The 72,089-nt window shown below is 31.9% G+C and overlaps 1 long non-coding RNA gene across 1 annotated transcript; it reads right to left on the bottom strand.

Moving 5' to 3' along the window:
* Positions 1-39,247: 39,247 nt before the first annotated feature.
* LOC133176497 (uncharacterized) lies at positions 39,248-40,689 on the bottom strand. Its single transcript, XR_009719477.1, has 4 exons — positions 40,558-40,689; positions 39,554-39,595; positions 39,398-39,457; positions 39,248-39,311 (listed from the first exon to the last, which is right to left on the bottom strand). It is a non-coding gene; the product is annotated as an uncharacterized LOC133176497 (long non-coding RNA).
* Positions 40,690-72,089: the final 31,400 nt, after the last annotated feature.

Genomic DNA, 72,089 nt, shown 5'->3' with positions numbered 1-72,089 from the left:
GGCGCCTTTTTGAGCTTTTCTGATCACATTTTGTCTGTAGTCCGTCAGTCAGTCTGTAAACTTTTCACATTTTCGACTTCTTCCCAAGAACCACTGGGCCAATTCAACCAAACTTGTCACAAAATATCCTTGAGTAAAGGGGATTCAAATTTGTTCAAATGAAGGGCCACGCCTTCTTCCAAGGGGAGATAATTATGAATTCGTGAAAAATGTATGGCATCAATAAAAAATCTTTTTCTTAAGAACCACTCTGCTTGAAAATATGAAACTTATGTGGAAGCATCCTCTGGTAGTGTAGATTCAAGTTTCTTCAAATCATGATTCCCAGGGGTCGGGTGGGGCCACAATGGGCGATCAAAGTTTTGCATAGGAATATATTGAAAAAAAATAATTAAAAATCTTCTTCTCAAGAACAACAAAGCCATGATTGGTCATATTTACTTGGAAACATCCTCAGATAGTGTAGATTCAAGTTTGTTCAAATCATGATCCCCGGGGGTCGGGTAGGGCCACAATGGGCGATCAAAGTTTTACATAGGAATACATAGTGAAAATCTTAAAAAAAATATTTCTCAAGAACAACAAAGCCATGATTGGTCATATTTATATGGAAGCATTCTTAGATAGTGTAGATTGAAGTTTGTTCAAACATGATCCCTGGGGTCGGGTGGGGCCACAATGGGCGATCAAAGTTTTACATAGGAATACATAGTGAAAATCTTTAAAAAAAAACTATATCTCAAGAACAGTAAAGCCATGATTGGTCATATTTATACGGAAGCATTCTTAGATAGTGTAGATTCAAGTTTGTTCAAACATGACCCCTTGGGTAGGGTGGGGTCACAATGGGTGATCAAAGTTTTGCATAGGAATATATTGAAAAAAAAAATAATTAAAAATCTTCTTTTCAAGAACAGCAAAACCATGATTGGTCTTATTTAAATAGAAGCATTCTCAGGTAATGTAGACTCAGATTTGTTCAATTCATCCCCCCAACCACTTTTATATTTAAACTTTTCAACCTTTCAAGACTGAACTGATTTCTGCTTTTTTCTAGCCATAGTGCTCAGGTGAGCGATGTGGCCCCTGGGCCTCTTCTTAAAATTTAAAGCACCAAAAGCGAATAAATGAGTCACCATTTAGAGGCTTAATTGGATAGGAAATACTAACTTCCTTACCCATGTGGACCTGAATTCCGTCAGAAACTATTATTTAAAGCGGAAATAAATGCAAACTTGATATGTAGCTAATCAAAATAGACTCATAAGACAAACATTATCTCTATAAGAAAAATAAGACTTCTGACTTTTCTTAAAAGTATCGTTTTCTGAATGTGAAGTGATCTTTTTAATTCAAGCAGAAATAGTGGTATTTTGGTTCGAACTACACTTCGAAAATGAATCCAACCTCGAAACCCTTATGAATATTTCATATTTTCAAATATTACATTGAAATGTTGTGTCCTGCAGTCTTATAATTCATATACATGTATTTTGATGGTTAATATAGATATTTAATATGGAAATTTCGAATCTTCTTTTTAAAATTTCGAATCTTGTATTTCAAATTTCGAATGTAGAATAAGCCTTCGGGGCATTTTTGTATGCATATGCCCCATGTTATTTTATTTTATATTATTTTGTTCATCATTTAACAAATTGAAAAAAAAAAAAAAAAAAAAAAAAAAAAAAAAAAAAAAAACTTCTTAGATTTAATCTGTTGGAAAAACATAGAAAAGAATGCTTGTTATAATGTACATTTCACCCCCTGTTTTCAATACTTTTATTTGAAGAAAAAGGTTGAAAAAATACATAGATGTTTAGACGCATCTATCATGCAGATAAAGATGTTACCAATACTGTGACATTCTACAATGGTGTAGATTTTGAAAACTGAATCGAATAGTAATCACTAGATCGCTGTCCGATATATCAAGTTAAGAAATGTGAAACAAATAATATTTTTGTTGAGGTGCAATTCTATCTTCGAACATACCACATGTTGTGTGTGACATGTATTTAACAAATATTCGCCATCAGCTGCAAACTATATTTATGCCAGAAAATGTAACTTGAACATCTTTTGTAGGCCTTGTGATTCAATTTCAGTTGTAACAGCTACATTCATAAAGAATTCGACTAACGCAGACACTCTGATATATTTCATCTGATATGTCCACATTTGTTAGAGATGCATATATTACAGGAGGTAGGTTTTAATATCTGAAAACTATAATAAATATTAAATGAGTCTAAAATAAACTATTGCAGAACAAAATACTTGCAACATTTTTACCTGAATACGCTATAAAAGTTTTGACGAGCTGTTCCTTTTTAATCCTACATTGTCTTGTTGTTATAGAAAGGTAACATACTATATCTATCTATCTATCTATCTATCTATCTATCTATCTATCTATCTATCTATAAACAAACAAATATGATTCCTTATTTATTCAGTAAAAAACAATCAATTTTTTTAATTCACAAATTAACTTCATTTAGATGAGGATTGTATTATTTTTGCTTCTTCTGTTACTTTTCCATTGTTTGTTTGATGTGGGAGAAAGTAAATCGGCAAAGAAAACGAAAGGCGGGTGTCACTGTTCCTGGTGGAGTTGTCGTTGCTGGGAAAAGAGGAATGTAATGAGCAATTAATTTTTTTTTTCGGCAGTCTTTATTAGTCCCCTACCGGTGAAACCGGAGGGGACTATAGGTTTCCTCTGAGTCTGTCCGTCCGTCTGTCTGTCTGTCTGTCTGTCTGTCTGTCCGTCTGTCCCTCTGTCTGTCTGGCAGTCTGTCCCACTTGGTTTTTCTAAACTCTTGCAGATATTGAGCTGATTTTTGGTATGTGAGTGTATCTTGATGAGTTACAGATCAAGTTTGCATTTCGTTCTGCTTCATTGATTTTTGACGGAATTATGGCCCTTTCAATTTTTAAAGGTTTTCCGCAAATTTCTTCTTAACGCTTTCAGATATTGAGCTGATTTTTGGTATGGTGACTTTACCTTGATTAGTTATAGATCAAGTTTGCATTTCGTCCCGCTTCATTAATTTCTGATGGAATTATGGCATTTTCAATTCTTAACGGGAACCAGATTACACTTGCCGGTAGGGAACTAGTATTGCATTATCTCAGAATGCTTGTTTCTATTTGTTCATCGGTTCTGTATACGCTTTTATATTGTTTACGCTTTTTTTCATAACAACAAACGTCTTTTTGTAATAGTTTGTTCATTTGTATCCATTAATTCTATCTTAAGCCTTCTGAAATGTAATACATTGTATTTAAAATCATTTGTTATCATATTAATTTGAATCAGTTGATTGAAGATTTAATTTCAAAGAACAGGTGTCAAATAAAATTCATAAACTGGGAAGATCTTGAGAAAAACAATGTTTGTTCAATAAAGAGTTTGTCTTTTAAGTTTCAAGTTATACTGTGTATTTCATCTTATTACAGCCAGATGTGAACAGTGTATCAGAAAAAGCCCGCGTAAGTATACATTTTAAAGAAAGAAGAGTAACACATTCTATCATATATTTGCAAGTTTATTTCTAACTTTAAATTGATGAACACATCTTATTTAGATGACAGAGTTGATGAATTCTGAAGCATACTGAGAAAACAACCAAAACATGGACAAACAATCACATTCTTTTGTGTTTCCGATAATAAATAGCCAATAATAGTAACCATCTTTCTCATGTCATATTTGTTCTTGAAAAAAAAAAAAAAAAACTTGTTATTTGACTTTATTGCTGTGTATTGAAAAATGAATATGATTTTGTGTTTGAAATCATCATACACACTTTGTTTTCGTGGAGATAATTGTATTGATCACTTTAAGATTTTGCTGAAATGCTTGACAGCTGAACAGAATGAAAAACATTCTGTCATCTTGAACTTAATTCTACATATATTGGTTATTAAAATACTTAATGGTGAGAGGTTATGGTAAAGTCAAATTACTATAAGTCAATGATCTACATCTTGGTACTTGTTTTGTGAATTAAAGAAAACTAGATCTCAATATATGTCTTCCCAGTTCCAAAACCATCACTTCAAGTGTCCGACCCTAATCTTTGACGTTTGACTTTAAATAGAAATTATGACTCATTCTGATTAATATCACTCTTAAAGTTGAAATCAAGAGTGAAAGAGTTACAGCCCTGTCATCATTTTTCTTTCTTCCTTCCGAGTTACCTTGTACTTTGCGTCGCCACATGAGTGAAAAATTCTCGAGATGGACGTTAAGCAACAAACAAACAAACAAACAAAACCTTGTCCTTCCAGATATGAACTAAGGTAATGATCAAATTGATAATTTCTGTGTTGAAATATGGACAATATTGTTGGACCAAGGGAAATCATTTTTGTGTTGCCATCTTTTGTACAACTGATACATGTACCAATGAAATTTCTAAAATCTGAAACGTTAATAAAATACAATAAAAAATTAAACCAATGGTTTTTTTTAGAGGTGTTTTACTTATATTGAAGATTGATAACAATATATATATATATATATATATATATATATATATATATATATATATATATATATATATATATATATATATATATATATATATATATATATATATATATATATATATATATATATATTCGATGGTTCTCCGGTAAAATCGTGGACAAATCGTGGAAAAAGCTTTTTTCTCGAAAAATAATGGGTGCACTAAGCTGAAATTGTCAACAAATGTTTATTTGCCATATTTTTATGCATCTACATTTTTTTCTTAAAAACAAATAGACAAAAATATGGATTTTATTATGATTTTTATTACAAACAGCTAAGAAACTTAAACAACTACTACCTAAAACAACACTTGGTTGGTCAAATATGTTGCCAAGAATTTTATGTCGTTATAGTTCAAACTCGAAAGCACAAAATCTGGCTACTGTCAGACTCAATAATTTTATGAATCATTTAGTCAATGCGAAGGGGGGTGGGGGTTGGGGTTCTTTATCAAATACCCAGAGATTACTTGGGATTCAAAGGAAATGTTTAGTAGTGACGGAGTTCACCTGTCATACTTCGGTAATTGTTTCTTGCTATTCAACTTACAAAGGGCACTACAAGAATATGTTTTTCTATAAAATGGTAAATATGTAGATTGAGCTTCAAGATGTGGCCACGCCTACACATATTTTGCGTCCCTCATTCCACCTAACTTTGTTGGCGGTGGTTGTCCTTTTGATCGGACAACCATTTGACGGTTATTCGAGGCGCCTTCTATGATACAAGTTTTTTTCACAGCTTCTTCTGAGTATCTGCTCACCTAGTACCAGTATGAATGTTGTCACTATTCACATTTTAAGGAATTTATAAGGATAAGGATTTGAAGGTTTATAAGGATAAGGATATATAAGGTTTAAAAGGATAAGGATTATAAGGTTTACAAGGATAAGGATTATAAGTTTATAAGGATTAATGTTATATACGATTAATAAATTATACATGTATATTGTGATATGTAGATCATGGCCGCAAACGCCAACTCAAAAATAATTAACTACAAGAAGTTGTACTTGTCTTCATCATCTTTAATAATAAGATTTATTTACTTTACGAAATAAATCCAATTATTATGGCGATGGTTACTGCTGCGCCTGAGATCCGCGTCTTAGATTTGTAAATCATGCCTTGCTGTAGATGACGTTATCGCTGTTAATATTTGACGTCAAAATATTTGTTACAGTTGGATTCAGAGGTGTGTGTAATTTGTCTCGTAGCTTTAAAAACACCACCCTCTCAATCCCCTTCATTATGATATTAAGTAATGTAGTAATCAAATTAATCTATCTTGCCAGTGCAATTTTTTCCATAGTTTTTCTAATTTTTTTCAGGCAAATATGAACATGTCATGTGAAATGTGAGAGACATTGGTTTAGACAGTCATACTTGAGTGAAGGAAGCTCCATTCGTAACGATCTGCACATAAAGAAACGTGAGAATCACTGCGGTTATTCGAGACGACTTCTATGATATATAAGGTTTATAAGGATAAGGATTAAAAATTTTATAAGGGTTAATGTTATATAAGATTAATGAAGTATATATTGTATTATGTAGGTCGTGGCCACAAACGCCAACTTAAAAAAAAAAAAAAAAATTATAAGAAGTTATGTCTTCATCGTCTTTAATAATGTCCCTTGAGGTGAAAGAAATGTACAAATTAATAAAGGGTGACTGGAAAAAATGAACATAATAAAAAAAACTCTATTTCTAGATATTTCTAGTATATTTTTGATACATGTAAAATCCAAAATAAGTCCAAAAATATATCAATTCATTCATTTTTCTTTATTTTAGTAAATCTCCTTAATTCATTCATTATTAAATCTTTTTTTTTTTTTTTTTTTTTTTGGTAGTAGCCAATCTACATGTATAATATGCGAGGTATGGGTGGGATTGGGAAAAAGGATCGGGACTTTCTTTTCTGCGAATATAGTCTTTTGCAAAATTGTACTTCGGAATTATTATTATTAACTTCTATAATTTTTATTTAGTCAAAGTTACCCCTCCAAAGTTTTTTTTCTTGTTTTCCTTTTTTTTTGGGGGGGGGGGGGGAGGGGGGTGCTGCCTTCCCCCGTCACATACACTTCGAAAAACAACATGCAGCGTGCCAGCGTCCCTCCCTGCATCTCAGGACTGACATACATATTTAATGAGTTCTCGCCATATGATTTAGAACATTTTTTTTTTTAACTGTGCCGTGTTTCCGTTAAATATTGTGCCAAAACAGATTTAAAAAACCTAAAGACCTTAGTATAAAAATATATATGTTAGACTGTAGACCTTGTATTCACTATACGCCACAAGTAAAGTAATTTCAACCATTTTTACGAGTTTATAGCGTCGGCAATCCCTCTCTCTTATATCTTTAAGTTTCCCTCACCCCACTTCCTTTCAAGGCTCCAAACAACGTGTCTGCAAGATCTTTGACACCCTCTATTAGGGCCACCTCTTCCCAACTGCTTCAGTTTTGAGATCGCTTTCTCTCCTCCATTATAACAGTATTTGGTGTCAAAATATAAAACAGATGACAGTTTCTTTTTTTTTTTTTTCTTTTTTTGGTTGTTTTTTGTTTTAACATATATACGTATTTATTTATTTACATGTAACCAATGTGGTTTCTTAACTTTTCAAAAAAAAAAAGAAAAAAGAAAAAAAAAAAAAGCTCCTCTTGGCCGCTTCAATCACGGAAAAAGTCTGCGAAAAATGTCTCGCGAGAAATTAATCCTGAGAAAATTCTTAACTCAAATCTTGAGTATTACTCAGCTGAGAATATTCTCAAGTCGTTTCATGGCAGCGAATTTAAGAATATTCTAAGCCGAGTAATTCTCAAGACTTAAGTTGTGAATTTTTGAGATTTCTTAAAGTTTTATGGCGGTGGGGCCAGCCCTTTGGATGAGACCGTATAAAAAAGGCTTCGTGTCGCAGTAGGTTTTGGTACGAAAAAGATCCCTAACTGCTCAAAGGCCTTGAGTGTCGAGCATAGGTCAAAATTTGCAGCCCTACACCTGCAAGTGGTGGCGTCTCTATTTAAGTGAAAAATTCTCGATAGGGTTAAACAACAAACAAACACACAAACAAGTGACCTTGAAAAATCAGTTTTTATCTCAATCCAAACAGTACTGCTGCTTTTGTGAAATCAAAGACTTTACCTATTAAATACACAAAATACTCGATTAAGTTTATGCAGTTTTTCTACATAAGCCAGAATATTTAAAGTTTAAAATAATACTATGCTTATTTTAGGTAAAAAAAAAAGGGGGAACACTTTCCAGGACTACATGATATGTAAAAATTTTCAAGAATAAAAATTTGTATTTTGATTGGGATATGTCCATGCGATTTTGAAAATTGAATATTACCTCCATGCAGTACAAATTGTAGCAAGTAACGCGTAACCATTATACATGTATCAGCTGTAAACACACACACACACCCTCACACACACACACACACACAATCAGAGTGAACTTCATCTCGGTAATATTTTAATGTCATATGAAACGGTTCTTAACACTATAATTTTACTTATTAAACATAAAGACTGAATCGGGTAACAATCAAAATCAAGTGGACAAGTTTAGGCCTTCATTTTTCAGTTAAGCAAGGGCATTATTTTTTTACTAAACGTAATTTGACACTCTTTCATACCAGTCTTGATTATGTGTTTTTATTACGTCACAAAGACCCTTTGAGGTAAATAACGCACTAGCTATAGATCTAGTGTATTTTTTTGGTATTTTCATTGAGTTGATTTTAGCCATTTCTGTGAATATAAATGTGATTATGTTTTCAGACGAGCTATTTGATTCTAAAGTACAGTCTACTCTAATTGAACTAATTGTTAATTAGACAAGCAACTGAAAACGAGAGCTTTTCATCATAGAAATACCCCGTAGAAATCAAGATTTTTTTCTCCAGCTATGATTACTTAAATTAAACAAAAAGTTTCTTATTTCTGTTTGACACATATATATGATACATGATTTTTTTTCATTCCCAGTGAAATTGAATATATAACAATAAAGACAGCGTAATAAATGAACATTGACCTGAAGCTTCTTACAATAAAAAATTTAATGGGCATGCAAAATCTTTAAAATAAAGCTGTGTCATATATTGAGAGGGAAAATATACTCCGCTCAAGTGTACCCCCTTTTTTCCAAATAAACACGGGGATATTGAAGTTCACGATAAACATGGACCAAAGAAAAGTCGGCGTTTTTGAGTGCATGCTTTCTGCAGTCTGAAACACGAATGTAAAAACGAAGTGTTAATGGCGACATCATTGTCGTTTTGCTGTCAAAAGAAACATAATTTTAAAAATGGCTGAAAAATTACTGGAATTACGAGTGTGCACATGTGTATGTCCAAAAAGTTCGTGGACAATAGATTTTTGTTAATATGAATGGTTAAAGATATACTTATTGTATACCAAAATATTAGTTATAAAGATCCAAGTCAGAAAATTTGGTTTTTATTGTTTGAACTTAATTTTTTTGTAAAAATCGCGATACCGCACACTGCCCAGGGTTAAAATGCCATAAATTTATATAAAAAGATATAGTGTTAATTCAGATTAGAATGATTTTTTCTTTATTCAACAAGTCAAAGCTTAATTAAATTATATGTGTCGCAAATAAAGCGGTTATCGTCATTTTCGGATATCTTTAGTATCATTTACAAAATAGATAGTAAAAATATTAAGCAAAAACGCAAGAAGTATGTTTCAAAAATTGACAGAAAAAGCGAACTTCGGCCATCGGTACGGAACATCGTCCGATCAAACAATTATGTATTATGTTTTAGTATGGTTGAAACGATGTCAGGCAAAAAAAAAAATCATTCAGAAAACATGAAATTATTAGAATATAGTTAGCTTTAGTTTATTATAGTTAACTACGAGGATTGTCCTAGAAAAACGCAAACTTTTTAAATATTTCATATACTACATGACCAAAATTATTAATTGTTGGGAAGTGATATATAGTTTTACAGTAATTTTTTCCTTAAAAATCAGACTATATAATCTGTGTTAAAATAAATTGATAAAAATTTTAAACAATTCGGTCTGTTAATATATTAGGATTACATGAATAGAATTGCGTTTAATGACTTTTTTTTTAATTATTACGATAATTTACAGTGAACATTTATACCGACTTGTTGAAAAGAAAAAAAAAAATCGAGGGAAAGAGAAAGAGAGAAAAGGGACAGCGATTGAGAGAGGGTAAAGCGATTGAATCATTTCATTTCCCAAAAACAAATGAAATCATTTATTTGCAGGTTTAGTTTCACTTTCACACAACTCAGTCAATCGAATTCAGCTTTACTCATAAATGCGCGTGCTGCCGATTGCGAGTATATAGTTAACATCATCAGGCCCCAAGACCATAAACTGAGAACAGACTTAAGCCAAAATTTCTGATCAATATTAGTTTTGAAATAATTTTGATAATGAAATAAAGTTTTGAACAAGTGTTTGAATTTGTGTTTTATAAAATGTTTTTATGCACATAATTATGTTAAATGGAACTCAAGAAATAAAAATCAAAATTTTGACTTAAGTCTGTTCTCAATTTATGATCTGGAGGCCTGATCATAGCTTAAGAATTTAATAAGATATACGTGTGTTAGAAATTTATTCCATTGTAAATTATTTGACAGCGTCTATATTCACTTACTCAAGTACAGACCCCTCTCTTTGTCGTATTTTCTCTTTGTCGACTGAAGTGTCGAAGGACGACAATAAATTACACAGAGAAAACATTCTAAAATATTACAAATATGCAATAGGGTGTTAAAAGACAAAATACTACCTTGTTTGAATATCGTATGTGTATGCAAGGTTTTAGCCAAGATAATGATATTTCTTAAAAATGATGCTGCAAAAGACATGATCGATTATATATAAATCTTATTACTGAATGTAGCGACTGGGTCTTACTGACGTTATAAGCAAAGGGAGATAAACCACACTAGTTGAAGTTCATTTTCGCAAAGTAATTGTGATCGACTCCGCTGCCGCTAACTTGCATAAAAAAAAACCTAAAATGTAATTTCAGACTTATTAAAGAAGCTCAGATGAACTCATTACAACCCAATTCAAAATGTTAAGGACATTGTTTCATATTACCTTTAACTAGTATGATAATATATAGATTTTACAAAAATAAATTCAATTTAATAAAGAAAAAAAAAAGAAAAAAAAAAAGAAAAAAAAAACCATTTTTTGCGTATATATTAAATTTCGTTTTTTTTTTTTTTTTGTTTTTTTTTGTTTTGTTTTGTTTTGTTTTTTTTTTTTTTGTTTTCCATAGTATACAAAAGTGTTATGGCTGATGACAGGTACATGTACTTAACAAATGCACGAGAATACGTTGAAATATTAATGCAACAAACGTGTTTATAACTTGCGCTAAAACATTTGTAAAATTGATAGTTCTCTTAAAGAGAAAATCATGAAAAAAATTATAATTAAGTAAATTGATATTAAACGAAAACATACAAACAAAAATACGTATGTATGTGTCAACATATATCATTTGTAAAATTCACATGTCTTTTTCGTCGCATTAAGCCAAAGGTTGGGTCTTTGTTATTAGATAAATTTAAAATGTTATTCTGTTTTTTTTTTTCGGGATTTGGATTAAGCTTATGCAGTGCGATATCATGAGCAGTTACGCCTACACGCTTTATGTGCAACACTTGGAAAATATCATTGACCGACACATGATCAACCAAGTTATGTGATATTGCAATGATATGTCAATATGTTGTTGTCTGTATTCATCTTCATATGTTACAAATTGAAATTAAAACAAACTGGAGTCTTAATGCAGTAGGAGCTGGTAGTAAAAATGATATATCGCAGCCCAAAGGCTGTAATTTCCGAGTAAATGTCTAATTTTGCAGTCCCTCACTTTCAGGTAATTGCGTCTTATTATGACTGAAAAATTCTTGAAGGGAACTAAACAAATATATATATATATATATATATATATATATATATATATATATATATATATATATATATATATATATATATATATATATATATATATATATATATATATATATATATATATATATTGTAATCTGCGAATGTCTTTTATTACGGGGATATTAAGGCATTTATATAAAAGTTTCATTAAAACGTAGTTTCTAGTAGACTAAATACATATATTTAATAATTAGGTTTTACATGTAAAAAATTAAGAGAGACAGAGAAAGGGAGAGAAAAAAAACATTAATATGATTCAGTGCCTTGTACATGCACTTCAAGAAAAATGCTTATGTGACTAAAACTCGGATGATCATTATTAAGTTGATTGACTGCACGGTGTTTGTTGACGGAGAAAGCAATAATGTATAATAATTCGGTAAAAAATAAAATCTAATCCTTAATAATTTAATCCGTGTTGGCATTCATTTGTTATTGTATATCAAATAAAAACAAGTTTGGTTTCATCAGTCAGAGGGTAAAAGTGTTTTTTAACAAATGTTTCTTAACATATCATATTCAACTAATTTACATGAAAGTACGCTATAATAAAATATCTTATCAAGGAAACTTTAAGAAATATTAAAAGGGTTAGTAAGTATAAACAATTAATAATTAGAAACACCCAAATTTTGTTTAAGTTGAAGGCACTTTTCAAGTGATGTTGTCTTACTTTTACATTGTATGATAAAAAATTAAATTATAGGGATAAAATCAATAGCTACCCATTTAAACTTTTTAATCTTGATTGGAACAGTTTACGTTTTTTTTTTCTATAGACCCCGAAAGTTTAAACTGCACCAACTCAAATTATACAGCATAACTAAGAAGTTCTTTCTTCAATAGAATATATCAATTATGAGAATAAACGTCTTTGGGATCTTCTATTCATTAGGTGAAATATGGTCAACTGTCCCTTTATTCTGAACATGAGGACAAAAGTTTACTTCCAACCCATCTGAAGAAAAAAATGCCGCTCTTAAGGCCTTTTTCCCCATCATTGTTTTGCTTGGAAACCAGAAGGAGATTAATGATTGACTGTCGTGCCAGATGATTTAAACGGAAAATTTTCTGAAATAAAACAATATAAAATTTATAACTTAAATTACTGATTGTTTTTATTAATTAAAATTCTATACCATAATCCGAAACCTTTTAATAAAAAAAGATTGCAAAAGTGTCAGCGAAAATTGATTCAGAGGAATGCAACATCTCTTGCTATGTAAGGAAGGCAGAACTCTATTAATTGTATGAATGTTTGTCTGTTTGCTTGTTTGTTGTTTAACGTCCCTCTCGAGATGGGATGTATAGTGCATATATGAATGTACTGTGTATGCATAATTTCATGAAAATCTTTAAAAAAATATATATTAGAAAAATACAATTTGTTTTTTTTTTTTTTTTTTTTGACTTGTAAGGCTGATGACGTATTGTTAGAGTAAATATACATCTCACCAATAAAACTCTACATCTTAATGATTCATCATTGACGTCAACTACAAGTAAAAGTAACAAAATAAGTACTACAGTTCAGTACCGACCGGACACAACCTAACACCAGAGCGAACCCAAAGCACACCCCGGGTTCGCTTCCTGGGTTCGCTCGGGGTTCGCTGTGGGTCCGCTTTCAGAAAATTTGGGACCGCTCTGGGTGCGCTTCGGGTTCGCTCTGCGTTCGCTCGGGGTCAGCTCTGGGTCCGCTATTGCGAACCCAGCGTTCGCTTTCCGGGTTCGCTTTACGCACTCATGCATGAAGCGGAACCCGCTTTAATCTTGCCGCCAGTAAACCCCGCCCCTTGTATATTCCAAATGCAGTAGTGAAATCGATCATTACTATTTTTATGGCTATCGAAACACGTACATGCAAGTGACAATATGGAGAACGTTGATAAATTTTCAAGAATTATTACACCGTACATTCGACGTAGATTTATCACTTTTATTTTTCTTAACTGACAAGATAAGTATATCTCGAAAGAAAAAGAAGAAAAAGGTGTTAAATTTATTTTCGATGTATCAGATGGAGTGAAATTGATAAGAGTATCTTAATAAAAAAAAAACTTTCAATTTCATTTGTTTACATTATTCATGCGTTTTAAAATAAGTTGGAACTTCCAATTGTAATTGCAATTGCTAAATCGTAATTGAAATGTTTGAAAGACAAACAACTGAATTATGATCTTATCTATGAAATAGCTGAGACATACTGTACACGTAAAGTGCTAAGTTTCCATATTTAGCAGTTTACATTTAAGCTAGGTTGTCGTCAATTACATGTATATTTAGGTCGTGATAATCACTACAAATTCTCATACAGTTTTACTTGAGTTTCGTTTTACAGATCATTAATTTTATAATTTACTTCCATGCTATAAATCATTGTTTTATAAGGCGAGTTTAACGGAAGACTTATAAAAAACAACAACAATCAAAAAACCAAAACAAACAAACATACCGAAACTAATAACTGGTCCAGTGATAAGAATACATTATTTTTTTAAGTTGTTTTCAAATTACATGTAAATGATCATTTGAATAGTTTGTGTTCCTTACTGGTTCATACATGTACATACTGGACCGGCATGTTAGCAAAACAATTCTAAATGTTTAAAAAATGAATAAAAACAAGAAAGAAAACACACAAAAAATGAATTCAATAACAGTAAACTCGCATGAATAAGTAGATGAAATTAAGATAATAACGCCCGATGTTTTTTTTTTATTATTGTTTTATTTCGATGAGCCCCCCCATCCCCCACCCAACCCCTCTCCGTACTCGAATTGTTTTCTATGGGCCGGTTGTAGCGATTTTAATTTCAAAAAATATACTAACAGTGTTCTCTCTCTCTCTCTCTCTCTCTCTCTCTCGTAAAGCTATTTTACTGATTTTCAGCATTCAGGTGGCAACAAATTACATTAATATGTACTCTTCATGCAACGTACCAAAGAACTATGACGTTTCCAAATTCAAAAATAAAAAAAGAAGAATAATTGAATTTCCCATTGATAACGTGCCCAGACGAGGTACATGTAACTTCAGGAGCATCGAATGTAGAGGGAGTATATACTCAGGTATACCGTGACCATGGAGACAGTATACATCCAGTTAGCAAGTGTCAATTAAAAAAAACCCACCGCAATTGCTCTTAGCAGCCGCAATATCTTCGAAACAGGTGAATGATAACCGACACGTGATGACCTTAGCTTCACTTTGAAACTATAATTATTAAAGTGTTAAAATTAAATAATTATGGCAATTACAAAGTTCAACTACAGGTACCTATGTAATGAAAAAAAAATATATATGTACGTTTTCGTATTAAGGTATCTTTGCAAGTTCAATTTACTAAAGTTGGAATTACGTGTACTTTTCACGAACAAAAGTATTTCGAAAATTACATGTAGTACATGTAAGAGGTTCGTGAACATTCAACCTGTATATGCATGTATATATCGACGCGAAGGAAAGTGATAAGCATTTTTTTTTTGACTGACTTGCAAGTAGTTACAAAAATTCAAAAACATACAATGTAAGGTCTACATGTAGGATCATTAGAATTGACAAAATAATCGTTCCCTATATACATGTACTTAAATTAAGCTATTTATTAAATTTTGGTAAAAGATTAATTCAAAAAAAAAAAAATATCACAGTATTTAAACAAATGAGATTTTTTTCTCCAATTTACGTATTGACATAATGCACATTTATATTGCACAATGTACATTTAATTTTTTTTCATGATCAATTATTAAGATCGATAATTTCGATATTTATCTGGATAAATTAAAACGTGCATGTAAATTGAAATAATAAATAAAAAAATAATTATATTAAAGCACGTACATGTTCTTAAACTGTATCTTGAGATAATAAAATAATAAAATTCTATAATTTATCGAAGACATTTTTTTTATTCTTTTTTTTTTTTAGTAACAATTGTTATAATCACTATTATCTTCTTCTTTTTTTCTATTATGAATTAAGGTACTTATTGTCTGATAAATTTACGCAATGTATATTTATATATTAATGGATTTTAAAAATATAAAGAAAATAAATATGTAACTATACATGGAACATTCTACCCGGAGAATAAAATTATATAATGTATTAATATATTTTAAAAATAAAAAAATAATGCAAATAGATGTGTAAATATTACATGTTGTCTGGAGAATTAAAATATATAAATATAAAATCATGTTTAAAAATCATATTAATAATATTTTTACACTGTACATTCACACGCTTTGCTTGTACAATGTTTAGATTACAAACTGGCATGTTGACTGTTCGATGCACTGATGGTCAACGCATTTAATCCCTTATCCTGATTGACAGACCTGTTCGGCATGTTGATTGGTCGACGCGCTGATGAGTTAAACGCTAATCCTGATTGACAGCTCTGTTACGCAACACCGAACGCGCGTTCGCTTTCTGGGACCGCTACTGAATTTGGGGTTCGCTTTCAGCGTTCGCTCTGCATGGGTCCGCTCTGGGTTGGCTGCGGATTCGCTACGGGTGCGCTCCGGGTTCGCCCGGCGTCAGCACTAGCGGACCCCAAGCGAACCCGAAGCGAACCCAGAGAGCGAACCCGGGGTGCGCTCTGGGTTCGCTTTCTGTTAGGTTGTGTCTGGTCGGTACTGTAACTTAATTTTAACAAATTTTCTAACTGATTCGGCAAAATTTATAAAGGTAATTTAAAATGGAGAAAAGTTTTAGCCGAACTAATTTTCAACTTTTCCACTTTTTCCAATACTGTTTTAAAGACTTCAAAGAACCTTGCAGAAATGAAATTGTTGCACAAAAATAACTGAATTTTAAGCTTCTTTTTGAGAATTTTAAAATTTAAATAATGATTTTAAGAGTTATCCTTCCTGGCTGAGGAGCGGTTACCCTTAAACATACGCATTGATTTACAGTAAAACATTATATAGTATCAATTTTTTTTCTCTTTATGACTGCAACATATTTTTTAAAAGGTTTGGTATTTTTCACGATAGAAGAATATTAATTAAAAAAAAAAAATGTGAAAAATGCATTTCTCTCATTGTAAGGAAGCTTCGTGATCGGGAGGTCGTGAGTTCGAATCTCGGCCGCGATTGACCTAAGTCAATAAAAAATGGGTAGCAACTGTTCCTTCGCCATGCGCTCGGCACTTCGAAGTGAAAGTTGCGGGTCCTTCGGATGAGACCTTAAAAACCGAGGCCTTGTGTCACGGCAGGCGTTGGCACGTTAAAGATCCCTCACTGCTCAATGGCCCTGAGTGCCGAGTAAAGGTCAAAATCTGAAGCCCTTCACCGGTATATGGAGACGTCTCTATATGAGTGAAAAATTCTCGAATGGGACGTAAAACAACATACAATCAATCAATCAATCATTGTAAGGAAATGCGCTGTCATATGTAAACACACTGGAAAGGCTGTGTGTACATTTCAAACAGAAATTTTATTCGTATGTTGTACTGATTTATCAATGATGATACAGCCTGAAAAGTAACTCGTGAAACAAATAAACTGTAAACAAAACATGGAATTTTAATTTAAAGGGCTATGAGTTGTTAATATATCATTGACCAGAAGGGCCCTTTAGAAAATGAAAATGAATGAATTTTCATGATTTTTAATCTAAATCCTCTATTAGACTGGATAGAAAAATAATGCAGGGTTGCAAAATTTCATGTAAGAAATTTAAATACTGAATATACGTGCAAAAAAATAAAACACAGAAGGTAGGGTTTAAAACAAACATATCTTGTGTCAGATTTCAATAGTTTATGTTTTTCCCTTCTCAAGTACAGAACCTAATAGCAGGTGGGTAACCAACTGTTCATAATTTTCAGGTATAAATTGACAAATTTCTGCTTTATTTCATTAGTTTGAAATTGCTGGCAGAGAAGAATTCAAATCGCATATCGTAAGTAATACTTTTCTCTAATGCTCTCATTTAAAGCAAGTTTTATCATGAACTTTTCTTTCTGTCTGTATGTGTTTGTGGCTATGTGAGCGTGATTCATATCAGTTTCAACGAGATAATTTTACCTTATTTTTTTTTCCAAATTCAATAACAAATTTTATTCTATTTCTGAAAAAAGGTTAAAATTCTTTTATCCAGTGCGTCTGTGCTTTGGAAATATGTTTAAGACCTCTTTAAATAGTAATGGCAATATTTTTTTTTTTCAGATGAAGTTTATTACATGTGTCGTAATCCTGTCCATACTGTGTTGCTTGATGATAGATGCAGATGCAAAAACTGCTAAAAAGAAGGCGTAGTGCGTTTGCTATAACGGACTTTGTTACTGTCGCAACAAGCGTACTCCGGAAATGCTGGAGGTACATATTATCAGGCTCTTCTTCCATTTAAAAGATTATATTTTAATCACTTTTTAGGAATCGGTGAATTCCGATTTGTTTGAAATTCCTTTGAATCCCAACTTTAACGAGGCCGACTTTAATAATTTCTTCCCCAGAAATTTTGATTATTTTTCATCATTCTTTTTTAAAGAATTTATTTATATACTATGTATTTATATATATAATATGTATTACAATTGAATGTTTACCATCCCGATTTCTAGCGGGTGGATGGAGGGGGGGGGGGGGGTTCTCAAAACTTATTTACTATTTAACCGAAAGAAATTTGTTCAAAAGTCTCAAAACTATTACAATTTTACAATATCTTTTTCTATTTCGGATCAAGCGAATTATTGTTGAAGTAAAATACATTAGATATATTGTAGGCAGTCAAATTGTGAAATTCCAAAAACGTCGACAATCTGGTTTGATCTAGAAATTATTACAGAGTTTTTTTCTTAAATGTCTAATAACTCTAAATGTGCAAAGGAATCTATGCATACATGAATGGGTGCAGGTGAATTATTTTTGTACAAAATTACAATGTTTAAATTTCCAGAATTTTGATGTTCTATCAACGGCTTTTAGTAATGTCCATGGACGTATTTAATACACAAGCGAGTCATTCTTCAGAGACATGCATTGTTTACAAAATCTACGGAAGCCGGTTGGTGCCAGGTAGAAAAAATATTTTATTTGGCGGCCGCCAAATAATTTTCTTCCGGCCGCTAGATAAAAAGATCACCAGAAATTATATGGCGGCCGCCAGATAATTTTCTGGCGACCGCCAGGTAAGTTATTTGGCGGCCGCCAAATAAAAATACTGTTCTACCTGGCACCTACCGGCTTCCGTAGAAATCAGTGATGTCGTTAGAGCAATTTTAGCGTTTTTTTTTTTCTAATTATTATCTTAAAACACATTATGAAACCTATAGATGTTACAGATATGCTTGTACTGTATTTAAATCACAATTCATACGAAATTCATACATCTTTAACTAGATGAAATAAGAAAACTGCTAAAAGTCATGTGCAGTCAAATTAGAAACGGCCTCGTTTAATACGGCATGGTTTATTGAATTTTCATTTAAATTTGATTTTTCCTACTGATGAAAACATCTTTCAACTGTTTAAAGGAAGACGAAAGTGACCCTATGGAAAAAATAAACAAAATGAGAGTAAGTCTATTTCATGTACTCCTAAATTTTAAATTGAGAAATGATTGTTCAAGATATTTTTAACGCATAAAAAATGCTTGATTATATTTGTCACAGGAGGCGGAGTTCACGAAAAGATTCTTGAGAATGAAGTAATATATAATTCAGAAGTGTAAGTGAATATTTTCTTTGAATGTTTTGCAAAAATCATCAGTATTAATTGATTTTTTTTAACTAAAAGTTTGATTTTTTTTTAGGAAGGAAGACAAAATCGAATGGAATGAAGAAGTGAAAAAAAATTTTTGAAGTGAATAAAACTTTAATGATTGCATCTTGTCACTGGTTTATTATTATTATTATTATTATTTTTATGAAACTTACTTTTGCTAGGTATTTTTGATACATGGATAGTGATGATTAATATTGTGAATAGGATTTTAGTAGAATAAACGCTTTTTATTTTCTGATCTAAAAAAAGTCTCGTAAAATGATTGTAACGAATCCCAACCCGAGGTAGTCCTTTGTATTTTTTTTATTATTTCATTGAATAAAGTCTATGGACATTTATTTCTTGTCGTCTCTCCCATCAGGTCACGTAAGATTATATTGCGTATTCAATGCGATATCATGAGCACTTGCGCCTACACGCTTTATGCGTGTATATCATTGACGACACCTGATCAACCAGGTTATGTGATATGGCAATAATATGTCAATATGTCGTTGTCTGTATTTGTGTTCACGGGTCACATATTGAAATGAAAACAAACTGGAGCAGTAATGCAGTAGGTACTGACACTGTCATGGGGATATACACAAGTTCAGTTAAAGAAATACTGGTACAGACATGGCACCGATAAATAGAAGTTTTCACTGGATTTGTATAAAAATTAATCTCTCTCTATGGCATCCCGGAAAATAGAGTATGCTAAAATTTCAAGTACATGCATTGAGTAGTTGCTGAGAAAACAGTGAAAGAAATTTGGTACGGACAGAAACAAACCCAGACACATGTATAGACACATAAGGGTAAATATATATTATTATAACAGTAACTTGATCCGAAGAGCCGTATCACGTCTCGTTGACAGGCGTGGATCATCAGATCAAACGAGACGCAAATAACAAAATATAATAAAGGGAAACTTTTTGTATCAATTACATAACTTTTTTTCCATTAAACAAACCATTTTGTGAAGGAACTTTTGATACCCGAGAATAAAAACGTCATTTATCTGTGTACTACTTCATCAGTTTCAGAAAGGGATGATATGGATTCAGAAAACCACAGTGTGTTGATCCAGAACGTCGGATCACACCGTCACGTGATTGAATTAATTCAACAGTAAAAATGAGTGACAAACAGTTGGGTATATAATTAAACGTTATATCCCTCTCACATTCGGAGCGGGGTTATTACTAGAGTAAACTATAGATTTTCTTTCTCAGGGATATATTCGATCAATCTTGATTTTTTATGACTGGTGACAAAGAAAATTCTTTTGACTGTTCTGATAGTATCCCTGCAATTTTCTCTAGCGCAAGACAACTCTTCTGTTGGAACACTTGTTTTTTTTTTTTTTTTTCTCCATACCTCTAGTTTTCGTTTTCTATAGATTTCCAGTTTTCCCTCTTCAAATTAAAAAAAGAAATCTTTCATTCACACATAAGTACAGTTCTTGTCATCTACATGTAAGAAATATATATATATATATATAAATATATATATATATATATATATATATATATATATATATATATATATATATATATATATATATATATATATATATATATATATATATATATATATATATATATATATATATATATATATATATATATATATATATATATATATATTGTTTAATTGTGAAGTTTCATTCCATGTGATTTCATAGCATTCATGTTATTTAATTTTAAAATCAACACGTTTTGTAACCACGGGGCAAACTAAACAACACTGTAACGTCAAAAATATACTGAAATGCGTTCTCAAAAACACTATCCCTATACCTTTCACACAGTACTGCCAAATACCAGTGCACTCATTAAAACGTTTCTCTTTCACTTGAAATCTGTTTAGCTAGCTTATAATTGTTCCAGTAGCATTATTTGATTGTCAATGTTATATTTTTTTTCACTACATAAGTGTGCTTTCACAAGATCAGCATCTGTGAAGCGCCAAACTCTTAGCATGACGTTACTAACTTTTCAATGTTTTTGGTAAGATTTTTAAAGAAAATTTTTTTTCTCAGAGATGACCATTGTCTAAGCAGAGTAGTCTATCATTCAAATACTGATTGTAACATGTACACACACATGCATGGCTCGCTTTTAAGATATTTCTTACTTCCGCCGGCATTTTCAAAGTTTTTTTTCTGAAGTTTTCCAGAGTACAATACATAATTGTATTGTATAATTGTATGGTTAACTGCTGCTCCGTGACGTTCTACGACGCCATCTTTTTTGCCTTTTTCTATGAGGACTACGTGTCTTTTGAAAATGATTTCTTTTCAACGAAGCTAAATATTAAGTCATAATTTGGAATCAGAAAACATGAAACAATTCTTAATTTGAACGTGTAGAATTTTTCCGTTTTTGTGTCATTTTACAGAAGGTATGACTTCAGACATTATTTAGTGTCTTGATTGTAAAATGCAAAATTTTAACCTGCTCCGTGATCCGATTTTCGTATTTTTTAAGTCTAAATAAGTTTGAAATAAACCACGATATTTTAATAAAAAATAATACACATCATTTGAATTTACTGTTGAAATGTTTCTTCCTTATTTGGATAAAATATGACGTTAAGTAAAAAAGTAATGACGGTAGTCCACGAACTTTCCGAACAACCCTCGTATTTATTACATATTCATGACACATACTGAACATGTTCCATGCTTAACTCCGGAAAATTAATAACATTAAGAAGTATCTCCTGTTTTACTTACGGATGACTAGAACGTGCAGTTTTATTATTGAAATGACGATGTACTTAAGGCTTATTCTAAGGTTCTTACTCATCCACAATCTCTTTCCACAGTTTCTGCTTCCTATCGGTGGTGACAAAATTAGAAGAAGAAAATCGCTTTAAGGAACTAATTCCTCGGAAGCACCGCCTTAGCAAGAGCACGCAACTCTCTCTCACTCCAGTTTGGTTTTCTTTTTTTTTTTTTTTTTGTTGCACTCACACTTTCATCAATCATTCTTTTCGCAGACGATAACAATGACGTTAGCTGCGAACGTGAAAGCGAGACTTGTGTTTGAGCTTGCGCCGCGTTCCTATCTAAGTACATTTTTATCTTTTTTTATCATTAAAATAGTTCTTTTGTCGTAATTAACGATACTTCTTATCGTAAGAAAAAAGGCAAAACTTACGAACGGCCATAGTAACAGATACAGTGTATTTTAAGGTTGAACTTTCGGATTTCGTATGTATACAACATTTTTCGTAACTAAAGAGTTTTGTAAAACTCAACCCTGGTATCCGAGGACAAAATAAATCTTGTCAATAAGGAACTCCAGCATCCTGTCAATATGAACTTCTGAGTACTTTTGTTTAAAATCAGCGGGGTATTCCACAGGTAATTTTGTGGATGACCAATTACAAGATACGAAAATATCCGACTTCCGTTTTGATTGAAGAAGCAGTTGCGGATGATTTCAAAAACCTAGTTTTAAATGTATCGTGAGGAATGGTTGTACAAGTGTAAAGAAGTCTTACGTCTTGATGTCACTGATATTCTCTACAAGCACTTTAATTTACCTGATCATTCATTTTTGTCAATGGAATTTAGAATTCTAGAAAAAAAATTAGCATCATACAAACAGTCCATCACTATGTACACCTTTCCGTAGACAACGAGAAGAATTTTGGATTAGAAAACTAGGGACAGCTTTTCGCTATGGATGTAATGACAATATCGATAGTGTTGGAAATCTTTCCAGTCCACAGTGTAACAATGCAAATATGATGAGACTTTTTAACCATATACAGAGACGTAAGCGTAGTCATGGGCATCGGTCTTACAATAAACCTTTATTAAACGATGTCTCTTTTGATCCATTACTACTTTACGTAAATCAACAGTTAGGTCTACATCATATTCGCACCAAACTTTACTCTGTCCCTTTGAAACTTTTACAAAGTCTTCTTGAAAAGGCCAAGGAAAGTCCATTTTTTGATTCCTCGACACCAGAATATAGGCTTGGATCTGTGCTTATGGATATTGCAAATCATAGGCTTTTTAAACCCCCACGTTTTACGTTTTAAGAAGCAGCTAAAACAGTCCGTTTTTTCCTTAAACTTCAATATGCCAACACAGGAATTGACACGGTTAATATAAGTAATATTCTTTATCACAAAAGGGTCCAGTCTTGTATTCCACCATATTTCAAGTTAAAGACTACAGTACCCGCATCGTTATTCTTTACAATTCTATCGTGTCCTATCGTGCGTTTATCCTATTGTATCGTGCGTGTATCCTGTCGTATCGTGCGTGTATCCTATCGTATCGTGTTTTCCGTTTATCAGGTTTTGCGTTTTCTATCGTGTTTTCCGTTTATCAGGTTTTGCGTTTATCGGGAAGATCGTTTATCAGGTTCTATCGTGTATCGTGTTTTGCGTTTATCGTGTGCATTCGGAAACTCTCGCTTTTTATCCTTACCTTGAAAAGAAACACCCGAGATATCTCGAGTTCATTTTTCGTTTTGTTAATTTATTTAGGATTAATTTAAATGTTGAACAGAAAGAGAAATTAATACTCTTACTCTGGTATATTTGTTTAAGAAAATAAGTAAATAAATAAATAAATAAAATTAAATAAATAAACGTCAAGAGCCGTGACCAAACAGAGAGCGTAAATCGAAAGTCAAATTCTATTTTTGGACATGAAATAATCGATCTACTATTTGAGTTATTCGTTATTATTTTTTTTTTTTAATTTGTCGATATGTAAGAAATATTTTTGTCAAAGATAGAAATATCATAATTCCTTTACACAGTCAGAGTGACAAAAGCAAGATCTTTATTAACTTTGTTTTGATAATTAAAGAAACATAAAACATAAGGTACATGTATGTGTGCAAAAAATAAATTATGAATTAAAAGATAACAGTATCTTTATTAAGTCTATCCTTTTTATCAATAACGGAAACATAAATTTTGTCCATGCGCGCAAGTTTTGTTGTTCCTTTTTATTATCATTTTTTTTTTTATTTATTTGCTTCTATGATGTGTTTACAAGTTTAATGACAATTTATTATACATGAACATGCTCCATTCAATTCATCATCTGATAAGTATATATTATAATATAGATGTTTGCCATTCATATTTAAATACTGCATTTAGAAGATTTAAAAAATAAATAAATAAACAAAACCAGACAAATTTTTATTATGCAACTTACCTATTTCGGCGTGGAAATGAAGTAATATATACCGTAACTAAGTGACAGGTGGAAGCACTCCCATGTCAAGAGAACTGACACCTATATGTACCTGATCAGTACACTCTTCTGTCAGATCAAGACCCCCCCCCCTTTTTCCCCTACATGACCGGCCCATGTTTATTCAACGTAGACATACCTGTACTCCTCTCTCACCTGGTGTCAAGTATTTACCTTGAATCCTACTGGGTTTCTATGAAATGCATCTATTATTTTTTGTATATTGTTCATAATTTGTATGAACAACACTTAATTAAGAATTAAAGATTTTATACTATAAAAATGGTAAATGTACACTTCTGTTACAGATTAAAAATTGAATAATTGAATCAAATAAAATATAGGCGAGGTTTGTCCTCAAAACTCCGTTGATTTAGTTCATTTGTATATTTTTATGTAATTTTTATAGGTTTACAGTCACAAACATGATTGATGTGATCAAATTGAAAAAAAAAAAAAAACTCCGCTTGTGGTACTTCTGGATCTTTGGGTTTTCTGTGTTGTCTGTCGTTGTTAACGGCGTCTCAAAGATACATGAAAAAAAAATAAAAGAAATCGCCCGGTTCTGCCATGATACACAAGACTGGTAAATACCTTGAATTTAATTTTATTAGTGTTTATCGATTGCATTTAATACGTGACTATATTGAAGAAGTCAATATATATTTTTATTTATTTATTTTGGCTCTTTGAATCGGATCTTTTTTTTGGGGGGGGGGATTGGTTATGGACGCCCTTCCCCGCTGACTGTGCCTCAAATGGGGTTAAGACTTTCATAATTTACAAAGTTTTGTCATATTTTGTCGATGTTGTCCTATATAAGATAGGTTTTGTACAGTAACAATTAATACAAAGTCTAATAGCAATAATTGACAATTATTCAATCCGAAAATCCACTTATTGGAAATTGATTTATTATTTATTTTTCGTATGTTCTAATATGTTGTAAGCAAGTGTATGTAATCATTCAATGTTATTTATTTAATACAAAGTTTAAGTACCCAATAAATATATTCACATACATTGTAAGTTTTGTTTACACGTGTCTATAGTAGATACAAATTCTGTTATTGTAAATGCTTATAACACAAGCACGCGTAGAAAGCAATGTCGTTTCTTGGGGGGGGGGGGGGGGGGGTCTAAAAGATATGTTTTGAAAAGCAAACAAAAATGGTTTAAGACATTATTATTGTCGATGGGCAATATTATATAAGCATTATATTTCTACTGTATACTACACATGTTGGTACACTGTAACATTTTTTGGTATACGACTGCATGCTTCCATCTAACTTAATCTTACAGGCCTATAACATTAAATATACCAAAATAAATACAAAAGAATGGAAATGCGATATATTTTTTTTCGGATAATAGTAGTCCGAAATATCTGACGTTTTCCAGGCTTTGATGACAGATCTAGTGACGTTTATTAATTTTTTTTAAATTCGATTTCTTTCGGCCGGTCTCCTTCCTCATATATACATATACAATGTACATGTATGTACTTGAAATATGTAAATAATTTCTATGTGCACGGGATATGTGTGACATATATATTTATATATAGGAGAGATTAATTAATTACAGTCCAATGCACGGTCTGTCTCTACGCAACTAGCAAATTTCAGCAATTTTAAAACGTAAAAAAAATTAATTAGTGTATAAAAAATATAAATTAAAGAAAATTTGTAAAAACTTATAGGAAAAAGCATTAACCTTAAAATAAACATAACAATAATTTTTCAATTTGTTCCTCCTATATTATGACTAGTATTTTTTTTTCATAAGATTTCAATTATTAAATGCAAATTATTAAAGGCGATTTTGGATACTTCGCAGACTTCTAGCAAAAGATATTGAATCCAAATATTTCATTTTTTTTACATGTTTTTCCGTAAAAATAATCAATGTTTGTTATGAATTTCATAAGGTTTTATTTGTTAAAATAATGAATATATTTATAGCGTTTCGTGAATTTATTGCACTTGGGTGTAAAACTTCGCTTGTCTACGGAATTTTTGAGTCACCAACAAATTAAAATTTCCGTAATTAAAGGACTCAAAATTCAAATTTAAGGATTCGATGGAATTTCGACATTTGTATAATAACACAAAAAATCGCCTAATTTCCATCATAGAGTGGAATTAATCTTAAAATAATTACAGTTTGAATTTGATGACGATCAATTTTACTGACAAAAAAAACCCGTATCTTTTTCAAAGCATCATTACTTCAAATGTTTTATCACGATAAATTTTTAACGTTTTATCATTTCGATTTGCGGCTTTGTAAGTAATTAAAGTTATCATACTATAGTATATCAAAGAGGAAATTTTCGTCTTGTCAAAAAACGTTTCGCATTTTGAAACAATCCTATCAGGTTTTGCGTTTATCCTATCGTGAAGATCGTTTATCAGGTCTATCGTGTTTTGCGTTTATCGTATTTTGCGTTTATCGTGTTTTGCGTTTATCGTGTTTTGCGTTTATCCTATCGTGCGTGTATCCTGTCCTATCGTGCGTGTATCCTATCGTATCGTGCGTTTATCCTATCGTATCGTGCGTGTATCCTATCGTATCGTGTATCCTGTAAAGAATAACGATGCGGGTACTGTACACCTTGTATTTCCTACAAATGCTTCCAAACTTTTTATTACAAGAAAACTTAACAGTGCCTGGATATCGAATATCTGAAACATAATCCTCCATCGTGTTCATGTTCTTCTTCACCCTATAACTATAGTCCTGCTGGACACGTTATTACTGGTGACGTAAATATGGTTAGGAATGATGGCCTTACATCACTAATTTTAAAAGGTCCTAAATATAGGGAACTCTGATCCTTCAACTGGCGTCGGAATTTCATAAATATTATGGATTCTGTAGAGGTTTACGCCAAGCGATGGGCCAGACATGAAAAGAAGACCTTGACACTTTATCAGAATGGATTAAATGTATCATATGTATGTTAAAATCGCGCATTAAAAGATTGAGGGGCATTAAGAGAACCATCTATCCTTCTGTATTCAATAATCCAGAAGTGAAAAAAGAATTAGATAGATTACATGATCAGTACGTACTGGTCCCTGCTGACAAAGCAGGTAACAACATTGTCTTTGTTTGTAAGGCTCATTCCGTATTAAATGTATTTTAGAGGAACTTGGATACAATTCTGGATTTAATTCTACAAGTAGTCATCCAACTTATACTCAGAGTTCTCTTTCTAAGTAAGAATTTCTTCAAAATCATTTGTCAGATTTGAATATTTTTTGATATTCCAATCAACCAAAATGAATTTGAATTACCATATCTATGCTGGATTCCGAAACTTCATAAAAATCCTTACAAACAAAGATACATAGCGGGTTCCAGTAAATGTTCAACCAAGCCTCTTTCTTTACTCCTCACTAAGATAGTAACAGTAGTGAAGGGAAAACTTCAAGAGAACTGTGCAACAATATATTCGAGAAGTGGTGTAAATTTGATATCATTGACAGCTCCTTTTTCAATAAAAATGGAACTCGTAAATTTACTTACCTTGTCATTTGCAAAATTATTTTGTTAAAAAAACATTCTGATTCTACACACAAGAACTCTGAGGTTGACATGAAAAAGATGCTTGAGTTTCTGATTGACAATATCTATGTGGTTTTCGAAGACCAGGTCTTCCAACAATCTATTGGAATTCCCATGGGTACCAATTGCGCCCCGTTATTAGCAGACCTTTTTTGTATTCATATGACGCAGAATTTGTCCAAAATTTGTCCAAAATCTTATACGTGATCAGAAGAAAACACTTGCTCTGGCCTTCAACTGGACATTTAGATATATCGACGACGTATTGTCAATTAACAATTGTTATATCCATTCTTATGTCGATACGATATATCCCGGTGAGCTTGCAATAAAAGATACCACAGAGTCTGACACATCTGTTTCATATTTGGGTATTTTACTTGAAAAAGACGTTAATGGTAATCTAACAACCAAGCCTTACGATAAACGTGATGACTTTAACTTTTCAATCGTCAACTTCCCTTACTTATTCAGCAGTATAACTTCATCACCTGCATACGGGGTTTATATCTCTCAGTTGATTCGATACGCAAGAGCATGCTCTACGTATGCACAATTTCTAAAACGAGGTAAATTATTGACAAACAAGTCGATGAAACAAGAATACCAACAGTCTCATTTAAAATCATCACTTTGCAAGTTCTCGAATTATCGATACAATGACCTTTTCAGCAAATGCAAACTATCATTAAGCAAAATGCTGAGTTACATTTTGCATGCTAATTGTCAGGCTATTATATACACATTGAACTGTATACGTTTTCTTTTTTTTTTTTTTTTTTGTTTTTCCCGATCATCACAAGACTAACACGCCGGGTGTGACTGATTGGTAGGGGATTCTCATTGCTCCATGAAACCTGATTCCACTTCTGATGTTTTCAAGTCCGTGTTTGCTCTGCTCCTGATTTGTATTGTTTGAATAGACTTTTGAGCTAGATTGCTGTTCCTTATTTCCATACATGTATTTCATGTATATATCCGCCATGGCACATAAGAATGAAATATTTTATTAGAAGATAATACGAGTATTTTAAATGCATTAATAAATTATGGAAGATCATAAACATGAACATAACTTCTAAAATTATAAGAACAATTTGCTAAAAGATTTTCTCAGCCAGATGAAAATTATAAAATGATAATTATATCAAATGATATAAATTAGTAAATTTTAGCTGTCTCAGCATTTATTTTACATATTCATTGTGAAATTACAGCTTAAGGCTTTGACCGCAAATGCATAAAAAGATTGACGCAAAAGAAGTTGTTGGTTACCTACAGCAATGCATTTCTTGTATCATGAAAGAATATGTAAATAAAATATAAAGTTTCTTGTACCTGTTTTCTTAATTGTAGTACCTGAAAATGATCTTAGAGGTTTTTTTTTTTTAATTTTTTTTTATTTTTGTTTTTTATTTTATTTTTTTTTAATAATTTTATCCAATTTCAGCAGTTTCGATTCAGAACGTTCATTTTTAAAGTTACATATGAACACATATGCATGTTTATTATCTCTGCAGGAGCGGCCGATATATTTGCGATTGTGTTGGAAAGTGGACGTTACTTTTGATTTGTTCGATAGAGCGTTAGAATAATTCCTTAGAGATCGTATAAATAAAACTTATGTAAAATACTTTATAAACCTTTTCCTTACGTAATAGAGAAAATATAACGAGATTTATTACCTACAAACAATACAAATCTATTAAGAGGGTAAAAGACAATGACCCCTGAAAATTTAAGAAGTGGGATTAGGTATCTATGAGGAGTAATGCTTAGTCTTAATTGTTGGTATAGGAAATATGTTTCAATTTTAGTTTATTTCCTCTACATGATTTGTTTATCTAGGATTTCATCAAAAAGATTTTCAAGGTGTTATCCCCAACATGAGACATTGTAAGACATGAACGTATTTCATTATAATGTTAAGGATGTTAATTTCAGTGGAAAATAGGTAACAAACACTTGAAAAGTTTATTTATCTTCCAATTTGTTTAAGGCTATTGTGTTATAGCTTTGTAAACTTTTTTGAAATAAAAAATGATTTTTTTTCCGTTGGAAGCTTTGTGCGTTTGATTGAATCTTTTTCTTTGAATGCTTAAAAATGTTAAATTTCTGCAGCCTATTTGATGCCTTGCATTAAACTTAATTATGTGTTGTTGGATTTTTTTCTAGGAAATAAGTTTTCAGATTTTTTTTTTACCCCTGGGGAAAGAGGGTGGGGAGAGAGTTCACATTTCATATCTTTTATACATTTTGGGGGGATTATTAAAGATCATTATGAATCTGTGCTCACCAGTTCCATTTATATATCTATAAAAACAAATTTCCTCAGTATAAAGGCAGCTTGTTTCTATTACTGGGACGCGTAAAGAAATCTGTTCTTCACACAATATATCTATGAAAGAATTTCTGAATGTATATTTTGTTAAATTTAACGAAAACACTCCCTCAGCACTCCACCACCAAAAAGAAGACAAAATAATAAAAAGCTACTTTTATAATTGAGACATGTTTAAAACTTTTGAATGTAATTGAAATTAAAGTCCTCAATGGTGTTGCAATTGAAGTTCAAAATTGTATAATATATCCTCCACAAAACAGATATGCTAAATCAATAAATTTTAAACCTATACTTTAAAACGAATTTCTAAGGAATAATAACTATCATTGAGAGTTTTTCATCTCACATTCATCTACATCACTCTTTCCCTTGTGATTAAACTAATAAACTTCCTTAATAATCTTTATAAATTCATGAAGTACAAAAACATGTAGGAATAAATAGAATCATTTTCATGCTTCATTACCTATTGAAACATTTTATTTAGTTTTGATAAAATATATATATATATATATATATATATATATATATATATATATATATATATATATATATATATATATATATATATATATATATATATATATATATATATATATATATATATATATATATATATATATATATATATATATATATATATATATATATATATATATATATATATATATATATATATATATATATATATATCTTTTTACAAAGAGTAGGCATTGTTTTTTTGTTTGCTTTTATGTCACTGACAGACGATTATTAATTTGTATATGATGAAAATGTTCTTTATGAATATTTATCAAAATATATTGAACATAATTTGAAAACTATTATCTATACGTCAGCTATTTACATATATACTCGCACGGTTAAGTGGTAAAATACAAAGAAAGATAACTCTAAGTATATGTGTGTTTTATTTTCATTTGTAGATTATAAGGCTATAGTTGTTTCAGAGATGCATATTTTAGTGATCAGTACAGGTATCATTTCCCAGTGTCTCACGTTTGATTCCTTCTGTATAAAGGAATGATTCTTTTTTATGTATTTACAAGACTAAATTATTACATGAACGAATGTACATACATTGGTGGTCGATCTATTTGTTTATGTGTTAGTTAGTGTTAGCATTTTTTGGAAAGAAAGCATAAATTTTCATTAATATCATGGAAGAATTCCATTTGATTATATCTTTAAGTTATGAAGAACTTTGACTTTCCAGAAAGCTTGTAACACTCTATAGTTAACTTTAGTAAATACTTTGATTTATTATGAAACTTTACTCTATACCTTTTTTTTTTTTTTAGATTTCAAAGCTTAAAATCACTTCCATTCGATAACAGTGATGTAAAAAATCGTTTGCTTACATGTCTCTGACAGACCATTATGTGCATATGACGAAACCACTTTTTATGAATATTTATTAAAATATATGGGATATAACATGTATACTTTGAAAACTATTATCCATACGTCAGTAATATACATCTATACTCTTACAGTTACATGTAAGTGGTGAAAAAAAAGAAAGATAACCCTAACTTTATGTATGTTTTATTTTCAGTTATAGATTACAAGGCTATAGAAATTTCAGAGATGCATAATTTAGTGATCAGAATAGGTATTATTTTCCAGAATCTCACGTATGATTCCTTCTGTTTAAAGGAATGATTTTTTATGTCTTGAAAAGACTAAATTATTATATGTACGAATGTACATACATGGGTGGCCGATTTATTTGTTGTGTTAGCATTTTTGGATAGGAAGAATAATCTTCATTAATACTATGTATGAATTCAATTTTGATAACATCCATAAGTTATGAGGCTTTCCAGGAAGCCGGGAATGTTCTATAGTAAATACTTTGGTTACTATGAAATTTTACTCAAAAACATTTTTTTGAGATTTCAAAGCTTAAAATCACTACCATTCGATAACAGTGATGTAAAATTTGGAAATAATATGCGAATATACCAGTAATAGTTCCATTTAAAAAAATGTGCATACTTGGAGAGCAAAAAATATTACAATCTAAAATCTACATTAAAGATATAGATATTATATATTATTTTCATATCCTTCTAATTTTAGTGTTAATGATTTCATAGACCCTGAATCTTGTTCTGTTCATTACACTTCTTTTGACGAGGTGTTAGTCATGATAGGGGCACTGGGAAAAGGGACTTATCTTGGAAAAATGGGTGTTGAATCAGCTTTTAGATTACTTCCAGTTCACCCTTCTGACCATCAATTACTTGGTTTCAAATTTAATGATCAATATTATTATGATATGTGTCTACCAATGGGTTGTTCAATTAGTTATGCTTTATGGGAAAAGTTTGCACACTTTATTCAGTGGGTAGTAGAAGTAAAAACTGGAGTTCACACTTTGAAGCATTACTTAGACGATTTCATATTTGCTGGAGGCAAGTTAGAAATATGTAACTTGTTGATGTTTTCCCTCAAAAGTACCTCCTCTGATTTTGGTATCCCTCTTTCAGAAGAGAAAACAGAAGGTCCACATACAGTTCTTACATTCTTGGGTATAGAAATTGATACAGATAATGTGGTTATTAGAATTCCTGAAGAAAAAAATTATCGATCTGGAGAAATCGCTGCTAGATATGCTACAAAAAACAAAAGTTACACTGAGAGAATTACAATCTTTAGTAGGTTCCCTAAATTTTTGTGCTAAAGCTATTCCATCTGCTAGGGCCTTCAACAGAAGATTTTGTGATGCTATGTGTGGAACAAAATATTCCAGTCATTTCATTAGGGTAACAAAGGGAATGAAATCCGACCTTCATGTGTGGCTAGATTTTATACACAGGTTCAATGGTAGTTTAAATTTCATGAATATTAATTGGTTGTCTAATGGCCAACTTCATCTATACACTGATAGTGCAGGCAATCAACATTTACCGTTTACCTTCATGGGCAATGGGCATATTTTGGTTGGCCGGATAGCTGGAAGAACCCAGATATTATGTTAGACATAACGTTTTTAGAATTAGTGCCAACTGTCCTTGCAATTTTCTTATTTAAGAATGAATTCCTCGACAAGAAGATATTGCTACACACTGACAATAAAGCTTTAGTTTCCATTTTAAACAAAAAATCATCAAGATCACCTCGGGTTATGGAATTGGTTAGGCCATTGGTTTGCAATCTATGGTAAACAATTTTTACTTTAATGCTTGTCATATAGATGGTTATAACAATGCTATAGCTGATTCTATTTCTCGCAATCAGTGGACCAGATTTCGTTTTCTCGCCCCCAAATCCGATCAACACCCAACACCTATTCCAGAAGATTTTATAAAAATGATCTCGGAGCTGAAATTAAACACTTGACGCTTAATTCGGTATCATTAAATACAAGAAAAACATGCTCCACTAGTCTAAGAAGATCTGAGCAATTTAGAATTTTGTATGAACTGTGTTCTATCTGGTCCCCACCTGTTCCACACATTTGTATGTTTCATTTATCCCTGCAAGGTTTGACTCATTTCACTCCATTTCATCCTATATATCAGGAATAAGTTTCAAATGCAAAATATTGGGATTCTTTGATAACACAAAAAATTCTTTAATTAGAAAATTATTGGAAGGAATCAAAAGGTCAAACCATTCAAAAGATTATAGACTTCCTATAACAAAACACATTCTTGAGAAACTTATAAAAACAACATTTTTAGTTTGTTCGTCAAACTTTGAGGCCATCCTTTTTTCAACGGCATTTTCAGTAGATTATCATGCTTTTCTTAGGGTCGGTGAATTTACTTTTAGTTGTTCAAATCAAGCAAATACAATTATTTCTTGCAAACATTTTAAGTTTAGAAAAAATGAGGATTCTGGGGAAAGTTTCATAGAGCTTCGAGTTCCTCTCTCAAAAACTGACTAACTTGGAAAGGGACATCCGTATTTTTGCAACAAACAAAGAATTCTATCTATCCAGTTGAGTGGCTGAAAAGGTACATTGCTACAAGACCAAGATTTGACGGCCAATTATTTATACATATATATGGACGGTAGTCCTCTAACAAGGTTTCAGTTCTGTTCGATATTAAATAAGACTCTGGAAGTAGCCGGCCTTCCAAACTCACGATACAAATCTCACTTTTTCCGTATTTGGGCCGCGTCAGATAATTTCTCTTACAGTCATTCGGAAACAGAAATAAAAAAGCAAGGTAGATGGAGTTCGAATGCCTTCAAAAGGTATATTAGGATTAAGTGATTTCCTCAATTGATTTTCATATTTTTATATAGGAAGTGATTGTTCTTCAACTATTAAGTGGGCGTTCTACTATGTAAGAAAATCCTTAGATGGTGTGGATGTAGGTTTAAGACGAAGAAACTATAGAATTTTTTGGCAGGGTAAGGGAGGTATGAAATGGTTTGACCTTATTCCAAAAATAAAGCTCTTGATAAGTTATGAATCTCCACCAGAAATTTTAATTATTCATTGTGGAGGTAATGGTATAGGTAAAATTCCATTATTGCAACTACGGTCCATTATGTGTTCAACACTCGAGGAACTTAAATAACTACTCACTAAAACTACACTTGTTTGGTCAAATATGTTGCCAAGAATTTCATGGCGTTTTAGTTCAAATTTGAAAGCACAAAATCTTGCTACTGTCAGACTCAATAATTTTATGAATCATTTAGTCACTGTCAATGGTGGGTTCTTTATCAAATACCCAGAGATTACTTGGGATTCAAAAGAAATGTTTGGTAGTGACGGAGTTCAACTGTCATACTTCGGTTAAACTTACAAAGGACTCTACAAGAATATGTTTTTTCGATAAAATGGTAAATTTGTAGATTGAGCTTCAAGATGTGGCCACATCTACACATATTTTGCGTCTCTCACTCCACCTAACTATGTTGGCGGTGGTTGTCCTTTTCATCGGACAACCATTTGGCAGTTATTCGAGACGCCTTCTATGATACAAATATTTTATAAGGATAAGGATTATAAGGTTTATAAGGATAAGGATTATAAAGTTTATAAGGATTAATGTTATATACGATTAAGTAAAGTATATATTGTATTATTTAGGTCGAGGCCACTAACGCCAACTCAAAAATAAATAATTATAAGAAGTTATGTTTTTCTTCATCGTCTTTATTAATTGATCCTATACTAATTAATACTAATTAATACAGGAATATATCTAAAGCGTTAAATATAAAAGAAACGCCAATGGAATTATTAATTCTGGATAACCGTGTATTTGTAGCAAATATAAACCTTGTCAGCAAATACAATCTAACATTGTCAAATGCTAACTCACGTCTTTCATTCTAATTGTCGGACCATTATTTACATTGTCGACGGATTTTCCCGTTATTTCCCGATTTTGACAAGGAGCACACGGCGGGTGTGATGCTAACTCCTCCATAGCACTTGATCCCACCTCTAATGGTTTAGAGGTCCGTGTTTTCTCTGCTCCTAATCTGTATCGTATGAATGGACTTTTAAGCTTGAATACTGTTCATTATCTCCATATATTCATTTGCTTAATTCCGAAAAGGAAAGATTGTCGTAATGGGCATCCGATTTTCAAAGATATTCAAAATCTGGTTGATCCCAATAACTAAATCACGATTTCTTGAAAATAAATCATATTTTATTTGTCAGAGATATGATGATAAAGTTTGTGAAGCAAACTGTTTGAAACCAGAAGAGTGATATTTTGATCAATTTAACTTCGAAATTTTCGACACACTTTCAAGTAAACCTTTCCTTACTGCATTTTCATTTTTGAATGATGCAGTGATGGGATAGTTGCGATAAAGAGGTAAGCTAAGGGGTTGAGAGGAGGACTTACAATAAAATTGTATATGAGCACGGTGAGATTTCCACACATCGATAAGTTTTTCGCTGACACACAATTGAGAGAGGCCAGGTGAATTCAAGTGTACCGAAACTAAATTTCGTTATTCTTAATTTTGTGCTGCACTAAGTGAAAATTCGTACTGAACATTTTTAATCGTCATTTGAATGCAATGCATTGAAATTAAATTAGGATCCTAACTTCATAAGGCTATATGCAGTATTTTGTTGCGACAAATTCCCTAGTATCGGGAAGCCATTGTATAACCATGTAAAATGAACAACATATTTTCAACATATGTTCAACATATGTCTAAAGAAGAATGTGAAGTTCTTTGAGAAATATGATTGTAATTTGTTGTCATTTTTATGTGGATAAATCGAAATATTAATTATCAGATTTAGCGTTTCAATATTTCTATTTTGTAATTGAATATATCGCGTTTGAGAATAAATAAATCTATGATACATACACGGAAAGTTGACACAATGAAATATATGTTAGTTTACATTTGTAATATGGTTTATAAATATTAGAGAGCAGAGACATTAGCTTTTATTTTTATTTATATAGCATTTTAATACAATTATATAATATGATCACTGTTGTCATAATTGTCCTATATACGGTTTGATTACAGGGTTCGTATACCATGCTCGGACTTGGCGAATGCCACAAAAAGGATTTATGTTACTCCTATATCAATGTGACTTCCAAACATAGAGTTTAAATGGAAAAATTTGCGGATTTTTTTCTGGCTATGCACCTATTATCGCTTCATACCAGACAATGAAATTCCAAAGTACAAAACTTTTTGGTTTTTTTTTCTTGAGGGCACACCAGAATTTTCTGGCCAGAAAGTTGTTTCTCATAATTGTCCATGACGGATGACTTCCAAAACAATCAGGACTTTCAAAACGTCCGGTCTTTCAATCCCCTCAATGATGGTTCATACGAGGCGGATAGTACCTCAGACGATATTTGATCTCCTTTTGGTTTTCAATCAAAACCTTTATAAGAAAAATGAAATCGAAAGAGAGGCTTTTTTTTTCTTCCGATAGGTTGGAAGTAAGCTTTTGTCGTCATGTTCAGACAATTTACCATATTTATCTTAATACATACAAGATTCCAATGACGTTTATTCTCACAAAAACTATTTGAGAAAAGAATTCTTAGTTGTGTTGTATAAATTGTGTTGGTGCAGTTTACGGTTTTATGGTTTATAAAAACCCGCAAACTGTTCCAATTAAGTTTTAATGTATAACATCGGTGGCTATTGACTTTGTGCCTATGATTTAAGTTTCTATCATGTTATATAAAACGTAATATGATTTTCCCCTTTAAAGTGCCTTCAACTTCAACAAAACATGAGTATTTCTTATGGCAGACTAATACGTTTTTTACGTAAGTCATTTGAAAGAAGGATGTACCGTTTGTTATAAAATATATACATTTTTTTTCTATCCAATTAAATAGCGCACACAACTAGAGTTGAATTATACATAATTTCAAAATTGTCCAATTATGATTGGTGTTCTATGTTTTGTGAAAACTCGATGTACACGGGTGCATGTGTTTTCGTTTAATATCAATTTAACTCTCGAGAAACTTAATTATATTTTTTTCATTATTTTCTCATGAAGAGGACACGATCATATGCATATGTAGTATATAGTTTTTAACTGGAAGGTTCTTTCCTCTCCTGGGCACGTACTCATATAAAGCGTTCATAATTCTGATAGTCTTTTTCCTTGCAAACTTCATTTCAAATTATCCCTCATCTTCATTAAATGTGAATGTTGTGGTATCTCATGGCATAATTGATCCCAATATGATCAACTACATGTATAAGTTTTGAGAAACCCAATTCCACATCTACAGGAAGCCACCAATCAACTTCAATAAAAAAAAATAATTAGGTTACTCTATAAAATGTGCTGTAATATATGGCGATAACAAGGAGAATGCAAGCTTAATAGTCCATTTAAACAATACAAATCAGTATCAGAGCAATCACGGACCTCTTAAACATCAGAGATTAATCAGGTTCCATGGAGGAGTGAGCATTCCCTGTCAAAACGTCCATGTGCTCCTTGTCATGATCGGGATATAAAGGAATAATCCGTTAAAAATTCAGTTTGCAAACAATGGTCTAAAAATTAGTATGAAAAACGTCAGTCAGCATTTGATTTAAAAATAGATTGTATGCACTGACAACGTCATACTTTAACTATAGAACTTGCGAAATTATTTCTGGGAGCCAGGCTTTTGTTAAAAAATAAAAAAAAAAAAAAAACAAACAAACAAAAAAAAAAAAAAAAAAAAAAAAAACACCACTACATTTTGCCCCAAGAGTTATTCTGAGAATTCCAAAATCTTATTGCAAATCTAAAGGACAAAACCTATCATATTCTACTAAAAGAACAGTTTGAGGAAGAAGAAAGTGTGACAGATGGGCGGACCATGGTAAATTTATAAAGAGCAGACATAATGAAGGAACCACAGTATATATATATATATATATATATATATATATATATATATATATATATATATTATATATATATATATATATATATATATATATATATATATATATATATATATATATATATATTGCGATATTCATTTATGAGCAACCCCGATATCATATGTCTCACGGAATAAAAAAAGAGCAATTTACATGCAGTGTTGCTTTCAACAATATGACACTGTGAAACCTGATGAAAGAAAAAAAAAAGGAATAATTTCTATAGAATCTATCCAATGAAATAATAACAAAAATACTAAGGAATACCTAGGATTGGGATTCATCACAATCATTTTTATGAGACTTTTTCTAGATCAAAAAATAAAAGGCGGATATCCGACCAAATCCTTTATACAACCTTTATCATTACTATTCATATATCAAAAATAGTTAGCAACAGCAAGTTTATAAAAATAACCCACCGATATGATGTAACCATTAAAGTTTTATTTATTTCAGAAAAAACAAATGATTCTTTTACTTCTTTGTTCAATTCAATTTGAAGTCTTCCTTCCTAAAAAGAAAAAAAAATCGTAGTAAAAAAAAAAATTGATTAACACGCATGATTTTTATAAAAGATTCATAGAAAAATTCACTTACACTTCTGATTTTATCTTACTTCATCCCAGTTCTCAAGAATCTTTTCGTGAACTCCGCCTCCTGTAACAAATGGTACCAAGCATTTTTTATTTGTTAAAAATATCTTGAACTATCATTTCTCAATTTATAATCTAGGAGTACATGAAATAGACTTACTCTCATTTTGTTTATTTTCTCCACAAGGTCACTTCCTTCTTCCTTTAAATAAGTGAAAGATTTTTTCTTAAGTAGGCAAAATCAAATTTAAACAAATATGCAATAAATCACGCTGTATTTAACGAGACCGTGTCTAATTTGACTGCGCGTGACGTTTAGCAGTTTTCTTATCTCATGCAGTCGTAGGTGCGTCATTACACATGTAGTATGAGTTGTGATTTACCCGTAAATAACATTTAACATTATCTATAACATCCATAGGTCTGATTATGTTTTTAAGACAATAATTAGAAAAAAACGCTAAAATGGCTCTAACGACATCACTGTTCCCTGGGTTTGTAAGCAAAGCTTGTCTCTGAAGACTGACGCATGACTCGCTTGTATATTAAATATGATCAAGGACATGACAAAAATCTGTTGATAGAACTTCAAAAGAAAAATACCATCAATCTTAACGTTGTAATTTTGTAAAAAAAAAAAAAAAAAAAAATCATCTGCACCTATACCGATATATATATTACTTTGTTACAAAATTAAAGAAATTAGATATCAAAAAATAAACTTTTATAATAATTCCTAGACCAAACAGAATGGTCGCCTTTTTTTTTCAGAAATGCACAACTTAACAATATCTTTCATATATTATACTACAAAATGTCGCTTGATCAGAAATACAAATATATTGAATGACTGTGACAATTTTGCAATTTTCCAACAAATTCCATAAAGGTTAAATAGTAAACAACTTTTGTGAGCTTCCCCCCCCCCCCTTTTAGAAATCGGGATGGTAAACATTCCATTACTTAATCCAAAACAATTTTTAAAAAAATACTAAAAATTCATTTAAGAAAAAAATGTCAAAATATCTAGAGACAAAATTATTAGACTCGACCTGGTTTAAGTTTGAATTCAATGAAATTCAAAACAAATCGGAACTTTCCAATCCCAAAAAAGTAATTAAAAATATACTCTTTTAAACGGAACAAGAGCCAGATAATATTTACCTCCAACATATTTAGAGAACGCTTGTTGCAATAACAAAATCCATTATAGCAAGCGCACCACTTCTTCTTTTTTGCATCTGCCTCTTTCATCAAGCAAAGCAGCATAGCAAGGATAACGACATATGCGATAAACCTCATCTGAAAACATATCGCCATGACTATTTAAAATGGCATTTAATATTTCCCAAAACATGGGAAAAGTGGATAAAAGAATTCAACGTTTTCGGACATAGAAAAAAGTATAAATGTTTGTTTTAGAAATAGAAAAAAAAAATTGTTTGTTAAAAAGAAAAAGAGAGAAAACAAGATGTGTTTGTGAAACACTATGCCCCCGATGGTAACACAATTCTGGAGTGAAACATAGACTACAGTGCAATAGTTATGGCCAATGTTAAAGTTTGTCAAATGTAGGTCAAAGGTCACAGTTGAGGTCACATGATCAAAAATTTCTGTACCAATGGAAAGGTCTTATCATAATGAACACTCATGTCAAATATTAAAGCCTTACCCTTAACAGCGCAATAGTAATGGGCAAGGTTAAAGTTGACAACAGACAGACAGACAGACAGAAAAACAGACAAACAAACATACAGGACAAAAACAATATACCCCCGGTAACTTTCGATCCGGGGGCATAAAGAAGAAAAAAAAATGAGGAAATCTTTAGCAAGGCAAAATAATCTCGTTTAACAGGAACACTGAAATAAATCGCGCTCACATTGCCATAAAACAAACAGACAGAAAGAAAAAAAATCATGATAACATTTGCACTGAATGAGATTAATAAAGAAAAAGTTTGCTTACGATGTCCAATTTGAAGTCTTCTGTGCAATTAATTTTAAACCAATGAAAATAAAGCAGAAATTTGTCAATTTATACTTGAAAATTATGAACAGCTGGTAACCCTCCTGCTATTAGATTCCGAAATTGAGAAGGGAAAAAAATATAAAGCATTGAAATCTGACACAATATATTTGTGCCTTAAATCCTATCCTCTTTGTTTTATTTTGTCACATGCATAGTCAGCATTTGAATATCTTACATGAAACTTTTGCAACCTTGTATTGTTTTTGTATCTAGTCACATAGAGGATTGAGATGAAGAAATAGAATGTGCAAACAAAGGTCTTCCAGTTTCATTTTTTAACCAACACTTTTGGTCAATTATATAAGTAAAACTAAAAGCTCTTTAAATTAAAATTCCATTTTTCAGTCTGTTTGTTTATTCGTGATTTTTCAAGCTATAACATCATCGATAAAGCAATGCAACATACGTATAAAATCTATCTCTGTATGAATAATACACACAGACTTTCGAACATGTTTGCATGCGCACTTACTTGCAATGAGAGAAATGCATTTTTCATATGTTTTTTTGTGATCAATATTCTTCTATCATGAAGAAAACTTTTTTAAAACACTCGTCGCATTCAAAAAGATAAAACAATTTTGATATTATTTAATGAACTGTAAATAAGTGTGAATATCTAATTGAAAATTGTTCAGCTAAAACTTTTCTCCATATTAATTAACCTTACACATTTTGCAGACTCAGTTAGAAACTTTGATAAAATTAAGTAGGTTAAGTTTGTTATTTTCACTTGTAGTTGACGGCAATGATTAATCATTAAAATGAACGGTTTTGTTAGTGAGATGCATGTTTACTCTAACAATACATCATCAGTATTACATGTACAAGTCAGAAATCAAAATGTATTTTTCTAGTTTTATTTATAGATTTTCACGACATGATCTTAAAAGAGCCTGCATAATACATTCATATTATTATAGGGGTTCTGTGGTCCTTACTAAGCTACATATGTTACATTCCCACCAAATCTTCTCTGATCACTTTCCTTTAAAAAAAAGTGTCGGATTATAATTTAGAATTTTAATTAATAAAGACAATAATTTATTTAACTTATAGTTTTGATACCGTTTTATTTCAGACAATTTTCCGTTAAAATAATCTTTGTAATATATATTTTTCCGTTCTCATTTTTTTTTCCAGGTATTATATACAGTGCAGGGAACTAATTTTGTTACATTAACCAGCATCAGCATAAGCATTAGTAACATCAGGATCGAACTAGCATCAGCATTTAAAAAGCAGCATTACCAGGATCAGCATCAGCAAGCAAAGGATAGAACTAACATAGCTAGCATTGACCTATTTAAAAACCAGCATCGACCTACTTAAAATCAGGATTATGCTGGTTTACTAATAATACAGATTCGATTCTCACAAAACGAAACAGCAAGTAGATATTCTTATTTCAGTCGGGAACAAATACGAATAATGTATTTCTTGCGGTGAAATTATTCAATACAATCTTAAGATTAATATTAAATTAATTTAAAAGCAATAATCCCGCGATATTTTTCAATCTGAATCAGCTGATCACCAAACGTCCTATGGAGTCCACTGCTGAGGCCTCGCCACGGCTTGATGTTATTGAAATTGGTGAGAAAAGGGTAAGTAGTAACACTTGGTCAAGAAAATTAAGTTTAATAATACAATAAAAGTATGATGTTTGGTGAATTACTATTTACTATAATTTTTATTGGGTTTTATGCGTATACACTTACTATTAGAAGTAATTCACAATCCGAACTTCCTCTAAATTGACGGAAGCCAGGAATAAAAATCGCAGTGCCTTTGAAAAGATTATCATACAGGTGTATTGAACAAAGCCTAATAATTAAACCAAATAATTGATTCTGTATTATTCACAGCATTAAACGAATCTGGTTTAAATATTTTTAATGCGGGGGTTCTTAAATTTTATAAAAACATGTGCAGATAAATTTGTGTATGTACCAGAAAAAATTTCACTTTCAAGTAGCTAGAAAATAACTATCATTATAACACAATGTAATACATCGGAGAGGATCTATGCATGAAAATACATTCATTTTAAAACTTTTACACTACATATTCTTTTCCTTGTTTGACGAATTGCATAATATTCATCATAGTGGTACATTGTATAAACTAGTTTGTATAATTGTCCTGGTATGTAGAATTTTATTTTAAGTACTTGAATCCATTAATTCCCTTGCAAATAAGATCTCAATTCAATTAAATACACCAGATTTTACCAACAGAAGTCTATAAATCATTATCTGTGTTTTTCCAAAATCAAGTTTTGCAAGGTTTGTAAATATATATATATATATATATATATGATCAATGAATGAATCTTAGCTTCTTTGTATAATGTATTTTTATCTTTATCATAGCTCTTTGTGGAAGAACATGAGAGTACTTGATAGAAATGGAGCGCTATGGAACAGTCTACAGTTTGTTGTTTCAACACCCCACACGAGAAACTTTCATTCATATGGTGATGCCAATACTTGCCGGTGAAGGGCTGCAAATTTGGACCTGTACTCGCACTTAGGCCTTTAAGCAGGGAGAGATCTTGTTCGTGCCAGCATACTGGAACTGGGTTTATATGGTCTCATCCAAAGGACTGAGGCAATCTACAATCTACAGTGATGTCTGAGAATGATGATTACAAAAGTTTTTCAAGAAAGTGAACTTGTTGAAAGAAACTTTGCTGGTGGTCAAGAAAAAAGTTCACTTTTTCATGCAAATATCATTCTATTTATTTGACTTTGTGGACATAAATTTATCAAACAAGTGAAAAAGCAGTGAATATGGGACATTAATTGTACAACTATTAATCTGATTATTCCATCATTACACCATTTAATAAAATTCTGAAAGTTGTTATGGGACATTTTGCGATTCCATTTATTATTAATTATAAGTATAATTTGGTTAAGTTAAATTGGCACTGACTATAAATGAATTGCAATTTTTAGACACTGAGAATATTGTTTTTATTGTTTTCATGAGCTTAAAATTTTACATGTATACTGTGTTGTTCTACAATAAACATAAAATGACCTTTATTTTGTCCCCTACTTCAAATATATTGTACCTTACAGCACAATTTGCTTCTAAGGAGTGGTAAAAAAAATATTTGGAAAAGATGATATTAGAGTTTGTTATATTTTCAGAAACTGAACATTTTACCAAAGCGGTACAGATCTAGAAAAGAAAAACTGATAGAAGATATTACTGTAAATTTCATACATACAGGTTTTAATTTCAGAGTGGTGAAGTTTGTTTTGAAATGAAGGAGAATAGTTTTAATGTTATATCATCAAGGTGAAAAGATATCTGGCTAGCATCAAACTCTAAATCTATGGTACACCATAGTATAATATGTGAATGATTTAAACCACTGGCTTAAACAATGAGGAAAATGTATCTATACAATATGTACCATGATGCAAGAGAAGAAATAAGTAATTATTGTAAATAATAACTTTTATGTGACATGTGCAGTGTTTATATTTGTTTCACTGACTTTACCCTATTCCTTACTTAGATTATGTAAACTTTTTGTGGCCTATGTTTAACCTGACCCTTAACTTGGGCATTTTAGCCAATCATAAGCGGTCAATTTGTCACGTGACATTTATTGATCTGTTTATTTTGGACGAGAAGCCACGCTATTTCTGTACAGTGAAATTTGTAAAGTTTTGCAAAGTTTACGGATGTATTTACGTTCTCCGTGTACAAGGAACTTGTAGTTACATTATAATGTTTATCTAACATTGTTTGGCAGAGAACGGTGAGTGTTAGCGTATTCTCTTGCACTTACTGTTTTGTTTTGCTCGGTTCGCCTGTTCAGTGCGCAATCCGGTTAGAACCGGTTACGGAGATGGACCACAACATGGACGATGCGAATTGTCTCAGTGTTTGTTTGATAGGACATTCATTTGTTTCACGTCTTCAACGTTATATGGAGTCAAATTCAAAGCTAATGAATTTAAATTTGGGTTCAGACAATTTTAATGTGTCAGTTTGTGCACGAGGAGGATTAAGAGTGTCCCAGTTATCGAACTTCATTACTTTTCACAGCAAACCGCATATGTGCTTTATTCAGATCGGTGAAAATGACATTTCGCGCTATGATGTGAACAAACTGGCAACAGATATCCTTTCAGTAGCAAGGTATTTACATGAGGGGATGGGTATTCCAATCGTGATTGTGGGACAACTATTGCGTCGCCAACCTTGGGCGTCCTCCAGTGACCTTAATGGGAAAATCGTTGCCACGAACAATCTTCTTAAGGCAGGGTGTTCCGACCGAGAGGGGATTTATTTTTGGCACCACAGAGGCTTTTGGAGCGACTTGAATTTCCTCTGCCATGATTGGGTTCACCTGCAATGCCCAAGATCATCAGTCCATGTTGTGTCATCCTCTCCTATGCACCGATATTGGCGCAGCATTCGCTCAGCAATACTTCACTTCAAAGCATTATTAAGGCCAGTATAATTTGAAAACTTCTCTGATAATTTTACATACTTGTAGACTGGCTTCTGTTTAATTTTGTTTGTGCTTGTACTTTTAATAAGGGAAAATGTATGGAAATGAAATACTTAATATCTGTGGGACCATACACATTTATCAGTATATTAGTCATGTGACAATGCAAGACCATATGTAGAGTTTTTGCTTTCATTTTCCCTAATGTAGTTAAAAACAAACAAAAAAATTCAGTAAACAATTTTTGTTGCTGTGGCTTCTTTTAGTAGTTATGTGGGACCATACACATAATGAAGTATGAATTATACTGTTCATAAGATTTTGCTACAAGTACTATATGCTATTCAACTATGCGGGGCCATACGCATTATACAATATAGTAAGAAGGTGATTACTTCAGTAGGTATGCAGAGCCATACACCATTTGTTCTAAATTGTATTTGGGACCAATTTCATCTTTATGAACAGTACATTTAATATTATGAACAGTGCATTATCAGATTATGTTCATTTGTCATAATTTGTTCTAAATTCAATGCGGGACCATACGCATTTTACATTATAAACAGTACATAAACAGATCATGCTCATTTATCATAATTTGTCCTAAATATTATGCGGGACCATACGCATTTTATAATATGAGCAGTGCATGAACAGTTCATGTTCATCTGCCATAATTTGTTCTAAATTCTATGCGGGACCATACGCATTTTATAATATGAACAGTTCATGTTCATCTGCAATAATTATGCGGGACCATACGCATTTTACCTTATGTACATAGTTTGTTCTAAATTCTATGCGGGACCATACGCATTTCACATCATAAATAATGCACTAACAGTTTCTGTTCATTTGCCAGAATTTGTTCTAAATTTTATGCGGGACCATACGCATTTTACAATATGAACAGTGCATTAACAGATTATGTTCATTTTATCATATCTTGTTTAAATTATATGCGGGACCATACGCATTTTACAATATGAACAGTGCATTAACAGATTATGTTCATTTTGTCATATCTTGTTTTAAATTATATGCGGGACCATACGCATATCCATAATTTATTCTGCTTTATATGCATTATGGCATAGCTATTACATTCTTAACAGAAGAATGTCATGCAGACTGGCTCTTGAAAGAGCTTGCTAATATCAAAGTTATATGTTTAGTTTACACAAAAAGTGCCTGGCATTTTGTCCAGGGGCTTGTATTTGGAATTGTGAACACTGAGAGTAAAATTAATGTATGTGTGGACAGGCAAAGTATGTCATTTCTTTCATGAAAAACAAGTACCACACATATTCAGATCAACAGAACTGGTATTCTGTCTGTGAATTGATTTCATTATGTGTTGAAATTACTTTTCTTAATGCATACAATGGTGCTTCACTGACTGAGCTTTGTATGCATAACATGTGTATATCACATACTTAATTATGATGATTACAGAATTTTCTCTAATAAACTAATTTTCTTAGGTCACCACCATGCCTCCAAAGCGAAAACTAGACGGAGGATCAGGAAAATCATCAAAAACCCAGAAAAAGAGAAACCCTGTGAACACTAGTGATAATGACATTACCATGATTACTGACGCAAATCCGATCAATGCTGACTCAAGTGTTCTTACCGGACAGTCTACCACCGCCCCCGCTATCGATTATGACAAGTTGGCAGCTGCCATAATGAAACAATCGGCAAACAAGCCATCAACAGATTCGAAACAATTGGACCCCAACAGGAGCAGCAAACCACTGCAGTTTCAACACAGCCTCAGTTGTCTCCTACAGATCAAGGTGCCAGTACATCTGGCATTGGGGCCATTTTGGACCAGGTGTTTTTAGGTGAGCCAGCAAGGTCATCCACACTTAGTGTGGACATAAAAGATGGTATCCCATTGGGTGCCTCAGTATCTATTAAACTGAAACAAAAGATTTGGAACAATGAGTTTATTGACTTAAAATCATTGCTTAGTACGAAAGAGGAACCTCTTTCTGTAACCATCTCGACAGGGGTGATTAACTTGCATCAGGGCCAAAAGTCCAAAATCCCTATAACTCTTGGTCAGTGGACTGATGCGTTCCTCATTTTTTCAGCTATTTATATTGAGAAATTCCCCAATGAGGCCCCTAACCTTCTTAAATACTGCCACATGATACGTGAAGTGCAGTATTTGCATGGTGATCATGCATTCAGATTGTACGACGAACAGTTTAGGAAACTTAGGGAATCAATGAATGTCCCATGGCAAAACCCAATTCAGGAGTTGCGCCTTAAAGCTGCAACATCAAAATTTCAAGTTCAAAAGCCGCAACAGAATCAGCCCTTTCGTACGAGAATCTGTTTTCAATTCAACAGGGGTGAACGTTGCAGTAGAAACCCTTTCCCCTTCAAACACATCTGTATGCGGTGCAAATCAAACCACCCCAAATCAAGATGCCCAGATACCCCAAAATCAAGTTTCACAAAACCTCCCAACGCCCGTCAAAGCAAAAAATCTGAATAGAGTCTTGGAGGGTTATGACCCACAGAAACTTAGATTTCTGATAGATGGTTTTAGTCAAGGTTTTAAACTAGGTTGTGTAGGTCTACCCACTCCAACAATTTCAAAAAATCATAAAAGTACAACAGATTATCCATCAGTTATAGATGACTTTATAGATCAAGGCTTACAGAAGGGTAGAATTGCTGGTCCTTTCAAATCCCAACCTTTCGAATTTTTTGTTTCATCCCCTTTGGGGGTTGTACCAAAATCTGAGGCAGGAAAATTTAGGGTAATACATGATTTATCATTTCCAAAACACAATTCTGTTAACAGTCAAATCCCTCAAGAGCATGCCACGGTTCAGTACGATTCAATTGACAATGTTACAGCCCTGTTAAGGCAATTTGGTAAGGACTCTCTCATGGCAAAAACAGATATTCAAGATGCATTCCGCATTGTACCTATACACCCCCAAGATTACAAACTTCTTGGTTTTTCATGGCAAGGTCTTTATTACTATGATAAATGTCTACCCATGGGAGCTAGCAGTTCTTGTCAGATCTTTGAATCCCTTAGTAAAGGTTTACAATGGGCTATGTGTACAAAATTTGATGCTGCAGGCATGTCTCACATGCTGGATGATTTTTTCTTTATAGGTCCAAAAGATTCAGATAAGTGTGTTTTAGATTTACAACAGTTTTTGGCAATATGCAATGAAGCAGGTATTCCAATTAAAAAAGAAAAAAACCATTTCCCAACAACCATATTAACAATTTATGGCATTGAAGTTGATTCAAAGGTTCTAGAATGTCGGTTGCCTGAGCCAAAGCTTGTCAAGATACGAAATAAGCTGCAAGAAGTAAAGCATAGGAAAAAAATTACCCTTAAAGAGCTACAGTCCCTGATAGGTTTATTAAACTTTGCCTGTTTAGTAGTTGTACCTGGCAGGGCTTTTCTTAGGCGCATTATAGATCTCACTTGTGGTGTGTCTAATCCCTCTCATTTTATCAGACTTACATGTGAAACAAGGGCTGACCTACAAATGTGGTCTCATTTTATCGAAAATTATAATGGGAAGTCTGTAATTCTACCAGATGTTTTCACATCTTCAGATAAAGCACTGTTATATACAGATGCTTCCGGTTCTATAGGTTTTGCAGGAGTTCTTGGTAGGGAATGGTTCGCTCTTGGCTGGGATGTGGTAACAGATTTAGAACACCATCAGATAGCTATAAAGGAGTTATTCCCTATTGTCATAGCTCTTGAAATCTGGGGACCAAGTCTTGCTAATAAGAAAATATTGTTTATGTCAGATAATGAGGCTGTTGTGCATGCAGTCAACAAACAATCTTGCAAAGAAAAAACTCTTATGAGGCTTATTAGACGACTTGTGCTTACATCTCTTTCATACAATATATTCTTTAAAGCAAAGCATATTGCAGGCAAGAAAAATGTATTAGCAGATAAACTCTCTCGATTTCAATTTCAGGAGGCCTTCAAAATAGCTCCTCACTTGAATGCAGACCAGACTGCAATTCCAGTAGAACTTTTGAAAATTTGAGTACTGTTTGCCAACAGCTGCTAGCTTCTGCCTTGTCTCCGTCATCGGCTCAAGCTTACAGACGTACATGGGAAATGTTTAGAACTTGGAAGCCCACTTTATCTCTCCCTGTTTCAGTTGTAGATGTGTGTAACTTTATTGGTCATTTGTTTTCAGTCAACTACTCACCAAGCAGCATAGCATCTCACATATCTGCAATTAGTTATGTTCACAAAATTTTGGATATGCATGACCCAACACAGGCTTTCATTACTAGAAAAATTTTAAAAGGTTGTCAGTCTTCAGTTCCAACAAAAGATACCCGTCTACCTATCACTCCTGACATTTTACGGAAATTATTAAATGCCCTAGCTCACACTGTCCCTCAGTACTCACTTCGCATCCTACTCCGTGCTCTATTTTTGTTAGCTTTTCATGCTTTTTTGAGATTAGGAGAAGTTGCTGTAAAAACACTGCACAACAGCAAACACGTTTTACAGCGTTCAGATGTCACTTTTGACTATATAGGGTCTACATTGTCAGCAGTTCAAATCATAATGCGTGAGTTCAAAACAAATAAGCAGCATACCCCTTTGGTATTTTCCCTTCAAGCTATTCAGGGTTCACCGTTTTGTCCGGTACATGCCCTTTTTGAATATTTGCAATATTCAAAACACACATCTGGCCCATTATTTCAAACAAATGATGCTCTCCCAATTTCATATGCAAAAGTTACTACTCATTTAAAATCTGCAGTAGAGTTTATTGGGCTTAATCCAAACAATTTTAAGGGTCATAGTTTCAGAATAGGTGCAGCCACATATGCAGCTTCCTTGGGCTATTCTGAAAACCTCATTCAAACGTTAGGTCGATGGAACTCTGATGCCTTTCGCAGGTATATACGTATCGACTCCTTCCGTTTTTAAGTAACAAGGTGACCCCCTTAAGCTACCTTCAGTAATTACATGTGGCAGGTCAGCATTTGGCTGCTGCCAATTTATCTGGAATATGTCAAGGGGGAATATGAAAGACAGGTCAGAAGTTGTCTGCTGTCATTAAGTTCACAGGTCAGAAATTGTCTGCTGTGAATATCATTCTGTAATTAATTTATGTACAATTTTTGTAATATTCATGCAGTGGTTTATTCTCCTCCCATTACCAGTTAACCATATTTTAAAAAGCAGTCATGTTGCCATTTCTGGAGCAATGGCTTGCTCTTGTTCCTGATGATAGAATGTACCCTTTTTTCATTTTAGTGAAATATCTATTTGTGTGATGTATATGACCTTGCTGGTTTACCGGATGTGATTGACAGGTCAGAAATTGTCTGCTGTCATAAGACATTGTTCTTTGGTGTAAGAAACACCACAAAAATTTTGTTTGGGCTTTCATGTTATGTGTATAATTATGTAAAGTCCTTTGATGTTATGTATGACACTAATGCGAACCACAGTAGCTTACCTTAGGTCTGCAAGGAATGTCTTTAGTTGGCATAGTTTTTCTGGGCAGAACTTTTGCTGCTGTGATTAAATAAAGTATTATTTTGTTCTCACCTTATGTGTATTTGATTATTTTAAAATTTTTGTATGTCTGACAGGTCAGAATTTGTCTGCTGTCACTTGTTTCAGAGAACAGAAGTTGTTCTACAAGAAGGCCATATTGTTTTTATGTCCTTTAATTGTTTGTAAGTCCCTGCTTTCATCTATTACTAAAATGTTATGATCTGCGCTTGTATTTTATGTATATAATGTTAACCTTTTTACATGTCACTTTTTCTTTAAAGTCATAATCCTTGCCAAGCAGCCTTTGGGTGGGTGGATCCAATTCCTAATTGGATTTGTGGCCTAAGTTTTTGAGGCTACCCACCTTTTTTGTGGGCAGGCAGTTTATTGATGCTACTATTTTTTTTTACATATGTGTTTACAGTAGGGGGTCTGTCATGTATTTTTTGTACATGTGTTGCATAATATCTCTAGTCCTTTGGCCCCCTATCTGTTGTTTTGTGTAGATATTTATTATCATATGTAGTATTATAGGGGGTCATGATTGTGTTCACCACCACATGTGTTATTACTATAGTTACATGTTTATGAATGACCCCCTGTGTTGTATATATCTTTTCGTCATTTACAAAATAAATGACATTATTCATTCTAATACATGTGTTCTCATTTCGCCTGCTTTGAGCAAAAAACGAGCTCAGTCTACTTGGCAAGGTTATACAAACTAAGGAACATAAATAAGTAATTATTGTAAATAATAACTTTTATGTGACATGTGCAGTGTTTATATTTGTTTCACTGACTTTACCCTATTCCTTACTTAGATTATGTAAACTTTTTGTGGCCTATGTTTAACCTGACCCTTAACTTGGGCATTTTAGCCAATCATAAGCGGTCAATTTGTCACGTGACATTTATTGATCTGTTTATTTTGGACGAGAAGCCACGCTATTTCTGTGCAGTGAAATTTGTACCCACCGTCCACCCCTTCTACCTCCAAAGATATCAGTTTTTGGCTACCCACCTTTTTTGTGGGCAGGCAGTTTCTGTCATGTCCTAAGTTTAGAGGCTACCCACCTTTTTTGTGGGTAGGCAGTATATTGATGCTACTATTTTTTAAATATGTGTTGGCCTAAGTTTTTGAGGCTACCCACCTTTTTTGTGGGCAGGCAGTTTATTGATGCTACTATTTTTTTACATATGTGTTTACAGTAGGGGGTCTGTCATGTATTTTTTGTACATGTGTTGCATAATATCTCTAGTCCTTTGGCCCCCTATCTGTTGTTTTGTGTAGATATTTATTATCATATGTAGTATTATAGGGGGTCATGATTGTGTTCACCACCACATGTGTTATTACTATAGTTGCATGTTTATGAATGACCCCCTGTGTTGTATATATCTTTTCGTCATTTACAAAATAAATGACATTATTCATTCTAATACATGTGTTCTCATTTCGCCTGCTTTGAGCAAAAAACGAGCTCAGTCTACTTGGCAAGGTTATACAAACTAAGGAACATAAATATCTATACAGTAAATCGTAGCTATAACAAACACGCTATAATTAATTCATGCTGATGGCGAAATGATTTTCATTTCCTGTGGTTTTCAAATCCTTTGGAAAGTAAACATATAACAAATCAAAACTGTTTATCCCAGGCATTTTGCTGTAAGCTTATTTTTCTGTATTTGAATGATTTACTTCATTTTAAAATACCCTACATGATAATGTGTTATCATCCATATTCAGTCTCTTAATGCAGATTATGGAATTTTCCAGTTCACATTTAAAATGAAATCCAAATGATGAAATGTTATTATTTCAAGTTTAAATATTCAGATGTCAATGAATGGGGACATACCGGTATTACTATTTTTGTCTATACAACTCATTGAAGCTGAACATGATTTGTAAAAGAAATTTGTCCGCCATATTCGATTGGACTCTCGCTATATCTGAGGGACCGTATATATAGAGCCGCTCACTTAGTCACTGTAACCAATTGTCACCGGTGTAGACGGACGTATGCTATATAACACTCGACAAAAAATAACTGTTTACTTCTAATGCAGGATAGTAAGATACCAAAGGGACTTACAACAGTTGCACAGGTCAGTGCAGTATACAAACAAACACAAATACACGTAAATGCAATAAAAGTAATGCAAGATAACCAGTACGAACAGGGGTCACCATTCCACGCCGATACCCGTGACAATAAAGCAGTCAGGTGTAACGAATGCGAAGAGCATGCCCTGGTGCTGATATCCTAGATAGTAATATCGAAAATGGCATATGCCTATTTACGAGTCGTGTTCACCTTTAACCTAGGCTTTACTCAGTATTTAAACATTACATGTATAATATTCCATTCAGTTACATAATACACAATTCTTAGCTCAAATACTGTATATATACTCTATATAGTGTAAGCAAGTATATCCAAATCAAAATTTAGTGAAAAGTATGAACATCAGTGAATATTTAACCAGTCATGAATTAGTGTTTCATTTTTTAAGTTGGGGTGTAAGTGATCAAAAATTCTATTTTTTTTAGAGTATTCATAAAATAAATGATTGCATATGCTTCAATACGAACACTACATGTAACAGAAATATTGCCTGTCTACATCATCTCAGAGGCAGGCATGTTGGTGTTATCCAAAAAATATCAGGGGTATTATTTTTTATGTTTTTTTTTTTTAAAAATGTGTACTACAAACACAACTTGGACATGGAATTTTATATATACACGTATCTCTCTATTAGTACCTAAAACATCACACTACTGTAAAATATATGTGTTCATTTATTTGACAAAATCAATTATGTGGACAATCAAATGAACAGTTTTAAGACTGTACAAAAGAGCAGGCATGTATTTGCATTTTCATACATCTCATATGTAATCATGTACAATACATAAAGCACTTGAAGTCCACTTTAAATTCTGTACATTACTTTTTAGATCTACATGGGAGATAACTTAAAAATGTACATGTATGTGATCAATGAATTTGGCACACTTCATCACACATGTTTTAATACCACTGTCTGATATATAGAAGTTGATTATTAGTTCTTGGCTTCTCACTATTTTTTCAGTTAGAATTTCATAAGCTGGATTTAGGTCAAAAGAGGAGGCCAGCATATCTAAATCACTCTTCAAAATATTCTCTTTTTTTGCCATCAATCCCTGGTGGACATACTGCAGTGTTTACTGTCACTGGCCTGAAAAATATGTGATATTAGGACATGATTTAATTTAAAAATTTTATCAAAGTAAATTAAGTTGATTAGTTTAATTTCTCTTCTTGCATGGACATTAACAAACAATCTTCCAAAGAGAATCTGAATATAAGCTTTGGTTGGAGATTTTTAAATTTCATATAATTAAGACTCATCCTTGAATTATTTTAACTTTCAAACAGACTACTTAAATAGTAAAGTTAAAAGGTTATTAATTCCAATATCAAAAATGCAAACGTTAAAAATACAATGTATATATAGTTCTAACTACAGTTTTGTTAACTTAATACAATTACGTGTACATCGCACGTACAGAATACAAACTTGAGGAGCAAATTGTATTACAAGTTTCAAAGCAATTAAATTTTTTTTACAAGTAAAACAAAATAAATTGGCACTACTTTAGCTTGAAAAGTACTTGCATATATGAAATAGGGGCACAATTAGTAACTTAGAACATAATTTTGCTTTTTAATGTCAAATTAATGATCACAGATTCAAACATTAATTTAATTTCTTTTTTCTTTAACTCCAGTAAAATTTAAAAGGAGCCATTATGGCTGAAAAGATTAATCGATAATATTGATTCTTTGTGAGGATGGTACGCATATCAATCTTTATGTAAAAATATTTAAATATCGCAAAAAAATTCAGGCGATTTTCTTCCTTACATTTTGGGTTTAATATATACGATAAACATGTTAAATAGAAATATTTATTTAAAATACATACCGGTAATAATTTACACCACTTGTGTGGAATAAGTTTGTTTTACAACGGATATACAGTTTATTCTTTAAATGAATTATTCATAATTGTGAAGAAATGTTTTGTTCTTTTCAAAAAAAAAATAAGACTTCATAACCAATTCAAAATATTTGATATAAATCGTATCGTAGCTCAAATATCATGATTGATACCTATCAATGTATGTATCAATATATATATATATATATATATATATATATATATATATATATATATATATATATATATATATATATATATATATATATATATATATATATATATATATATATATATATATATATATATATATATATATATATATATATATATATATATATATATATAAAATGCATCATCTCAGCCTTGGAACCCTTCCCATCCCAAAATATTTTTATTCGACTCGGGACAACTTTCCCATTTCCTTATTTTATCTTGTAGCATTTTATTCAGGTACTTTGTAAGTTACTTTTCTGCTTGATGAAACATACGATGAAGTTCAGATCAATAATGCAATTATTATACTTACTTAAACTATTAATTTATATGATTATTTATGCTAAAATAAGTATAAACAATAAAATATCTTTCCTTTTTAGCTCACCTGAGCTGAAAGCTCTAGTGAGCTTTTCTGATCACCTGTTGTCCGTCGTCCGTCCGTCCGTCTGTCCGTCTGTCCGTCCGTCTATAAACTTTTAACATGTTCAACTTCTTCTCAAGAACCACTGGGCCAATTTTAACCAAACTTGGTACAAAGTATCCTTGGGTGAAGGGGAGTGTAAATTGTTAAAATAAAGGGCCAAGTCCCCTTATAAGGGGAGATAATCAAGAAAAGACAAAAATATGGTGGGGTCATTAAAAAATCTTCTTCTCAAGAACCACTGGGCCAGAAAAGCTGAAACTTATGTGGAAGCATCCTGGGATAGTGTAGATTCTAAATTGTTAAAATCATGACGCCCGGGGGTAGGGCGGGGCCACAATAGGGAATCCAAGTTTTACATTGAAATATATAGGAAAATTCTTTTAAAATCTTCTTCTCAAGAACCACTGAGCAAGAAAAGCTGAAACTTACGTGGAAGCATCCTGGGGTAGTGTAGATTCTAAATTGTTCAAATCATGACCCCCAGAGGTAGGTCGGGGCCACAATAGGGAATCCAAGTTTTACATTGAAATATATAGGAAAAATCTTAAAAAATCTTCTTCTCAAGAACCACTGGGCCAGAAAAGCTGAAACTTATATGGAAGCATCCTGGGGTAGTGTAGAATCTAAATTGTTCAAATCATGACCCCCTGGGGTAGGGCGGGGCCACAATAGGGAATCCAAGTTTTACATTGAAATATATAGGAAAAATCTTAAAAAATCTTCTTCTCAAGAACCACCGGGCCAGAAAAGCTGAAACTTATATGGAAGCATCCTGGGGTAGTGTAGATTCTAAATTGTTCAAATCATGACTCCTGGGGGTAGGGCGGGGCCACAATAGGTATTACAATGGGGGAAATCTGGTAAAGAACAGCATGGCCAAAGTAACTTAGGTGAGCGATGTGGCCCATGGGCCTCTTGTTTTTTAATGCAAGAAAAACGACCGCAACCATATGGCAGAATTTATTCGTTTATCCGATTTATGCAGTTGTTAAACTCTCGCATTTACAAAAAGAAAAGTTAATGTTTAAATGAAGTCCATATATATCTTTTCATGAATTATCAACCTACTCAGATTTTTCAGATCGTCAGAGAAATAATCCAAAATGTTATTATAGTTTCACTTAACTGTATATATTGGGGATTTTCCACAAGAGATAGATGTTAGTTAAGGACGTACTGATCTGCTTTGCTTAGGGAAGTGAACCAATTTTCTATTATAGACCCCCCCCCCTTTAATTTTTTTAAAATCGTTTAACCGCCAGAAGGAATCATAACATCGATAATAATAACATTTTAGACACTAGATTAATTTTGTATCAAAATTTTGCTTGGGCTGAGGTGTCGTTTATGTGGGCCGACGTGTCAATAATCTGTCAGGGCCGTGGTGTCAGACGTCACGGGCCGAGGTGTCTTTGGGTGGAGATGTCTGTCTACCGCCATTTTTGTTTTCAATTTTACGATTGGAATTTGACAAAGCGAAATTCGTTAAAAATCGCTAAATTTCTTTCGGTAAAAAATGTAAACAGAAAAAAGAAAGTTATTTAATACAAAATACAAATAAAAATTACAACAAAAAAAAAATATATATTTTTTATGGCTTAAAATAGCAAGGCTGAAATTAAATCATCCACTTCCGCCAGTTAGAAGGATAATCCTACCTCCGGTAGCATTACTAGCATTGGCCTAGTTTTGAACCAGCAAAGGTAGCATCAGGATAAGGATCAGATCAGGATCAGGATAAGGATAACTAGCATTAAATCAGCAAGCAAAGGAAGCATTCAAATCAGCAAGCAAAGGAAGCATTCAAATCAGCATTGATGCTGTAACAAAATTTGGTCCCTGCACAGTATTTTAGTTGTTAAAAGAATTCAACAGGATCACCTTTACAAAAGAAAAAAAAAAAAAAAGGAAAAAAAAAAAAAAAAGATTTAAGCGTTTTTAAGTAGTGATTCAATTTCATTTAAGAATTTTATCACAAGCAATATAAAAATAATTTTACAACATACAATGGACGTCTGATAAAAGAAAATGAACAAAAAATTATAGAGAAAATGGAACCATTTTGTTAAACACATTTATGAAATATGTGGAGATAACGAACAGTATTCGAGCTCAAAAGTCCATTAAACATTACAAAATAGGAGCAGTGCAAACACGGACTCTGATACATCAGAGGTGGGGTCAGGTGCCATGGAGTAGTGAGCATCCCCTGCCGACGGGTCACATATAACAAGTGGAGCGTTAGCAATTTTGTCTAGTGTATATGTGAATTTACAATGTGTGATAGTCGCCCGCGTGGTGCAGTGGTTAGAGCTTTGTAAGGAGCTAATCCTTACGTCGCGGGTTCGAATCCACTGTGGTACGTGGAGACCGGATGAGACCGTATAAATCGAGATCCTGTGTCGCAGTAGGTGCTGGCGCGAAAAAGATCCCTCACTGCTCAATTTAATGGCCCTGAGTGCCGAGTTTAGGTCTAAATTTGCAGCCCTCCACCTGCAAGATTTTGCGTCTTCATATGAGAGCTTTTATTTTTTATTTATATAGCATTTTAATCCAAGTATATTATCTGATCACTATTGACATAGTTTTTCTATATAAGGGTAGATTACAGGGTTGGTATACCATACCCGGGCTTTGCGAGTACCACAAAATAGTATTATGTCTCTCCTATAGCCAGGTGACTTCCAAACATAGAGTTTCCGATGGAAGTATTTGCAGTTTTCTTTAGCTATGCACCTATCATTAAATACCAGACAATGACAAAGCATCGTCCAAAACTATGTAAATTTTCATTATTTTTTTCTAGAGTGCACACCAGAACTCTGGCCAGAAAGTTGTTTATGTTAATTGTCCATGACGTATGGCTTCAAAAACAAACAGGACTTTCAAAAGCCCGGTCTTTCAATTCCCTAAATGACTGGTCTATGTAAAGCGGACAATACCTCAGAGGATCTTTGATCTCTTTCTGGTTTCCAATCAAAACCCTTATGAGAAGAAAGAGCCATAAGAGCGGCTATTTTTTTTTCTTCCGATGGGTTGGATGTAAGCTGTTGAAGTCATGTTCATAATAAAAGTGTCAATTTTTCATAGTAAACTTAAAATAAAATAAATCCGATGACGTTTATTCTCATAATTGGCAAGAACTAGTTAAGAGAATTCTAAGTTATGCTGTATAAATTGCGTTGGTGCAGTTTACGTTTTCGTGGTTTATAAAAAACCGTAAACTGTTCTAGTCAACGTTTAAAAGTATAATAGAATAGCATGGGTAGTTTATATATTTTATCCTTATAATTTTCGATGATTTAATGTAAAAATTAAGACAAATTTCTCTCCAGAAGTGCATTCAACTTCTACAAATCTCAGAGGCATATGCAAAGAAGAAGTCTAATGGCAGACTAATTCGCGCTTTGACGTAAGCCATACTGTGGTAAACAGCCTTGAACTTCTACAAAATTTAAGTGATTTTTTATGGTAGACTAATACGCTTTGTAACATAAGTCATTTTGAGGTAAGCACATTGGTCTATAAAATATATATTTCTTTCTATCCAATGAAATCGCACATTAATACTAGAGATGAATTATATATAATTTCAAAAGTGTCCAATCACATTTACATTAACTCGATGTACGGGTGAATTATGTTTTAATAATTCATTATTATCGATCATTTATGCTTATTAACCCAATTAATGTTTTTAACGCTTCCATGATTAGATATTTTATAATGTTGCATTTATGAGCACAAAATACAGGCCTACTTATATTATTTTTTGTATGTCATCATTTCTTTTCGCTATCATTACAGTCTCGCAGGACATGGATGTCTCTAAATCATTGCGTTTCTTTTTAAATCTCATTGTGAAATCTTTTTCTTTTCAAAGTGTCTTAGCTTGAATAAAGAATTTTTTCATATCATATGCCTATCTCGAACCTCTTAAAAATTCATCTTTATTTTTTTGTTTTCGCTAAATTGACTCTCGGATAATCTTAGATTTTAACTCCTAATGCAATAGAGTCTCGGGGGATTGCGGAACGTACATCTTAATGCAATTATATGTAGATTTCATTTCTGCTAATGACAATAATCAACCTCTTTTACTAACCTTAGGGTCAAATAATCACTTCTAATAAATGTATAGAACATTTGGAGGGAGATGTATTCGTGTTCATGTTTGATCATTTAAATTTTTTAAGTGTTATTACATTCAAACATTTTTGAACAATAATTTCCAAGACTTATTTTTTCATTGATTAACATGTTTTGTAAAAACTTACAAATACCGTACAGTGAATCAAATAAAATTGATCCTCCGATTTTGAATCACATACGCATTTCGTCTTGAAATACAAGGCATTAGGGTGAATTCACCATGCATCGGACACCCTCGCACTTCAACAAGTTCTAGTGATATCGCTACCGACCGAAGATTATCAAAATTGAACTTAACATGTAGTGTATGGTTAAAATATAAAGTTTTGACACAATCGTGTGCTCTTTATTGAGAAAATATCATTAAAACCCGAGTTTTTCGAAATAAGTCAGAATTCACCATGGATCGGACAATATTCACCATACATCGGACATACAGTATTTAAACCAGAAAAATATCACACCTTGGTCTCGGTGCTTTAAAATTAGTGATATCGAAACATTTTTATTCTTTATTAAAAAATTAAATTTCAAGCTAAATTTGAATGACTATTTCGATCCACAAATGTGAAGAGATTTTAGGTGCATCACATCGCCTTAGAAAGGCTTTACAATGCTATAGTAATATGGCAACTCGCGCCTTTGTCTCGTGGATTATCATCATCTAATTTAAAGAAATAAATTGGGTCCACTTCTTGTCGTCAAATATCGATATCTTGTATTTTCACTTAAAATATAGAGTCTTTATTTTCTATTTCCGTAAAAAACAGCTGTCATTTGGGTTTTATATGAAAATGGAAGTGTCCGATGCATGGTTAATTTGTGTCCGATGTACGGTGAAACAAACATACTAGTAAAAAACAACTCTAAAAATTATTTTACAAACATTGAAGTAAAATTTTTGAAAAATTTCTGTAAAATTATCAATCATTGACAAATTTTACCTAGGTCTGACTCGTTCCGTTGAAGTATATTTAAAAGAGCGACAACTCTAAAAATTGCAAAATCGGAAAATTCTGGTTACTCCCCTTTGATGATGCAAAATATGACGTAATTTCAAGGCCATTCTTGTGGTATTTTTATCACAACATGGAAATAAGAATCGACATCATGAAAAAGTTTAAATCTTCACCTTTAAGACAGAAACAAGTAAAAACACGAGGAGACTCAGGTTCAATGAAAGTTTATTGCTTAATGTTGTCCGAAGCAAGGTATGTGTCCGATGCATGGTTAACTCACCCTAAATCATATAAATAATGTGTTTTTCTCTCCCTTTCTCTGCCTCTTTTATTGTTTACATGTAAAACCTAATCATATTGGAAAATATGTAGATGTTCTACTAGAAACATATGTTGTGACGAAATTATAATATAAATGCCTTAATACCCTCCTACGAGAAGACATCCGCAGATTACAATACAATTTCTAACGGTTTGTTTTTTGCTTGTTTATTTCCCTTCAAGAATTTTTCACTCATAATAAGTCACAACTTCCTGAAAACGGCGGGTTGCAAAATTAAAGATGAACTCGGAAATTACGGCCTTTGAGCTGCGATATATTTTTCATTGCCTGCACCGACTGCATTGCGGCTGCAGTCAGTTTTGATTACAATATGTAACCAATGAAAATGAATACAGACAACATCATATATTATTGCGATATCTCATAACCTGACTGATCATGTCTGAATCAATGATATTTTACAAGTGTTGCACATAAAGCGTGTAGGCGAAGTGCTCATGATATCAATCTCGCATTACATACGCTAAGTTCAAATCTCGAGTAATAAAACAGTACAACGTTTTAAATCTATCTAATAATAAAGACCTACCCTCGGGCTTAATGTTACATTCAAGACATGTGAATTTTACAAATGATACATTTTGACACATGCATGCATATTTTTGTTTGTATGTTTTCGTTTAATATCAATTTATCTCTCGGGAAAATTAATCATAAATATTTAATAATTTTCTCTTGAAGAGTCCATGTTCATATGCATATGTAGCATATAGTTTTTAATTGAAAATGACCTTCACACTCCTGGGTACGTAATCATAAAGTGTTGATAATTTTGATAGTCTTTTTTTTTTCGTTCAAGTTCGATTTCAAATCATACCTCATCTAAATATTAAGGTGAATGTTGTAGTACCTCATGACATGGTTGATCTCAATATGATAAACTATAAATTTTACAAATGTTGCACATAAATGTTTTGGTACAAGTGATAACATGTTTGATGCATTAATATTTCAGCGTAATCTTGTGCATTTGATCAGCCATAATATTATTGCACACTACTAATAAATAACAGAAAATAGATAGATTGATTGATTGATTGATTGTTTGTTGTTTTACTTCCCATTCGAGAATTTTTCACTCATATAGAGACGTCACCATATACTTGTGAAGGGCTTCAAATTTTGACCTTTACTAGGCACTCAGGGCCATTGAGCAGTGAGGGATCTTTATCGTGCCAATGCCTCGGTTTTTAAGGTCTCATCCGAAGGACCCGCAACTTTCACTTCTAAGTGCCGAGCACATGGCGAAGGAACAGTTGCTACCCCTTTTTTTCGACTTGGGTCAATCGCGGCCGTAATTCGAACTCACGACCTCCCGATCACGGAGCGAGCGCTCTGCAGACTAAGCTACCGTGAACGGTCAACAGAAAATAGACGTACATGTACAAAGATGCTTTTTTGTTTTATTTGAATTTATTATTTGAAGTTTTCGTATTATACATGTATATATAATCATAATCTTCAAATACTAAATACTAGATGAAGTCCACTCTCTCTCTCTCTCTCTCTCTCTCTCTCTCTCTCTCTCTCTTTTTGACAGCTTAGATAATGGTTACGGGATACTAGCAACAGTAAATATTGCATCGAGCACTACTGGACGAAAAAAGTGCTGAGTATCCCAAATTTTACTGACAATGATTGATAATTACTGATACTGTGCTGTTCTTGCTAAATACTCATATTTACTGTTATTCTTACTGTTGTTACTGATAATTTGAATTGTTAATTACTGTCGTCTTTACTGTTGAGTCTGATAAATACTGATAAATACTGTTGATGTGCTGTCGATGCTGAGATTTACTGATAATTACTGTGGTCATTGTTCTTGAGCTGAGAAGGTGCTAAAATAGAGCTTAGGGTTGTTAAAACCTTCTTCAATCATTACTTTCTTTTTATTTGATTTTTACAACACCATTTTCATATTTCTTTAGATTTACTGCTTGTGACAAAAAAAAAAAAAAAAATATGATCTGATCTCGATTACAATACGGTTGTGAAAATCTTGACAATTAAACTAAAGTTATTCATTAAATAAAATTGTCAGCGTAAAGGCAAATGTTTTCCAAGAATCTATGAAAATAGTACATGTATGTCTGTAAGCAGAATAATTGGGAATTTTCCATTTGCATGAAGATTTCATTTTAACATAAGTCACTGTAATACTAAAACATTAAGGTTTTTTAAAAAAAGATTGATAGCTCGATTCATGAAATTTGGGTAAGGAGGTTGGTGATTTTTTTCATTAAAAAACACTGAAGTGGAAATAGTTATTAATGTGTGGGGAAAAAATCGGGATATTTTTTTTTTATTCGGACCTTTTTTTCACTCGGTCAAGAGAGGACAAACAATCATTTTCTTTTTAAAGATGGCCTTACATGATAGCATTTTTTTTTATTCTATCCCAAAGATATGCATAGCTTTTTTATTTTTTTTTTTTAATATTCGGTCTTTCTGATCTTTTTCCCCCTGAAAATCTGCCCGAAACTGATAAATTATATGCTTTTTTAAAATAAATTGAGAGCTGAAAAAAGGGGTTAATATGTTCCGTCTGGAGTCACATTTTTTTATTTATTTTTTTTTTTTTAGGAATACGTAATGCAAGCATTCGTAGATCGTCCCAGAATATAACTCTGCTACATGTTTATACATGTGGAACCGGCAGATGGGGGCTGATAAAAAATTATTTGTCAGAATTGCAGTGTAAGTGCAATGGTATACACGTGTACATGTAATTTTGATGTCGGTCTCTTACAATTCCATAAGTCACCACATAAAACATTTTTATTCAATAAGTTTTAAAAATCTCATTCATTTAATTTAATTTTATGGAATGGAAAATAAGAAATGGGACCTACTAAATGTAAATAATGGATTATTAAGTTGATCGATTTTAATATTGTAAGGTCACATATCTGAATGGAATACACGTTTAAATTGATCAGACTTCAACTTAATCTAATAAATAATAATGCAAAGTTTATACAAAATTTAAAAAAAAAAAAAAAAAAAAAAAAAAAAAAAAAAGGTTTAGTTGATTTAGCAATTTGTGTAATGATATTAGCATAAATTGTTCACAATTCAGAAACGCGAAAAACCCTACATCGTTGAATCCGAGAAAAAAAATCTGTTATGAATTATGAATGTCAGTAACATGCTGATCGCACTCATGAATAAATGTTATTATAATAGCTGAATTTTGTATTGTTCCTTGATTCTTTCACCCCCCCCTTTTTTTTTTATCTGCTACAGTCTGAATAACTAATTGAATCACGTCGCGTGTACTTTAAGTACATTGATCTCGCACAACGAGAAATGGAATGGACAACAAATATTATACTCTCTGTACAAGGTTAATTCTAATTCTACTAATTTTACTAAATGCATATCGTAAGAAATACAAAATGTACTAATATTTGACCCGATTCTCAAAACGAAAGTAGAAACTTCTACACGTGGACATGTGAATATTTTACACGTCGTTTAAGAACAACCAAGTAATTTCAAGTTTTGTTTTATTCCGTTTTTTAACTGACTGACGTGTACGAGGGCTGTTCGGAAATTATTGAGACATTTACCTTTACTCCATAAAGGACAGAGATAAATTCATGAAAATTCGGGAAAATTTTGATAGAGAAGTCGAAATTGATTCACGCAGATGGGGAAGGCGGCCGAGGTGGAGGGGGGGAGGGTACATGTTTTATAATGTTTAAGCGATTTTTAAACCGCTACTTGGTATATCAATGATAACATCCTTTAAAGGGAATATTGACGACTATCCTCGCTCATCTCGAAAATCTTAAGCAGAATTTAATTCTAATGAATCAATTTCGACTTCTTTATCAAAATTTTCCCGAACTTTTTCGTAGACCTCTGACTTTTCCCTTAGTTCTATAACAAACGGAACTCGAGAGTTACACGCTAGGTGTCGTTTTTGCATCACTTCCGTAATTTCTACTCTGACATTTCCAAATCTTGTAGCATTTTTCACGTTTGACGATGAATACTCGGATTATTATGGGATGCCTGGGCAATTAAATAGCACGATTAAAGACAAAAATATCTACCGAAACAAGATATCATGACACATTTCGGTGACATGTATTAGGTAAATGATATTTCGGGCCTGATATCAAAGAGGGGTCCAGTGTAAACAAATGGAAGTGACTTACCTTCTCTATTTTATAATACCGCGGGTATGATTTTTTAGTAAAACGTTAATTCTGCGTTATTTTTTGGATTTTTCTTACGGAATACATTGTAAATGTGTACTAGAAGAATAATTTATTAAAAAAAAATACATAAAAATATTTTTTGACCTGTGGGGCATATTGGAGGGGGGGGGGGTCCTGTCCACAAGTACCTGTGACCTGGAGCAGCACCGCTATATCATTTTAACGTTTCGTCAGCCGGAGATGTTTTCGCATGTGAAACGATCGGGAAGCTTTTGCTCTTCTTTCTCTCATATCACATATAATATTCCTAAAATCAAACCGTCTCTTTTTTAAACGATTCTTTAAAAAAAAATAAGTAAGATATAATGTATAATGTTGCTACCCTAGTGTAAAATATACATGCTGTGTCATATACGGGTCGACTTAGCATCATGAGTACCGATTTATGCAACGCGGGTCAACGTTATTTAGTTCGTAATTATTAATGGTGGTTTGGAGAGTGTGTTTGTACTCTGGTTGAATTACTTTAAGAAATAATATATACCAATGAAAAAAGAAACCAAACCCTTAGACATGTTTTTCTCACTGTTATTGTTTAGCAGTTAATTAGGTCTGGAAAAGAGTTCCTCATAGCGCTACACAAAATTTTAGGTATGCTCGCTGCGCCGCCTTGACGTCAAAATCCATTTTGTCGTTGTTTTTAGATTTCTATACCGCGCTTAAATTTTTCATGATCTCCGTATTTCTGATCGAAATTCTATCAAACTTGCACAAAATGAAGTCAAAATTAAATTGAAAAATTATATACATAAATTTAATTATTTTCCCTCTTACTGTAGGTCCACCGGGAGTTTGAACGTTGATGTTACATATTTTCAATATCTGATTTCGTGACTGCGCCGGGTACCCCTACCATTGATACATTAATATAACAGTGGACAGAAGAAATAAAATATTTGTAAAATATTTTATGCTTATATTAATTCTTAGTGTTTGTCAAATGTATATGCAAATTTTCAACGAAAAACGTTCATAAGAGAGAAGTATATACACAATGTCTCAATAATTTTTTCGAACAGCCCTCGTATAAGCAGGTTATTATTTTTTTTTTAATTGATCTAGCTGTTACCAGTAATTACATACATCGCACTAACGAAGAAAGATATGTATTTCATTGAATGAAAATCACACTGCATAAGATTTCTAGTTCCTGATGGCTTAAAAAGAAAATTAAAAAAATTAAAAATTAAAAAAAAAAAAAAACAAACAAACAAAAAACACAACAAAACCAAAAAAAAAAAAAAAAACAAAAAACAAAAAAAAAAAAAAAAACAAAAAAAAAAAAAAAAAACAAAACAAAAAAAACAACGAAAGATAGATAGCTTGATACCACAAAATAATATTTAAAAAAATGCGAAGAGGACATAAATTATAGAACTAGAGCGTACTAGTTAGCTAAAAGAGATAATTCAAAAAATTTAAGATCATGATTAAATCTTATTATTTGAACATGTCACATTCTTCAATAAAGGGCATAGTGTATGTCATATGAATAGATTTTTTGTGAAAAAAAAAATTTAATACTGCCTTGTTAAAAGGAGAATGGTTTGTAAAGGGGGGAGGGGGGTCTCAACTAACAGAGCAGACGGAACCCATGTTACTTGTCAAATATCCAGGTTCTCTAGATGAAAATATAAATTTAATTGCAACCATTCACTGTATTAAAGATGCTTCCTAAAATTTTCCTAAAATTTTTAACGATAGTACAAATACAGGAAGAAAATATAAGATGGGATTTTTTTTCAAAAACCTTTGTGAATAAAAAGATTGCAATTGTTTTAAAAGTACCTGCATAGGTAGAGTAACCACTGCAAGACCCCCCACCCCCTTCAGATATTGACAATGAAGGAGAAATGTAAAGATAAAGGAAAACATAAACATTTATGATCTAATTTTAACATTAAGGTGTAAAAAAAAAATAATAAAATTAAAAAAAAAAAAAAAAAATGAATAATGAAATGTGAAAACAAATAATTTGTGTGACATTTTCATTTAGAATTTAACTAGTAAGTAGATTGTATTGAATTTTGTTCATGAAATACGTTTTTTAACATAATTAATCATCACTCAACCTTTTTTAGCACCTTCTCAGCTAAAGAACAATGACAACAGTAATTATCAGTAAATCTCAGCATCGACAGCACATCAACAGTATTTATCAGTATTTATCAGACTCAACAGTAAAGACGACAGTAATTATCAGTATTTATCAGAAACAACTAAAATTATCAGTAACAACAGTAAGAATAACAGTAAATATCAGTATTTATCAGAAAGAACAGCACAGTATCAGTAATTATCAAACATAATCAATAAAATTTGGGGCACTTTTTTCGTCCAGTAGTGGAGGTAATATTTAATTTTCAATATTGCATGGACATGTCCCAAAAAAGATTTGGCAATGAGATTTAAACAGTAGCAAAGCTATGGTTTAGAGACATTATGCATGCAGGATTGTAATAATAGCGAAAAAATGATGACATACAATAATAAGTAGGCCTATTCTTTGTGCACAAAAAATGCTTCATAATATAATATCTTATCATGAAAATGCTAAAAAATATTAAAAGGGTTTATAAGGATATACGATTGATAATAATGAATTATTAAAACATAATGCACCCGAGTACATCATGCAAAACAGGGAACATCAATCATGATTGGACACTTTTGAAATTATATCTATTTCAACTCTAGTTGTAATGCGCGATTTGATTGGATAAAAAATATGCATGTAAATTATAATACAAGCTGCTGACCTCAAAATGACTTACGTCAGAAAACGTATTTGTCTGCAATAAGAAAGTCTCAAATTTTGTAGAAGTTGAAGGCACTTTTGAAGGGAAAATTGTCTTAGATTTACATTGAATGATAGAAAATTAATTTAAAGAGATAAATTTAACAGGTTCCCATGTTATACTATTAAACCTTGATTGGAAGTTGACATTTTTTTTTATTATTATTATAAACAGCGAAGGCGTGAACTGCAACAGACAAAAGACCTGTAAAAGGCAAATTTATACAGAATATGTATATTTATACAACAATCTTGTATTTATTAAGTTGAATATGGTCAGTTGTCCCTTTTATTCTGAACATGACAACATAAGCTTACTTCCAACCCATTGGGAAAAAAGCCTTTCTTACGACTCTTTTTTCTCATAAAGGTCTTGATCGGAAACAAGAAGGCGATCAAAGATTGTTTGAAATACTATCCGCTTCGCATGGACCAGTCATTTAGGGAATTGAAAGACCGGACGTTTTGAAAGTCCTTATTGTTTTTTAAGTCATCCGCTATGGAAAATTAACAGAAACAACTTTCGGGCCAGACAATTCTGTTGTGCCGTTTAAAAAAAAGAACAAAAGAACAAAATAAACATTTATGTGGCGGTAATAGGTGCATAACTAACACTACTGTAATGATTTTCCCCTTAGATTCCAAAAAATCCCCTGACGTTCCCCTGTCTGTCCCTGACATTTTCCTGTCTCCCCCTGACTTTCTCCTATGATCCCCTGTCGTTGTCCCTGACTACCCTGTCTACTCCCTGACGTCCCCTGACTTTGCCCCTGTTACCACTGTCTAACCCCTGATGTCCCCTGACATTCCCTGACGTCCCTGTCAACTCCCTGATGTCCCCTGACTAAGTCCCTGACCACCCTGCCAACCCCCTGTCATCCCCTGACATTCATTTTGACCAGGAAAAGGGTTAAAAAATGTTTTTGTTGTTATTTACTTGTGAGAAAATCGATAACTTACTCCTAGCAATTTTCAGGTTTTGTGAAAATGTAGATTTAATCATTATTTTTTCTGTTTGAAATATCTTTAGCGAATTCTTTCAAAATATTATTTTATTGATTGTTACTAGATTTTCAGATAAATCTTAATAAGGATAAATGCCGTTATTTATCTGTTTATTTATTTATTTGTTTATTGATTTTATTAATTCATGTATCTGTTTATTTATTAATTTGTCTGCTTATTTATCTATTCTTTTTTCCATTTATATATTAATTTTTTATTCAATCAATCTATTTAATTTATTTTTACTTATCTGTTTTATTTAATTATCAATTAACAAATGGATTTATTTAAAATTTTTATTTATTTATTTTATTTTATTCAATTCAATTATTTTAAGTCATTGATTAATTAAATTTAATTCATTTTGTGTAGTTCTTCATATACAGTGTCCGAGTAAAACAAATTTGCTTCAAACTATTTTTTAAGCATATTCAAATTACTTTTCATTCTTTTAATTTCATGATTGGTATCAAAATCATCATCTCATTACGCACAATCTGAATCTGGAATTTGTTTTATTGTTCCCCTTTACTTTGGTAAAATAAAAATATCCTCAAAAACTTGTCACGGTTGTGAAAGAAATAACACCTGTGGATACGGTCTTGCTGCCACAGAATAAACAGTGTATAGTGGTCAGTCAAAAGAACAATAGGTATCTGGTCTGTGTACCCAGAGTCACTGGTCAACTATCAACAGCTCAGAATTACTTTCACAACCGTGACAAGTTTTTGAGGAATATTTCTATTTTTTGTAACAAAGTAAAAGAAGCAATAAAACAAATTCCGAATTCAGATTGTGTGTAATAAGACGATTATTTTGATACCCATCATGAAATTAAAAGAATTAAAAGAAATGAAAATATGCCTAAAAATAGTTTGAAGCATCGGTTTTTTTTTCCATAAGACTGTTTATGCGGAACTACACAAATAAATAGAAATTGAAAAAAAAAAATAATTAATTAGAATAAAATGAATAACAAAATAAAAAAAAGAAATAACATTAATTAATTAATAATTGAATAAAACAAATATTTAAAAGAAAAGAAATGAATAGATTAAATAAATAAATAAACAGATAGATAAAAAATAAATAAATAGAAAAATATACAAATAAATAAGTAAAAAAAAAAATAAATAAGAATATTGATTTTGCAACTAATTAATAATTTGAAGTATCTTTAGTAAATTTATTTAATTGAATTGAATTTATTGATGTATCTTTTTTATTATTATTATTTTCTTTGTCCGTTTATTTATCTATCTATTTTTTCATTCATTTATTCATTTTATCTAACAAATTTATTTTTAAGTATTTGTTTTATTTAATTTTTAATAAATAAATTAATTTATTTAAATTTTTTATTTATTTTATTTCATTTTATTTATTTCCTTTATTCTAATTTATTGATTAATTTCTATTTAATTCAATTTGTGTAGTTAATCATAAACAGTCTCCGGGTAAAACAAATTTGCTTCAAACTATTTTTTAAGCATATTCAAATTACTTTTCATTCTTTTAATTTCATGATGGGTATCAAAATCATCGCCTCATTACGCACAATCTGAATCTGGAATTTGTTTTATTGTTCCCTTTTACTTTGGTAAAATAAAAATTTCCTCAAAAACTTGTCACGGTTGTGAAAGAAATAACACCTGCAGAGTGGCTTCGGTCGTGCTGCCACAGAATAAACAGTGTATAGTGGTCAGTCAAAAGAACAATAGGTATCTGGTCTGTGTACCAAGAGTCACTGGTCAACTATCAACAGCTTGGAACTACTCTCACAACCGTGACAGTTTTTGATGAACATTTTTTATTTTTTTTTCTTTTTACCAAAGTAAAAGAAGCAATAAAACAAATTCCGAATTCAGATTGTGTGTAACAAGACAATTATTTTGATACCCATCGTGAAATTAAAAGAATTAAAAGAAATGTAAATATGCTTAAAAGATACTTTGAAGCATATTTTGTTTTACCTTACGACTGTTTCTGCGAAACTCACAAATAAATTGAATAAAATAGAATTAAATAATTAATTATAATAAAATGAATTTAAAACTAAATAAATATATAATATTAATCAATTAATTAATAATTCAATAAGGAAAAAAATATATAAAAAGAAATATATGAATAGATTTAATTAATAAATTAGTCAATAAATAAATAAAACAAATAAATAGATAAATGTGGATATATAGATTAATATATAAATAAATATAGATATATTTACTTACCATTCATGACAAGACGCAATAAATATGTCATTCATTCTTTTCAAAGTAACTGGCATTTATTCTCCTTAAAATTTATCTAAAAGCTACATGTACTAAACTAAAACAATCAAATACAATCATATTAAGAAATAAATTACTCAAGATATTCAAACAAATAACAATTGACTAAATATATATTTTCACAAAACTTAAGAATTGCCAAGAATAACGTATTTCTCACAAGTAAATAGCAACAAAAACATATTTTAACCTCTTTTCTGGGTCAAAATGAATGTCAGGGGACGA

This window comes from Saccostrea echinata, unplaced genomic scaffold (genome assembly GCF_033153115.1).
Source record: "Saccostrea echinata isolate AGI-Se365-2 ecotype Australia unplaced genomic scaffold, CSIRO_AGI_Sech_v1 ptg000075l, whole genome shotgun sequence".
NCBI classification, from domain to species: domain Eukaryota; kingdom Metazoa; phylum Mollusca; class Bivalvia; order Ostreida; family Ostreidae; genus Saccostrea; species Saccostrea echinata.
Note: the sequence above shows the minus strand (reverse complement) of the source record. Positions and strands in the feature narration are given on the sequence as shown.